The 62,102-nt window shown below is 37.6% G+C and overlaps 3 protein-coding genes across 7 annotated transcripts; all 3 read right to left on the bottom strand.

Annotated features, from left to right (window-relative positions):
* Nucleotides 1–5,468: 5,468 nt before the first annotated feature.
* On the bottom strand, nucleotides 5,469–24,486 carry LOC140170159 (uncharacterized). 3 transcript variants are annotated; one of them, XM_072193482.1, is made up of 13 exons: nucleotides 19,412–24,486; nucleotides 18,280–18,356; nucleotides 16,722–16,856; nucleotides 15,820–15,945; nucleotides 15,425–15,550; nucleotides 14,345–14,485; nucleotides 13,772–13,888; nucleotides 11,695–12,852; nucleotides 10,707–10,814; nucleotides 10,103–10,249; nucleotides 9,417–9,560; nucleotides 7,918–8,058; nucleotides 5,469–6,965 (listed from the first exon to the last, which is right to left on the bottom strand). In XM_072193482.1, the coding sequence occupies exons 1-13, from the start codon at nucleotides 24,354–24,356 to the stop codon at nucleotides 6,399–6,401; spliced, it is 7,932 nt and encodes a 2,643-aa protein (XP_072049583.1). In that variant the 5' UTR covers nucleotides 24,357–24,486; the 3' UTR covers nucleotides 5,469–6,398. The 3 variants fall into 3 exon arrangements, with proteins under 3 accessions (XP_072049583.1, XP_072049582.1, XP_072049584.1); XM_072193481.1 differs by having other exon boundaries at nucleotides 13,772–13,906; XM_072193483.1 differs by lacking the exon at nucleotides 10,103–10,249 and having other exon boundaries at nucleotides 13,772–13,906.
* A 2,054-nt stretch (nucleotides 24,487–26,540) lies between these two features.
* On the bottom strand, nucleotides 26,541–36,617 carry LOC140170161 (uncharacterized). Of its 2 annotated transcripts, XM_072193484.1 has the most exons (3): nucleotides 36,514–36,617; nucleotides 32,657–32,720; nucleotides 26,541–27,707 (listed from the first exon to the last, which is right to left on the bottom strand). In XM_072193484.1, exons 2-3 carry the CDS (start codon nucleotides 32,717–32,719, stop codon nucleotides 26,676–26,678), a joined length of 1,095 nt encoding a protein of 364 aa, XP_072049585.1. In that variant the 5' UTR covers nucleotide 32,720; nucleotides 36,514–36,617; the 3' UTR covers nucleotides 26,541–26,675. The 2 variants fall into 2 exon arrangements, with proteins under 2 accessions (XP_072049585.1, XP_072049586.1); XM_072193485.1 differs by lacking the exon at nucleotides 32,657–32,720 and having other exon boundaries at nucleotides 36,514–36,611.
* A 14,690-nt stretch (nucleotides 36,618–51,307) lies between these two features.
* On the bottom strand, nucleotides 51,308–57,071 carry LOC140170162 (uncharacterized). 2 transcript variants are annotated; one of them, XM_072193487.1, is made up of 2 exons: nucleotides 56,895–57,071; nucleotides 51,308–52,644 (listed from the first exon to the last, which is right to left on the bottom strand). In XM_072193487.1, exon 2 carries the CDS (start codon nucleotides 52,621–52,623, stop codon nucleotides 52,057–52,059), a length of 567 nt encoding a protein of 188 aa, XP_072049588.1. In that variant the 5' UTR covers nucleotides 52,624–52,644; nucleotides 56,895–57,071; the 3' UTR covers nucleotides 51,308–52,056. The 2 variants fall into 2 exon arrangements, with proteins under 2 accessions (XP_072049588.1, XP_072049587.1); XM_072193486.1 differs by lacking the exon at nucleotides 56,895–57,071 and adding an exon at nucleotides 56,301–56,800.
* Between the last annotated feature and the right edge of the window lie 5,031 nt (nucleotides 57,072–62,102).

Here is a 62,102-nt window from a genome sequence, read left to right on the forward strand (position 1 = left end):
TCAACAATCTCTTTTACAAATTTGCACGATCAAGGAGTTTGTACAGTGTTTGTAATATGAAAAGCACCACAAACAGTCTACATAGGAGACTATTCCATGAAATTAGGTAAAACTTTTCGTAAGAAAATGCTCCAAAAATGATACTTTCCGTCCGAATTTTTTTAGCTAAATAAGTAACAATCATGAACCATCATGCAAAGATCGCCGCCTCAAATTACCAGATCCATTGCTCAAACGATGTAGCAAGAGAAAGAAAAAAACATACAGAAATATGGACTATGCCTATAGTGCATTGCGTTTACGCAATGAGCTAAAAATGAATTTTTGTAATGTATATTTTTGAAACTATGATCAAAACCATCACATATTTCCTTATATGATCTTTATATTTGACAAGTTGTATCTGCCTTTATCTCAAAGCGGGGAGGGGGGTGGTAGTTGCCCCTCTGGCTACGCTACTGCTGGCAGCCCCTTGAGCGAACACTTACAAGCTGCACCCAATGAAATGCGCAATGATATCACTGACTCACCAAGATGAATTGAGATTTAGGCCTAAAGAAAATTGTTTGATTGGTGTAACATAAAAAAATTTTGGGTAGGTCGGACAGGATTTTTTGATATTTTTACTTTACTTTTTCAGCTGTAAATTTCGTTTGACAAAGGCTTTGGAACTTTTTTTTTCTTTTTAAAAAAAATTTATTTATTTTTATTTATTTTTTTTAAATTGTATTATTTTTTTGCAAAAAAAAGGAGAAAAAGTCGGAGTCGGGCCTTATTTTAGGGTCAGTCGGATTACGCCAATCAAACAATTTTTTAGGCCTTAGTTGAGACATGAAATTATACAATTCACTCTACCATTCTTTTATTTCTTTTTATTCAGTTATCCAACTGATAAATATTTTTGTACAATTATCAAATCTCAATTTTAATGTTTACATTATATCCAAATGTTAATAATTAAACAACCGTTTGGCAAATATTGCAATAAAGAGATTCCTACTTGCTATCACAAATAATTAGTTGTTGCAAAGAACCTACAATAAACCTAGACAGTATAGCAGGCCATAGGGGTATTCCATTTAAAATCCTCAACTGCAGTTGTACCTTAACCCCATGAGAACTACCTACCGATTAGTTCAGAATGAATATTGTGTCCAATTTTGAACCAATCAAGTAGGGTGTTAATAAGATCATCTGCAAATGCAAGTTTGACCATAATTGGCAATTGAAATTGAAATGGGCATTTCAAGTTATTGACCAATCAGAAATGCTGTTAGATGACCAGAAGTGTCCAGGGGGTGAAGTTCAATATAGTTGGTTTATGAAAATTCTGTTGACAATTGTAAAATCCAGTTAAATTTTGTTCCAATTTGGCCTAAAATCAAACAATTCTGTTTACCAATTGGGCTATTCCAGTTGAAATACACACTACCCCTGTGGAAGATTTTGGAAATGTCTGCCACAGGGGGAGTATGAATTTCAAATGGAATGAGCATATTAGGCAACTCCATTTGAAATTCATACATAGTGTATGTTCATGGAACATAAGCAAAGTCAAATCACACATGTTGCAAACCACAAACTTCAGTCAAGCAATAAATTTGATTGTCTGTAATTTTTTCCTCAAAAATTACATGTTATGTGCTGGTCTCTGAAGACTCTGGGCATGATGAGATGGGAAAAATTATCTGCCAGTGGTTTACGCAAAGGGGGCATCCACCCCCCCCCCTCCACTTTTGTCAATTGGGGGAAATTCATCCAGTCCTGAGAAAATTTATGGGGCTACCATATGCGCATGTCACTGTTAGTCTGCTATGGATGTGCCTGGGGCAGGTAGGTCAAGGAAACGACATAATTTAGGACTTTGCCAGACCAAGCTAAAATCTAGTACACATGTGACTTAACATCTACATGTAGTATCAAATAGAATACAAATATGAAAACTGACGATAAAACAGATACTATTTATGTAGTCACCAGAAACACATAAAATCGCTGGGCAGGAAAAACCTCTTATGTGCTTTTGGCCCCTGAACATGATTAACTGCCAACAGGTTACATAGTAGCCTTGGAGGTTTAGCTTTAAACATGTTCAGGGGCCAATGACACACAGGAGGTTTTACTTGTCCAACAACGATAATTAAGCATTATGTTATTGTGCTATTCCAGTTGAAAATCCCTTATGAAAGACATGATCTTAGTCTTCCACAGGGGGTTATGTATTACAACTAGAATGGCCATGGAAGACATGACCATAGTCTTCCATAGGGGGTTATGGATTACAACTGGAATGGCCAATTGTAACGAAGAATGTAATTCAAAGGATATATATTCATTTAATTTCGACACCCAAAAGCAAAACTTAAAAGGAGTATTAATCCTAGCATCCTCTTTTTATGATATCCACAAAAAAGCTTATTCAAAAAATTTCAGTTCATTCTGATTTTGCATTTGTGAGTTATACACAGTGGCGTAGTGTGGGTCATCACATTGGGGGGCACCGACCATGATTGGGGGCACCGGGTCTGATGGGAGGGGTCAAGCTGTTTTTCAGCAATTTTCCTATGGGATTTTCTAATTTTTGCAATTGATTGGGGGCACATGCCCCCCCCCCCATGCCGCTACGCCTCTGGTTATGCATGATTATGTGTATTCATTGTACTGCTCATTAGACTAGCTATGCAGCGATCGAATTCGACGGTATCGCATCGCAAAATGCGATGCAATTTCCATCAACTGCTATGCACTTTTCCAAAATGCATAGCTAAAAGTGCTATACTGCTATGCAAACATGTGTTTTGCATAGCACAAACTGCGATGCAAAAAAATTGACTGAATTCGAACCCTGTAGCTATGTATTGTAATTTCGTTCTGTTTCATACCAGAACATCATTCTCACTTTGTGTATATAATACTGTTTTCTTGGCAGAATATGTTGACTGATGTCATTTTTAAATTGCGTCAATTTATGTTGAATAATCCATTGCAATATTACTATCAGCACCTCCATTTTGTCCATTCATATGACAAAACATAATTTCCTCATTTGAATTGTAAATTATGGTATATGTGACACGATCTGGTCCATGGGGGCCAAAGGCGGCAAATTTGAAACTGAGATAAAGGTAAAAATATGGAATAAAAAACAATAAAATACATAAGAAATAGACATCAAAAAACGTCATAACTTTAGAACCAAATATGCTAGACCTTTGGTGTTTTCAGTAAATGAGAGCCTATTGTATGTGTATTTTAATAATTACAGGAACTCAATTGTCAAAAATGCCTCCTTTGGCCCCCATGGACCAGATTGTGTCACATATGATACTAACATTATTTAGCACTCTGACCTAGGTCTGTTGCAATATATTCAGCTTAAGGGCTCCGTCACCCACCTTTGCACATTATTATGTTTTGATGGATCCAAGTGTGTGAAAATATTGGATCCAACACATAATAATGATAAAATTGGATGCTTTACACCCAATATTTATTGGTCTCGCTGTGAGTTATAAAATATTGCACTCGACTCACGCCTCGCCCAATATTTTTAAACTCGTAGCTCGAAATACTGGGCTCAACCAATCCAATTTTATATCAGTATTTTCATTTGATGGTCGTCTTTTCATCCCAGTTACATACACTTTCAGTTTGTGGCATTACATTTATAAACTCTATCTAGGTCTGTAAATTGTCAAAAATGTGAATTTTTAATAATTGCCATAAAATTTGTACTATATTGCAAATTTCTAAAAATCAAAAATTATTTGATATCAGAAGTACATTTCTCGTATTTAGAATGAAATTTGGTGTGTCTGATGTGCTCTCAGACCCCACAAAAAATACTGTGCAAAGGTGGTGACTGAGCCCTGAGCCAATATATAATTTAATGTTTCCTGTGTGTTTTACCACTGCAATAAACAGAACCGGCAGAATTTTTCAGGAGAAAATTACGGCTGATAACAAAGTATTGCAAAGTATTCTAACACCATGTACATTGTTTGTTATTCAATAGGACAAAAAAATTAATAGCTTGTCTCATGTCCCCCGTGGGTTTGGTTGTGGAATATTGCAAAAGTTTACTTTTATTTCGTTTAAATATTTTTAACGACATTTTAACCAAAATTTGGCAGAAAATCTGCTGTAAAATTACTATTCAGTTTAAATGTGTTTTCGATGAAATTGGCAACTTTGAAAATGTAGACAATACTATAATAGATTGCTGTCAATTGCATATAGAATTCTACAGGGAGACTATATGCAAAGTAACTAATTCTTGATCATGAGAAGATGTACCTTCTACGTCAGCATACTTTTCATAGAATATCACGATCGCGCAAACTACATGACCACACCTTGACCTTGCCTAGCAACGACCGTGTGATCGTTTAATTCTCAAAAGCTGTGTTTTTTTTTTTTTTTTCTCCCCCTATGAAAGGTATTTCCAAAATCTTCCACAGGGGTAGTGTGGATTTTAGATGGAATAGCACAATGAGACATACACTCAACATGAATAAAAAACGTCCCAATTCAAGAGTTATATTTACTGTTTTATTTGTTTGTTTGGATTTATTTCCGTTGGTCTTGCTATTAGAACTCCACATAATTATTGTTCAATTATATTTCCAGATTCCATAAGACTTTTCTTACAAATTGAGGAAAAAAAACATAAACCAACTTGAATAAATAATTGCATTCTTGAAATCCTGACATATTCTGTTAGGGCTCATATTGAAATTCCCTTACACAGGAAGGTGTGTGCCATCCTGCAGCATTCCTGTGCTAGCTTTCTTTTGTTAAAATCCTGGGCAGGGTGTATCTCTGATGCATATAATCCGTTTTATGACCGAGCTTTCCTGAGGCGCGCGCTTAGCGAGGGGAATCCTGCCTTCTTTCTGTGTGAAAACGTGGTAGGGTATTTCAATATGAGCCCTTATGCGACAAAACAACCCAGTGTTCTTCGAGCCTGACTAACTCGGCTTTGGTGTTGAGGCTTTTTTTTTCAGCTGTTTGAAATTAAAAATAGTCTTTTTTTGGCCAAAGCGGATTGATTTCTGAAAACTTTTTTAAAATGTTTTCAAGAAAGAATTCAGATTTTTTTCAAAAAGATTTTTCAAGCTTCTATTATTTTTAGGGTCATTTTGCCTCTTTATTGACTGTTTAACTACCGGTGGAAATTCAATTTTTGCATTACAAACATAACAATATAATGGTTCACAAATACCAATACATCATCTTTAAGATGAAATCTTTTAAATATATTTATAACATGTGCATTCTGCACTAATATAAATTGCCAACAATATTCTACCTGTTATCTATATACCTAGCTGTGTTGGATCCAGACCACAGCTGTGTCTGTCAATTGAGGCCCAGTGTTTGAAATAAGGAACAGTTGTCCAAAAATGTGTGATATTTTTAGGTGCAAAAAATCAAATTTGTTTGATATCCCCCCCTGATGGCTAAGAATTAGGAAACCTGCGCTAGCTTACAAATTCGCCATTCTGATTCTGATCATACGAATCTCCATCACTGGCACCATCGGTTAACTCTGAAATGGTTTAAAATTATTTGAAACTTAACATGCTGAATAAGCGGACATCATAATAGCGTACGGTGTACTAGTCGACATTTAAATACGATGAGTCAAAATTTTATACCTAGTTTTATCTATTTGTCATGATTTTGGTGGTAAAATATAGTGGTTGTCTGTGGTACAAGTGCATGGCTCATCATGATTGTCTCCAGAAATTTGCGGACAAGAAGATCGGTGCCGATTTTTAAAGCCGAGATTGGTTGATTAAAAACAATTAAACAGTCACATTGTTAACATTTGTTTTTGCTGCTATCTGTCCCCTTTTCATGGCATAAATATGTCAGCAAAGATTTGTGATCGTGATTTGGGCGGAAAATAATTTAATTTCCCACATTGGACAGGTCAGAATATAAATACATAAAGCACATTGAATCCCTAAATCTATAGCTCCAGATCCAGACATACACAAAGATCCTAGCAATTACCATAAGTATAACAAAGTACAAAAAATTTTCACAAATAGGTGTTCACACTGAAAACTGATTGGACGACTATTTTAGTGTAAAACATCATCTCCGCCCTGATTTGGCTATTCTGGTTGCAATCCATACACCCCCTATGGAAGACACGACACAGGGGGTATACATGTTAAATGGATTCACCAATTCATGTAACCTCATTTAAATTCACACTCCCTGTGTGGAAGATTAAGGGCATGTCTTCCATAGGGGATGTATAGATTTCAACTGGAATATTCCATTTGGCAAAAGGGGTATTGCCTCTTGCCTCGTGGATGAAATTTTGAGAGTTAATTGATCAAGAAAACCAAAGCCCAATCATAAATTCAGTGTGAACTTTCTTGTTATCTATTTGTATTGCCCCTCCTCGGTTCCTCAATGATCTCTCGAACCTCTCTCTCGGTCAGACCCAGCTGGCTCAGCATGCTCTTTCTCCTTGTATTCCGTCCGGCAGCGCCTTTTCCAGTTGACGTGGAAGAGTCCGATTTACCTTTGGCGCCTTTTCTAGTAGCTCTGTCATCCTCACTATCTGATGAATTTTCAGAGCTGTGAGGGCGCTTTCTGCTTTTCGCATTACTTGAGGAATCTTTACTAGCCGGCGATTTTTGTTTTTTGCTCTGTTTTGCTTTGGATGATCCACTAGTTCTATTCATCACTTCTTGATCATCAGAGTCACTTTCTTCTTCCGTTCGTTGTCGTTTCTTCAGAGGTCCATTTTTGACAGGGCCATTGGCTGCACTGCTTTTACCCTGATTAGATTTGTCTAATTTGGGTTTTGTACTGGCTGATTTTTTGTTAGACTTAGCACCAGCCTTTTTAGCAGGGGTGGAATTGTCATCACTATCACTTGATGAAGATGATGTGCTTTCTTTCCTCTTTGTCCCTTTTTGTCCAGATTTAGGATTTGGTGTCTGTGAAAAAAAAAGGAATTAAATTAATATTAAATATATAAATAAATATGGGGATGTGATAACATCTCACCTATTGGGCTATTTCAGTTAAAATCCATACACCCCCATGGAAGACATTACCTTAATCTCCCACACAGGGGGTGTAGATTTCAAATGGAGTCACCCATTCAGGTAACCCCATTTGAAATTTACACACCCTGTGTAGAAGAGTAAGTTATGTCTTCCATGAGGGCGTATGGATTTTAACTAGAATAGACCAAAGCATAAACCTTATTAATTTGGTCATGCTCCCACTGATGGGGAAAGGGGAAGGCTGGGGTAGTAGGAAAGGGTTCAGACTTCATGCCAAAAAAACCTCAATTTTAGAATATCCACTATTATAGAAATACGGCTTTAAAACAGTCCAAATCTGATGCCCATAAGGCAACTAAAAAACCTTGTTCTACGGGCGGACACAGAGGAGGCTTAGAGGCATTCCTACAATGCACTATGATTGGGAAATTTGATCAATATAACCTCATTTTAAAGGCAAAGTCCCCATTGCCACACACACAAAATGGTTATTTTAAAACTGCAGCCAACGAGCTAATAGTTGAGACTTATAACTTCTATTTGACTTTCTTACAGGAAACATTCATATTGTCCCACTGCATTAATTTTATTCATAAGTCTCAATGTTTTGAATGTTAAATAATAGGATGAAAACACCAGATATTTGCACACAATCCCAATGCAAGGTATGTTCAACTGGGTTATGGGAATGTCTTTAAACATCCTCTGGGGCGGACAGACCTTTCAAGTAGGGTAGGTCGGTCTGGTTTTATTAAAAACACTTTGATCTCAATACATGAAGAACTATTTTGTTTGTACTTTTCAGCTGTTGCCTCCTCTGAATTCCTGGGACTAATTTTGTTCTTTATATCAAATCGCAAGTACAATTTTTTTATCTTACCGATTTCTTGCCCTTTACAGGTGATTTCTTGGCTCCTTTCTTGGTTTGTTTCTCATCTTCTGATGACGAGCTACTACTATCAGCTGATGGCTGGGCTGTTTTCTTGCTTTTTGATGCAAACTTGGTTACCTTGGCCACAGGCTGTACAAATAAAAAAAAAATAATATTAATACATTATACTCTACATTATTTGGAGTATCCTGTGTTATTATCAATTGAGGGCTCATTGGGCTATTCCATTTAAAATCCACACCACCCCTGTGGAAGATTTTGGAAATATCTTCCACAGAGGGAGTATGGATTTTAAATGGAATGAACACATCATTTGAAACTCATCATCCACCTGTAGAAGTTTCGGTTGAATCTTTCTCAAAGGGGGTATGAAATTCAAATGGTGCTGCTTAATGTGATCATTCCATTTGAAATTAATACTCCCCCTGTGGAAGATATTTCCAAAATCTTCCACAGGGGTAGTGTGGATTTTAAATGAAATAGCCTGTTGACTCCAACCTCTTTTATCCAGCCATGATGGGACAAAGCATTAGCTGGATAAGTATACAATCAGGCTAACTGAATCATGTGTGATTCTACACTGAAATATGGCACAAGATAAAAATATTACATAACACATTTTCTATGAAGATCACACAAACTGATAAGCCCAATAAAACATTCATTTATGTTTAACTTTTCTTATTTCTCACAAACTTGAAATTGCTTACCGAGAGGAAGCTTTCATCCAGTATTCTCTTGGACGTCTTCAGCCCCAATATTTGGCACGTGGGGGCGCTGTTGGCTATTCTGAGCCACCGACACCAGAGGGTGTCAGTCGGCTCAGAACATTCATTTGTTTCATGTCCACCTTCCTCCTCACTTTCTGGGATCAGTTCATATATCTTTTTTATATTAAATTTTCAGTTTTTATACTTCAGTAAAATGTTACATTTACATTACAATTTACATTTACGGGCATTTATGGCGCCATTCACTAGAAGATACCATGGCGCTTACAAAAATATACACAAAAAGTCAAATAACAAGAGAACAGTTCAAGTAATCAAATGAGTCTTTAGCATAGACTTGAACAAGAGGTGTGGTCGTGGCAGATTTAATGTCAACACAGAGTGAATTCCACGCCATAGCAACTGCAATGGGAAATCTGTTTTCGCCAGTGATTCTGTGGCTGCGTCTTGGAATAGCAATTTATGTTAATGCTGATAAACAAGAAATCAGTAATACTAATAGTTAAGTTAATTATGTTCACTATTTCGAGCACTGGTTGAGGTTCAATGTTCTTTATTCTTTTCCCAAACATCAGAAATCACAAGTACAAGACCTTCAACATTGATTGCTGGGAGTGGATGGGGGAGTGTGACATAAAAGGTGGATTATCTGCTTCAAATACATGGCAGACTTGCGTAACTACACTGCCGGGTTGTGATACAGTACTCATTACTGCTTCTCTACATTTTCAAAAAGACAACAAGTTGTCATCTCACCTGTTTCTTGCCCTTTACAGGTGATTTCTTGACTCCTTTCTTGGTTTGTTTCTCATCATCTTCTGATGACGAGCTACTTCTATCAGCCGTTGGCTGGGGTGCTTTCTTGCTTTTCGATGCAAACTTGGTATACTTAGCAACAGGCTGTACAAAAAAACAAGTGATTATTAGTACCACACCTCAATCCTGGCACATGTTACATATATACAGTCCAACCTCTTTTATGGGGCTATGGTGGGACCATGCATGGGCAGGATTAGTGAAAAATCCAGAAAAGTGAATTTTTATTCAAATTCTACAAAGAATGACTAGAGTACTGAACAGTATTGGAACAACAGATGAATTACTCAATATGGGGTAATAACGCTGAAAGATAGTATTTGAATTATATAGTGTAATAATATTAATACTGTGAGCATATATTTTCAATAACAAAATATGCTGAAAATTCTTTACAATCACCATAACCAACTTGAACAGCAGTGTTGGGCTATTCTAGTTGAAATCCATATACCCCCTACGGAAGACATGACTTTAATCTCCCACACAGGGGGTATAGAATTCAATTTCAAATGGAGTCATGCATACACATAACCTCATTTGAAATTCACACTCCCAGTGTGTAAGATTAAGGTCATGTCTTCCATCGGGGTGTATGGGTTAAAACTGGAATAATCCAATTGTACCTTTTTTGCACTGTCAGCCTTCTTCTTGGTATTTATTTGCACCTCAGAATCACTTGATTGGGCCACTTTATCTTCACTTGCTTTTTCCTTGGACTTCTTAGTTTTGACAGATTTTGATGACTTGTCTGCAGTTTTGGTTTTGGTGGGCTGAAAATCAATCAATCAATCGATCAATTAATTATCACTGTCTTATAGATTCATCATCAAAATAAATGTAACTGATAGAGTGACAGTAGGGACCTTATTCTTAAACAAGAAACACTCACTTCACAGACTGTGCAAGTTGTTCTTTCGCATACAGAATTTTCACAATTTCCTTTATGCATTTGTGCGTATAAGTATTTTTCCAAAATTTCATGCTTTAAACCATGTTAACATATATATTTAACATAATTGCATATTCGTGTGTGATTAAATTTCCGACCTCACCTTCAATTTGTGAATATTACGATTTGTAGAGTATTTGTAATATTTTGCTTTGTTCCCACCTACTATTTCTAAATACCTTCTCATTTCATTTTGCTAGAACAGTTTTAACTGTCTTTCAGCATAAATATCGAAAATTCAATTAACCTTAAATTTTCCTTATATTTCTACGACTCACCTGCTTTGCCTTCTGTGCTTTGGGTGTTCCTTTCTTGGCTTTCTTCTCTTCTTCATCTGATTTCTCATCTTCTGAGGTTTCTTGCTTTTTGGATTTAGATTTGACATTCTGAAAATATAAGTTGGTGGTTAATGATCAGGGCTAGAATTTTCGAATGTGCACTTTTTACCAAATGTGCGATTTATAGCTTTCATTAAAAGTCAGCTACAAAACAGTCTGAAAATAAATACAAATGCGGGAATTACCACAACCATCAAGTTCCCGTCAACCAGCAGGCACACCAGCTGTGGAAGTCAACTCAGATGAATCATGAAGTTTTCAATAATTAATTATTGCTTGAGTGAATAAGTTTTAAATTCTACGAACTAAATTATTGACAGCTTTTCATTTTTAAGCACAACTATATGTGGTCTGCTCCCATGCATGAAATAAGTGTTAAGTCGCAAGTTGGGAGTTTTGAGACGTTCCACTTGTTAATATGCTATACTCTGTGTTACGATATGGGATTTCAGTATTGGAACTGAAAGGGATTCTAGTAAAGACCCGTATGTGATATCAAGCTGGCAATCCACGCTTGAGACCTGACAACATGAAGGTTAACAAAACTATTAAGTGGCTAAGGCCCCGTATCCATAGGCTGTTCCCTTGTGGCGTGTGCCCTTGTTCCGTGTTCACTTGTTCCCATGTGACCTGCCACACAGACAACAAACCTTTGTTTTGCTTAGTGGCCGTATCCATAGGTTGTCTGTGTGGCAGGTCACATGGGAACAAGTGAACACGGCACAAGGGAACAGCCTATGGATATGGGGCCTAAGGTACACAAGACTTTAACACTGTGTATTCAATTCTGTAACCATTCACAAAGGACAAACCATTGACTATATATGTGTCTTTATTTAAAAAAACCAGCAACTGGAACGTCTCAAAACTCCCAACTTGCGACTTTCGCTCATTTCATGGGAGCAGGCCACATATCACCATTACTTACCTGCTTTCCAACCTTGCTCTGCACTGCTTTCTTCCCTCCACCTTTCTTCTTTGTATCTTCTTCACTTGAAATATGCGATTCTTCTTTTTTGGAACTTTCTTCTTTTTTAGATTTTGCCTTCTTGATTGGAGGCGACTTCATCTTTTTTCCTTTTGTGCCTTTTGCCTTTTTCTCATCTTCACTTGAAGAGTCAGAATCTTCCTCATCAGAACTTGGTTGTTTTTTAGTTTTTGCCTTCTTGATTGGCGGTGATGTTATCTTTTTTCCTTTTGAACCCTTTGCCTTCTTTTTATCATCTTCACTTGAAGAATCAGAGTCTTCCTCATCAGAACTTGGTTGTTTCTTTGATTTACTTTTCTTGTTTGGAGGTGAGGCTTTCTTTTTCCCTTTTGTATTCTTTTTATCGTCTTTACTCAATATTTCTGATTCTGCAGTGGATGAACTTGCTTGTTTCTTAGATTTCGCCTTCTTGCTTGAAGGTGTTGCCTTCTTGGCCCCTTTTGTCTTCTTTTTATCGTCTTCACTTGATGAATCGGATTCTGCCTCGTCAGAACTTGCTTGTTTTTTAGATTTTGCCTTCTTGCCGGGTGGTGACGCTTTCTTTCTTCCTTTTGTTTTCTTTTTGTCTTCTTCACTTGAGTCTGAGTCTTCTTCAGAGGAACTTGTTTCTTTTTTGGATTTTGATTTTGCCTTCTTGGTAGGAGGTGAAGCTTTCTTTCTTCCTTTTGTTTTCTTTTTGTCTTCCTCACTCGAGTCCGAGTCTTCCTCAGAGGAACTTGCTTGTTTTTTAGATTTTGATTTCGCCTTCTTGCTGGAAGGTGGATCTTTCTTTCTTCCTTTTGTCTTCTTTTTCTCATCTTCACTCGATGAATCTGATTCTTCCTCATCAGAACTTGCTTGTTTTTTAGTTTTTGCATTTTTGCTCGATGGCTTTGTTTTCTTTATTCCACTTTTCTTCTTCTTTTTATCGTCTTTACTTGCAGAATCAGAGTCTTCCTGATCAGAACTTGTCTCTTTTTTAGATTTTGTCTTAGATTTTGCTTTCTGGTTTGGTGTTGCTTTCTTTTTCCCCTTTTTCTTCTTTCTGTCTTCTTCACTTGAAGCATCAGATTCTTCCTCATCAGAACTTGCTTCTTTTTTAGATTTAGATTTTGTTGCCTGTGGACGGACAAAAATAAAGTTTGTATCAATAAATTTCCACTTGTTTGTGTGTTTTGATATATCAGTTGTAAACTGAATAAACTCAATAGAAAGCTAAAATCCATATACTCCTTATGAAAGACATGAACTTAATCTTCCATACACGGAGTGTGAATTTCAAATGGGTGGCTCCATTTGAAATCTGTGTGGGAGATTAAGGTCATGTCTTCCATAGGGGGTGCATGGAATTTAAATGGAATAGCCCAAAGCAAATAAAACCAAGGATTGAGGGGGTAGGCGGGACAACACTTCATCTAAAACAATTGGTCCAAAGTACTTCAGTCCAACTGAGTTTCAGTCATCCTTATTTTGTCCCTCTTTGTTTTGATCCAAACCTTACTTGTATATTTGTGGCCATTTGATATGTTCTGTGCAGTGCGCAGGAAAGAAAAATGTTAGGCCAATATAACATTGGACCAAACTTTGAATTAACCAAAGTCTGCATGGACAAAATATCTGAATGAAATGTTATACACCCTAATTTAGTGATGTTTCATGACCAGACGTGTAGATGATCTTAAACCTGAATCAATTTCAGGTATCAAAGTGGTCTAAATGTACCTTTTTCATATGTAAATTTGAAGAAACTCAACAAAATACTAAGATGTGGGCCTAATATTATCTCAATGAGAGGTGACCTTGGCAGGCTTTCTGGAACACAGATAATCTAGTATTTTCTGCTGGTGGTAAAGGTTTGCCAGTCTTAAGTCCTGCAACATCTTGGTGACACTACTGTGCTGTTCGTATTTATTTAGTACAAAATGGGCAGCTCGGCATTGGACAGCCTGTAGCTTATTTATAAGCTTTGATGTGTATGGGTCGCATACTGCATCCCATTGTACAGACGGTAATGATAGCATTGATAAAACCAACTTACTTGTTTAGACGCCTTTGTTTGAGTTGTTTTCTTCTTTCCTTTATTAGTTTTTGCATCCTCTTCACTTGACTCATCAGAGCTTTCATCATCAGAGCTTTCTTCTTTCTTGGATTTTGCCTTTGTTGCCTTGGTAACCTGTCACCAAATTAAAAAAGTTTACACAGTAATTAAAGTAAGACAAAATTTCCCTATCTTACGTAACCAGAAAAATATCAAAGAATAGGGAGAAGAACATGGAAATTTGTAAATGGCAAACACAGAAAAATTTAGTTTATTATCACCCAAAGCATTGGCTGGTTTTAATGTAGTTTCCTTAGTCCTTACCGTGCCCATGGTTTGTTTGCTATCGGAAGGGAAAGAAGAAAAGAAAAGGAGAGAAGGTGAACAAAGAAGTCAGTTGGTACCCCCGGGACTCGAATCTCAGGCCTCTCAAATGCCACTCAGTGTTTTAATAGTGAGCTTTAGTAAGCTCTGGTTGGGTTAGGGTTAAATTGCCATTTTTGCGTAATTTTTCTTTCAAATGTTAACTTCAGAGTCGTCTCTTTAAAGTTGATATATTTCATCAATACATACCTGTTTTGTTTTCTTGTCCTGAGTGGTTTTCTTTCTTCCTTTCTTAGGTTGCTTGTCGTCTTCTGATGACGATGATTCGGATGCATCTTCTGAGCTCTCCTGGTCTTTAGACGACTCTTTCTTGGCTTTTGCTTTGGTAGTCTGAAACATTGTAAAAACATTAACTAGGCTTGAAAAAAATTGCTGTTCTGCTCTTACCCAACCAACAATCAAAATATGTATTCAATTTTGTTCCACAAATTGCCTTTTCTATTCAATTTTTTTCTTTAATTTGCTTTTTGTGAATAATTTCTTCAGAAATATTTCAAAATAAACATAGAAGACAAGAACAAGCATTAATTACCAAAGAAATACTATATAACCAACATTAGGCAAACAAATGTTGTATTGCCCTGTCCTAACCAACAAACCAAACTTTTGTAAAATCTCAGGTCAGCTTCTTCACATTTTTTTGTCTATAGGAATTGAACTACAGAATGTGATAAAAGTTTTGGAATGTCTAACTCTAAACAGGGTGTTAGCTAGCCACCTGCCAATTTGGGACAGACAAGATTAATGCCTGTGACATGTGCTAAATTCTTAAAATGTTTGAATAAGTTCTGTGAACTCAGAACAAGACCATGCTCATAAATCAAGGCTATCATAGCAATTTGAACTGACTGAACCCCAGAAGGGGCAGAGGTCTGGTTTATGTTTTCAGGTTCAAATTTTGGACAAGCAGTTTTGATGAAAATGATGGGCACCTGTCAAAATCCTAGCTAAGACCTTGATCTCTATATAAACCAAAAATTGGTAATATACTGGCAATGCTATGTTCAGTTTGACATCCTTGAAACTTAACCCTATGGATACTACCTGCTGAATTATCGGCATCTAAGAACTACATTGATTGGTTACAAAGAGGACTACATCATGTATTTAGCCAATCAGAGATATGGTAAGAATAGTCAGTAGGGCTGACTGGGGATCTAAAAGCTCTATTTTGATTGGTTACTCATATTAGTATATGATGTAATTAACCAATCAGGGGCTCTGTAAGAAAGGCAGGAGTGCCCATGAGGTTAACATGTCTATACTTACTTGTTTTGTCTTCTTAACATCAGGTGTCTTCTTCCCTTTTCCTTTAGATTTTGTGACTTCCTCTTCTGCACTGGATGAGCTGGAATTATCTTTAGATACATCCTTCTTTGATGTTGCTTTTGAAATCTGAGAAATGAAAATGAAAATAGTATTCTTAGTCAAACATTGAGTCTCTTAGGCCCTTGATTCACTTTCAAATACATGTACACAGAAACCAATAAACACCCCTTGAAATGACTTAATCACAGAGAATTAAGTAACAACAATAACAAACTTGAAAATTAATTAAATAAGATTTCTACAATACTTTTAAATTCACTTTGCCGGGAGTGATTTCACAAAACTTTTGTCACCACTACCTATGACTCTACAACATTTTATAACATCAAACTAACCTGCTGAGTTTTCTTGCTTGGCTTCTTTACTTCTTTCTTGAATGTGATCACATCATCACTCGATAACGCACCTCCTGAATCTTCTGATGCAGAACCCGGTTTGCTGCTAGGTTTCGTTTTGTCGGCCTGAAACAAGATTTTAAACATTGTTTGAGAATACAGCAAAATGAACCTAAACACAAAGTTTTAATAAAATAAAAAAGATTTTATTATCTTATTATTGTTACAGAGCAATAGTATTCTAATTCATCCAGTCAATGAGCTATTCAAGTTGAAATCCATACACCCCCTGTGGAAGACATGACCTTAATCTTCCACACAGGGTGTAGATTTCAAATGGAGTAACCCATTCAGATAACCCCATTTGAAATTCACACTCCCTGTGTGGATGATTAAGGTCATGTCTTCCATAGGGGGTGTATGGATTTAGACTGGAATAGCCCAAAAGTCATAATTGTTCATACTCTTTCTGTAAGGCTCAAGTTTGTTTATTCTCTCGGTCCAACATCTGGGCTATTTCTGGCCCAAACTTCACGTTGCTCACTGTTTGTTATGAATGACAGAAACCAGCTGTGAAGAAGGCTACATAGCGATGTTGTTCACTCCAAATTCAATTCCAAAAAAACCATGGAATTTAATTTAAGTTTGTCACTATATTTAGCGATAAATCAAGTAAGTAACGCCCACTCACCAGACTTAAAAACATGTTTGATTCCACTGACTATTTGCGATATAGAAATGTACACAAAAGCAATGACTACAATCATCAAAAACAAATCGAATCGAGGATTTATTTTCACTCGACCGTGAGTCACATCATCAACCAGAAGTAACATGGTCCCGACCCACAGATATGTATTATTTTACGGAAAAGAATCTTTACAGGAAACAATTTTACTTACCAATTTTGTGCGTTTGGATGCCGGTTCTTGTTTCTTTTCTGTGTCTTCCTCCTCCTCTGATTCCGATTCTGAATCCTCATCTGCTGACCTCCTTTGACGTTTGGTTGCTGGACCTCTCCTCCTGGTTGTGGTGTTCTGGATAAAAGAAACAACATCATAAAACTTTGAACAAAAATCTTAAGAGATGTATTCGTCAAAATTGCTTGATCAGTAAGGTGCTCAACTCTGGTGCTTATGCATATATGTGGCAATACATCACAATCAGATCAGCAAGTGGTAATTTCACAAAAATAGTTTTTCACAATGCAAAATTTCAAATATTTTTGTCTCTTTTTAATTTTGCTAATTTCAAGATTTTACTTGAAGACTTACAGTTTAATTTCGCACACAAGTTCAGAGTGAAAAGCACCCAAATTAATGGACATTATTAATATTCCTGTCGTTTTATTCTTGTGCACAATATTGGGCCAACTTGAAATTTTCCAAGACAAAAAGATCTGCGGATCTTCCCAGTGCATCCTTACGAAAACTCATACAGCTGATCCTGGCTGTGCAATTATTCTACATGTAGGCTGATTAGGGTACTGCACCCTGATGTTAACTTGGTAGGGTAATTTGCTGGGTCAAAAATTCGCGAAAATCCGAGAATCCATTCTCGCAAAGATTCTCGTTAACAAAATTACATGAATCTAAATGGATTCTTGTAAATATTTCGGTTTATCATACAAAGATACAATGGCAAGAATTCATGGATTCTTATGGATTCTTGCAAAATTCCACTAGGAGAATCCAAAAGGATTCTCACACTTGGTTGCAAATTTCTGACTCTGAATTTGGGCCATGGCGGTACAACTTCATGTAGCTCTCATTTGTTTCTTGTTCTCGTTTTATAGTATAATCAGTCCAGACAAGGCAATTTACATGACATTATACTACTTACTATACTGCGCCAAAAAAGTATCATTACACTTGGAAAAATAATCACAATTCCAAAACTGAACCATGTTGGAATAAATTTGTTTTTTAACAGATGTACTATCTAATCCTGCACATTATGACACCACATTGAATCCAATGTAACCTCAAGAAGTAAAGTTACAAGCAATTGAATAGACGAAGGTCCAGTTTTAAAAGTGACAAACTGGCGCAAAAAGATTCCAACAAAGCGCAACAAAGAGACAACACAGTTTTCTTAAATGAAGCTTTATTTAAAGCAGTTTTTATTTCAGTTTTTACTTCTCTGTACTTTTCATAACTTTCATTTTATTTGTCAGTTCTTTTGTTTCAGTTTTCTTTTGTTCCTTTTGTTTTAAATTAAAGGCATGCATAAATTTTGAATAGTTTTGAATAGGCCAGTTTGTCACTTTTAAAACTGGACATTCGTTTAAAATCAAATGCTTGTAACTTTACTTCTTGAAGTCACATTGGATTCAATGGGGTGTCACAATGTGCAGGATGAGATGATAAATTAGGATTTTTCTTCCAAGTGTAAGGATACTTTTTTGGCGCAGTATACATATAGATCATTTGTAGATCAACTTTACTTCTTTTTACTCACCTTTGAATCATCTTCATCATCTGATGAATCATCTGTAGCTGGTTCTGACCTTCGACCTCTGCCTCGTTTGGATTTACCTGTACATGTTTTGCGAACACATAAAATATTGAGTGACCCGATTGGCAGCCTCATTCCCCACTTTACCCCATCAACATTTGTTATCATGGCCCTTGAACATGTTTAAAAACAAAATTTCCAAGAGATTAGGAGGTTTTCCTTTAAACAAGTTCAGGATTAAGGTATTTAAGACATTTTATGTGCAAGTTACTTATAAATATCCACCTCTCAAAAAGTATAGACCTTTTCATATCAAGATCAGAAAAGTTCGGAAAACCGCGATATTTATTTAGTAAGCTAGGGGGTCAAATTGTACCCAAACTGGCAGACAAGAAATGTCATGAATTACGACACCCTTTTGCGCGAAAATACAGCTTATTAAGACAATTTGAACATGGGGTCATCGCAAGAAATATTTTCCTAGCATATTGAGCTAACACCTCAGCTACTTGGTTTTTCACAATAAGATACTAATGGAAAGAAATGGATAATGTCCGTAATTTTTCGTCAGTTAAAATTTTTTCCAGAACGTGTTTGTTTACGTTCATCACCTCTTCCATAGTCAGTCTCTTACACAACGCTACAACCACACGCTTAATTGCATGTTGAGTATCATTGGCAAAAGTACCTCTCTCGTCCCTAAATTGACAATCGAAAGTTCATCGTAGTTATGATGCCTGTTACACATTGGAACTTCACACTGTACATGATGCTGAAGAGGTACTTTTATGCGTGCGCGACCGGCGCGCGACTGGGGAAATTATTTCATGCTTCGGGTTTTATCGGAATTACTCAGTATGAAAAGGTCTATTATTATTATACATATGATATCCAAAGTCACCCCTCTCATATACGAAGACTGTGCCAAAGTACCCCCTCTCGTACTTGTTTTTTTACTAAAACAGCCATATTTGAACTAATTACTATGAAAAACAACCAAAACCCAAGTATTTTTCACACTCCTACAACTCGGTTTCAAAAAAGATGCTAAAAATTTTCCATCAAAAATTGGAGACCATAAACATGTAACAATGAGATCTGAACATCCAAGGATGCTTTTTATCTATTCACTCACCTTGTTTCTCATCTTTCTCAGAATAATTTGGAATCTTCCTTCCACTCCTAGTCATTTGTCTTCCTCCTCTAGTTCTAGATCCTGCTTCCTCATCTGAATCATCACCTAAAACCATCTCGTCAACATCCTGTGCTTCCGACGATATATTCAGCGCTACCAACCGCGGTGACGCTCTATAACCCTTCTTTAGCCTTTCCGCAACTATTGCACGCTGTTTCAGCTGCGCTTCTTTCTTGCGTTGAAGTTCTTCGAGTCTGCGAAGCTCCTCTTCTTTCTTCTTCTTCGCTATCGTCCGCCTCCGCTTTATCTCGAGCTGTCTCCTCTCTCTCTCATCCAATTTATACTTCGGAGTGTCTTCATCCTCATCTGATTCCGACTCACTTTCATCCTTTTTATCTTTATTATCATCCCCGGTGTTATTTTGCTCGGCAGCTTTTTCATTATTAGGTGTGGCTTTTTCATTATTAGGCGTGCTTACATTAGTACTACTTGCGATGCTTCCACCACTGATAACAGCGTAAGGCATTTTCTTTTTAGCACCTGCCTGTCGTATCAAACCCTGATCAAACCAAGATTTAATCGACAGATCCTCCCTAACCTTCTGTTCGTCTGTCTCCCGTTTCTTGGCCTGCACCAGCTGGTCCACCTCCCGTTTCTTAGCTTGCGCCTGTTCCCTCAAAAGTTTCTGAACTTGCTGGGCAGCCTTGATCTTCTGCTGTTTATGAATACAATCCAATACCATATTCTGAAAACTGGTGTCCGAACTCAACGAGGAGTCACTCTCGCTGCTGGATATTTCGTCGTCCGTCGGTAGGACCCACGCTGGTGGAGGTTTGGGAACAACCGGTTTCTTTGGAGCTTTCACAACACCGGGTTGAGCCTTTTCGGAAAGACTTGGCCCTTGGGAGTCTTTCTGTGCCTCTGTTCCTGATGGCTCATCTCTTTGTTGTAGCCTCTGCTGTAATATGCTCCCTTTTGTTTCATCGTCATCAGTTGTTCCTGTCTTGGGTTCCGTTTCTTTAGGACTACCCGGTTTGTCTTCATCATCGCCACTTTTCGATACCTCTTCACTCAAGACTTCTACAGGTGCTTCCTTACTAGATTCAGCTCTTTCTTGTGGTTGTTCCTTTGAGGTATCCCCTTCCACTGCTTTCTGTTCTCCACTTGCTTCACCAGTTACTTCATCCGCTTTATCAGATGTGTCCATTTCACCGCTCAATTTATCATCAGTTTTTTCCGACTCCTCAAGTCCGTCTTCCAATGCTGATTTGTCAGTTTGTCCAGTGCTTGCAGCATCTTTGTCTTCCGACAAAGTGCCTTCTTTCTCCACATCACTACTATCCTCTTTTACATCCACTTTCCCATCATCTTTAAGAACCGGTGGTTGTAAATCTTCATCTTCTTTCTTATCTTCAACATCATTGTCATCTGCAATACTTTTCTCATCTTTCTCCTCTTTTGTTTCCTCATCCTCATCATTTCCTGGCAGTGATGTTTCTTTGCTAACATCTGCTGAGCTTCCTCCATCTTTAATTCTTGCAGAATCTTTATTGCTTCCAACTTCACTAGTGATAGCTTTCCCCTCAATTTCATCTTCTTTAGATTTATTCTTTTCTTTACCAATTTCATCAGAACTAGATTCATCCTTTAGTTGTGGTGTCTTATCACTTTCATCCTCCAAATCCAATTCATTTGTAGTTTTGGGAGATGATGTAACATCTTCAATGGAGGTGTTTTTATCTTCTTTAGTTACCATCTTTTCTGTTTGTTTTACTTCTTCAACCTCCTCAGACTCAGAGTCCTCCTCGCCAGACTCAGAGTCCTCCTCAGACTCATCGTCATCCTCTGGTATTTTCTTTTTTTCTTCCAAATCCAAGTCATTTTTGGTTTTGGTTGATGATGTTACATCTTCCCTGGTGATGTTTTCCTCTTCAGTTCTACCAATTTGACCTTCCTCAGTTACACACTTCTCTGTATGTTTTTCGTTACCGACTTCCTCAGACTCAGAATCTTTCTTTGGTTGTTGTGTAGTCTCCATGTCTTCTTCCAAATCTTCTGCTTTGGTCTTGGTAGATGATACATCGTCACTGGAGATGTTAGTCTCCTTAGTTTCATATTCTTTAGTTGCACTTTCTTGACCAACTTCTTCAGACTTGGAATCATCTTTTGGTAGTGGACTTTCTTTATCCACATCCTCAGCTTTGGAGTCGTTTTCTGGCTGCGACATTTCCTCTTTTTCTTCTTCCAAATCCGAGTCAGTTTTGGTTTTGGTAGATGATTTAACATCTTCCTTGCAGATATTTTTCTCCTCAATTTGACCTATTTCATCTTTTTTAGTCGCACTCTTCTTTGCTTCATCATCTTTACCAACTTCATCAGCACTGGAATAATCGTTTGGTTGTAACATTTCCTCTTTTTCTATTTCCAAATCGAAGTCATTTTTGGGTTTGGTAGATAATTTTACATCTTCACTGGAAATGTTCTTCTCTTCAATTCTACCAATTTCATCATCTAATTCATCTCCTTTAGTAACTCCCTTTCCTGTTAGCTTTCCTTCATCAACTTCCTCAGTCTTTGATTCATCCCTTGGCTCTGGTGTTTCCTTCTTTTCCTCTAACAAATCCAATTCATTTTTAGTAACATCTTCACTGGATACATTTTTCTCATCAATGTTACCAATTTTATCTTCTTTATCTGCAATCTTTTCTGTTTGGTTTTTGTCTTGGACCTCCTCAGATTTGGAGTCATCCTTTGACAGTTTCTCCTCTTCTTCTAACAGATCCGATTCATTTTTATTTTTGGTAGATGATGTAGCATTGTCTTTCTCCGATTCACTTGCACCAACAGGCCCATCCTTTGTAATCTCATCGGCTTCTTGACTAGAATCATTCACCTCGTCAACTTCCATTTTGTCATTTTCATCCAACCCATCTACCGTTGATGATAATGTGATGTCTGCCTTGGTATCATCCTGTTCCACATCTGTTGCACCTTCACCATCTTTCCTTATTTTTTCTCCTCCTTCCTCTTCTCCTTGGATGTCCTCAGACTTTTCTTCTTCATTCATCTTCGATACCTTGCTTGTCTCACTATCCACACCATCGTCCTCCATTTCAATGTCATTCATCACTTCAGTTGATTCATCTTCCCTCTCCTCTTTCTCATCTTTCCCTCCTTCCAATTCATTTTCATCTTCTTTATCCTCATTGTCTCTTTTATAAGTTTTACCATCCTTGCCAACTTCCTCTTTTTCATCTGAATTGTCTTCTTCATCTTTTTGATCCAATGTTTCATTTGTCTCATCTTTGGCTGCCTGTTGGGTTGTTTCATCTTTCTTCCCCTCATCTTCCTGCTCCTCCTCATCCTTGGTTACTTTATCACTACCAGCAATCTCTGTATCCTTGTCACCATTACATGTCTTGGAATCTTCTTTGGATTCCAACTCGTCAGTTGCATCACGGTCAAGTTTTCCATCTGCTGCTTTATCCTTGGTCTCATCTATGGTTTCTTCTTCACCATCACCTTCTGCATCCTCATTATTTACCTGTTTCTCTTTATTTGAATCTACCTCCTCCTTTGATTCATCATCAAGTTTGGAGCCTGCTGCTTTATCCTTTGTCTCATCTACATCTTTCTTCTCATCAGTTTTTGCATCTCTTCCATCCTCCTCTGTATCTTCTTCCTTCTTTTCCGTTTCACTTTGTTTATCAGCTGCTTCAACGCCGTCTGTCTCTTTCACATCCTTATTGTCTTCCTTGTTTTCTGTTTCACTTTCTTTCTCATCTGCATCACCGTCATCTTTCTTAACCCCATCTTTCGTCTTCACCTCACCAGTTTTCTCGTCAACCTCTATAATATCTTCACAGTCCAACGTCGAATCACCATTTTTAACCTTGTCTTCATCACTTTTCGTTTCTTCGTTATCTTTTGTTTTCTTCGCTGACTTCTCATCCTCATTTTCATCGACTTCCATAATTTCACACGAATCCCCTTTCTCCAGTTTCTTTTTATCCTCACTATCCTCCTTTTCTTCACCAACTTCCTTTACATCATCATCCTCTTCCTCCTCCTCCTCATCATCCGATATTTCTTCGCATGAATCGTCGCTTTCTTTCTTACCGGTTACTTTATCCATCCTCGGCAAATTGGCAGCGACTCTGTAGGTGTTCCACTGTTCCGTGCAATCTTGAGCAAACAGTACCTCCATGGTACGCACGTTACGCACCTTCTGACTCAACGGCACGGTAGGATCGCATATTTCGTTACACAGTGGCCCTATCATTTCTTTCACCTTTGTCGGCAGAACTGCACTGGCCATAAACTTCTGAATATGTTGAATTCTACCGATGGTGTCGGACAACGACAGATGGTTCATTTCAAATCGCCGCACACGGATGGAAGACATCGTCGCGAATCTAGAGATAGGGGAATCGGAGGACTCATTCGGCACCGATTTGGTTGCTGCTGGTGATGTAGTGCTTTTAATCGGTGATTGCAGTGTGGTTGACGGCGTTTTTATTGGGTTTGGTTGAGCATATAGCTTTACTGGTGACTTACCAGGCTGTAAGTGCTGTGTCGTAGAAGCTACACTCTGTGGTGGTGCCCCCGGTGCACTCTTTGGTGCTATAATTAAAGATGCTCCGCTCCCCTGAATAGTGATGGGCGACCCTCCTCCAGAAGCCCAGTTTTTATATGCTTTCCCATCCTGGGGATGAGTCGCATAATACCTTGACACTATGTACTTCACCAGACGTGACGTCAGGTCTTTCCGATCTTCTGCTTTCTTTCTTCTTACATTCAACGATATTCCCCTGATAACCTTGTCTGTATGAGTAAGCATCGCATCATCTAAGCACTGCGCAAATATATTTGAGAAATATTTTGGCACGGTTCTCTTGTAGCGCTTTTCCAGTTCTTGTTCGATAATAATTTCATCGGATCGCATTACTTGTATTTATGACTTCGATACCACAACTCTCGACTGGATGGAAACAGTGCCTGTTCTTCAAATTCCGGGTGGCTGTGACCTAACGGTACTTTGTAGATAAACTTGTCCTCTCGATTGTACTTCATGGCTTCGTCCTTGGGTTCTTCTCCCGGTTCTTTCGGATCAATAAGTTGAGCAGCCACCTGGTACAATTCTGACACATCTACCATATGAAAGGTACGGAGAAGATTGGACAACTGCAGCACGTTACCCGGCATTCCCGGGATGGTTTCTTCCTGAGATTCTGCTGCTGCTGCAGCATCTTTAGTTGCCCCCGGCGCAGATGATACAGCCGGTTTTGGATCCGGTGGTTTTGGAACTTGTGTTGGGGTTTCACCATCGCTCTCCTCGTCTGGAACTCGTATCTCTCCTGGCTCCAAGATATTCTTATCATCGTCATCATCATCATCCCCGCTTGATTGGTCCAGCCAGCTACACTCGCTAACATCCGTGTCATCGCCACTACTACTTGCATCATCGTCATCCAAAATAGGCTCGCCGGAAGCACTCTTTCGGGCCGGATTCTTATAGTAGCCTTTGCCACTTGGAATTTTGGCAACATCCTTGAGTGACCCAGATACTGTTGCCCCACCTGTACTTGTACCAGGGATATCACTACCGACAGGCGGACTTCCTTTATCCATAATTATATATCCTTTATCGATTCTGTACGGTCCGTTGACTTTTTTCTGTTCGGAGCTAGTCCCCGACGCTGCATCTACTTTGGTAACTGGTGGTGCATCTGGCTTTGCATTATCTTGCGCCTCCTTACCGTCTTTCTTCTCAGCTTCAGATTTGGACACAGTACCATCTTGATTACTTACAGACAGCCCAGTTCCACTGTTAGGCACTGCTGGTGCCTGAGATGTTTGGTCTGCTGGTTGTGGAGGTGTGCTTGGTTGACTAGCAACTGCAGTCCCATCCGTTCCGCTCCCATCTTGAAGTTTCACTGCCTGATTACCAAGCCGGCCAATCACAACATCAAGTTTGCTTGGTTTTGCCATTTCTAATTTTTTCTTCTCTTCTTTTCCCATATCTTTCTCTTTTTCTTTGTCTTTCTTCTTTTTCTTCTTCCTCGTTTTGTCTTGGGCTTGGCGCCACTGTGGACCATACTTGACGTCTAATTGCTCAAGTTTGTACACCACGGGATGGAATTCCTTTTTATGATTCATAAGGGCGATATCCGTACTGCAAATCGCATCGCACATTTTACAGACATACAAACCACGTTTACCGAATCTTGAAAAGTTACCAATGCCCATTCTAATATGCGGCTTCTTGCCTTTACGTTTGACCAACTTTGTGGACGTACCGCTCACAAAACCTTTTTGACTTGGTGCTGCGCTCGATTTACTAGGAATCTCTTCGATATCAACATCGCTGTTGTCATCATCACCACCACTCCCTCCACCATCATCGCTTACATCCTCCTCGTCACTGCTGCCATAGAGTTGCGAGCTGTGGCTATTGCCTACCTGCCCATCAATAAGCCGTTGGTTCATATCATTCACACTTCCAATTAATGCCCTTCCAGAGTCGGCACCAACCTGTTGTACCAAACTGTCCAACTTCATATTTGACGATCTCACAGCATCAGTTCCGTCATGCTGTGGATGCACTTCGCGCATATGTTTATCAAAGTCCTCTTTGGAAGGCAGCATTTTGTCGCACACCGTACAACAAATCATTTTGTGAGCAAGAAACCGATGCTGTTGCATGCGACACAGCGAAGGTGCTACGTGCTTGCACCAGCGACATTCCAAGCAATCTCCGGTGCCGTATATGTCCTTCAGTTTCTTCTGATCACCGTTTAGATGAATCATGAAATCGTCCAGCGAAGGGAAGAACATGTTGCACTTGAAACAACGCTGAACTCTGTTGATCTTCTTCTTGGACCAGTTCTTCGCGCATCGGCTCGCGGATAAATGCGGAACTAACCGACAAAAGTCTGAATACTGACGCATAGTGGGAGTCAGCTCTCGGTAGCTACCTTTACCGTCATTGGTTTCATCTCTTTTGCCACCGTTATTAGTATCGCTATTACTATTACTGCCACCACTCCCTCCTTTTTCCTTACTCGTAGTCTTCCTTTCATTCTGAGCAACTGAGTCATCTTGACCGCTGACTCCTTTGCAATCCAATATCTTGTAATGACATTGGAAGTCGATGGCGTGGGCGTACCCGGTCCTGCACGCATCACAAAACATCACGTTTGGAAATTTATCGTTTACCGAGGAAACCTTCTGATGCGTTTTTGTTTTCATTTTCTTAATACTGTTAGACTGTTTGGAAGAATTGCTTGAGGAATTCTGCATGACGTGGAAAGTTGGAACCTTGCGATGTATTTTGATTCTCCAGGAGTTTGCCATGTTGATTTTGCTTCGACGTTTGACCATCTGATGCCAGGCATACGACGTCAGAGTCTTGAGAGTCAATTTCTTCGCAGTCCATCTCTTCATCACTGTCATCCGACTCTCCCTCATCAATAGCCGCGCAAACTTCGCATTTCGTCCATCCTTCTTTAAAAACAGTTGAGCACTCCTCACAAACTTTCTTCTGCGTCTGTCTTCTGGAACTTCTGCGCACAAAGTGCGGTTCAGCATCCTTTGCTTTGGCTTTCTTCCCGGCTTTACCGGCCTTTGAACTCTTACCGGTAACCGGCTGTTCTTTCTCTGCTTCCTTATCATTGTCCACCGGTTCTTTCCCTGGTTCAATATTATTGACTGATGGTTCTGTTTCTACAGGTTCTTCAGTTGCATTCGCCTTTTCATCCTTGTTACCACTGTCCGAGTCTGATAGTTCTTTTACTGGTTCATTATTATTAACTAACGGTTCTTTTTCTACAGGTTCTTCTGTTACGCTATCCTTGTCATCCTCCTTTTCGGGAATTTCTTCAATAATATCTGCGTCAACATCTTCCTTCGATTCATTATCCATAATTTCTTCATCCTCCTGGGTAGCATCGACAGCCTCTGAATTAGCACCATTTTGTGATGACGACTCGTCATTTTGTGACGACTCCTCGTCACTCTGACTCTCATCAACATCTTCATCTACTAAGTCTTCGTCAGAGTTTGTCTTATCGTCAGGCAGTTCCTCTTTGCCTTCGCTCCCCTCCTCACTGCTACTTGCTACATTTACCATCTCAACGCTGTTTGCGTCACTCTCAGGGCTCAACTCGGTCACTTCTGCTTCTGATGCCACCTCTGATTCCGATGCAGGCCCGCTGCTGGCGGACCCCTCTGATGCATTGTCTGCCATTCTCAAGTTACATTGTGAAGTATCGGTGAAAGATTTTGTAGACTGAATCTGTCATTAAAAAAGAGAATAAAAAAAGAAAATATTTAATTATAGATCAAAGAGAAAACTCAAAGTACCGGTACCGTATTCATTCCAAGAAGTGCCCATTATACCCCAATAAGCACCCACCCAGGGTATTTTAAATTTGCTAAAGGGTACCATTAAAGCCATATTATAACATTATCATACAAAATAGATTAGCATTTCTTTGCCATAAAATGTTAGTTTTTACTGTCAGATATATCCCCTTTTATTTTTGAGCCGAACTACTACGGCAAAGCAAAGAAAATTGGAATTTACTAACAGCACGTATGTTGCCAATACGTACCACTCCTTCAGTCATGTTATGGTACGACCCTTTGTTGTGTAGATCACCGGCCCGCACGCCGTGTACGTACTGTGTGTTATGAACATCGTGTATGCGTTCGACTAATAATTCCATAGTAATAATAAGGCGCCGGATCCGGCGCTTTATTCAAAATCTCGGATTTTGACAAAACTACAGCACCTAGAGTCTTGATATTTGCAGGGTATATTGGTTTAATAAAGTACAATATAATCGTGTAAAAAAATGAATTAAACAGCAAATGTTATAATATGGCTTTAATGTTGAAGTGACTGATAGACGTTGATACAGTGATACAGCTTGAGGATTTGAAGTCCTGTGTAAACTTGCATTTTTCTTGCAATACATTTACTGTATCAGAAAAGCTACTAGAACGTCTCAGGACCCTATAACATACATGTCGGTAAATTTGTCTCTAATAAACGGCCCTTACAAAAAAATTAGGTAAACAAGGTAAAAAATAAGCGCCCACTCAAAATGACTTTGTAAAGCGCCCTGGGAGCTTATTGGAATGAATACGGTACTGCTTTTCCAGTACCCTATGTAACTCATTTATTAGGCTATTCCAGTTGAAATCCATACAACCCCTATGGAAGACATGACCTTGATCTTCCACACAGGGAGTATGAATGTCAAATGGGGTTACCCGAATAGATGACTCTGTTTAAAATCTACACCACCTGTGTGGGATATTAAGATCATCTCTTCTACAGGGGGTGTCATTAGGTAACTCAATCAATATTCTAAAATACTTTTTCTTTGAATTGATACAGTGTGCAAAAGAATTAAGGTACCAGTTATGTTCACCCCTGACTGTATATATCCTAAACAAAGACAAATATATCAAAATTAAAACAAGCAGCCAGTATCTGTACATACTCTTTAGCTCTGATTTAAGAACTCATTTGTTAAAATTGGTTGAGAACAGTGATCTAAAACCTAAGGAAGGAACAAAATCAAAAGTTGCACTTAAGTTGCTTATCAATGGATAATACGGCGCTAATTCCCTTGATCAAAAACGCTTTGTATCAATAGGGTATGGAATGGTGCAAACTGCAACTTTTGAATTTGCATTTTCCTTGGGTTTTTTTTAGGTCATTGTGTCTTTATTTCTTGAACGATTTCAACGAATGAGGTCTTAAATCTGACCTGAGATGCAGTTGTTGGCTGCTGGTTCAAATTACATCTGTATTTGTCTAGGATGTACAGGGGTGAACATAACTGGTACCTGAATTCTTTTGCGTACTGTAGTCACGACTAGAGTGCCACCTGCATATTGGAAAGAAAGTTGCTGTTTGCCTGGATACAAAATACTTTTTTAATTTTGGGGCTACTTTTGAAAGTTACATAGTTTATAATTAAGGTGGCCCCATACAAAGGTGTGTAAATAATAACAACTTGGGTTGGTAAATACAAATATTAGCTTAGTTGGAAGGAATGCACCCTCGGAAATATACTTCTAATCAACGTTTCTAGATGAGAAAACAGAAAGCGTGTCACTAGGGGCCAACAGGGTCGAATTTCATACAACAGGGTTGAAATCTCCCCCCCCTCTCGGCCTGCCAAAATTGCCCCCCCCTCGGTCGGCCTAATGAAAAACCCTTCTTGGATCCTTTGTTAACTAAAAAACATAAAAAATAGGTGATCATGGTCTATAGGCCATGCTGCAATGGGGGTTGACCTTTATCGCTGGATTTTGACAATAAAAATGCATTCTACATAGTGCAAACTATTCCTTATTTGAGTTCATTTTACATGACAAACAATTTGAGATCATTTTCATTGAAACTGGAGCACTTTTATTTTTTTACCCTTGTGTGGCCAAAGAAACTGACCAGCCCCCAATTTTGACCTTTTTGCTTATAACTCAAGAACAGCAAGTCGCAGATAGGTCAAACTATACTTTTCTAAATCGTTAATGACCAGAGGAATACTTTGGCATGGTTTTTGACAAAATCTGATTTTTTTTGGTATTCTTTTGGGGGTAAGGGAAGTGAATTTCAGGGGGGAATGAACAAGTTTTAGGCAAAAGTGTCTCAATAAGTGGAAATTCTTTGAAATTTTGGATTTTTACAGGGGGGTGCTCCTTTGTTCCATAACCATTAAGGTATAGGACATTTTTTGTTTTTACTATAGCCCCCGAATGAAATGTATTTAATTATGTTTGTACTCACTCAGGTAGCATTGTGTGTGAATTTTAAAACTAAGTGCTAATCTTTTTTTATGGGCATTTTAGTGTCTAAAATGGCCCAAAATGAGGGTTTTTCAATATTGCTGTCCATTTCTAATCGTCACCCCCATAGACTTTACATGTAAAATAAAAACGGCTCATAAAAATTGAATAGCACTTAGTTCGGATGTAAAATTCACACAAAATTCTTTTTGAGTGATTACAAAGATAATTAAATACTTTTCATTTGGGGGCTATGTGGAATTTTTTTAAATGTATTCCTTGTACAATGACATTTCACAATAAAATGTCCATTGGAAACAAAGATTGGGGGGGGGGGGACAATTGGGGGTAAAGAGTGCAAAGAATGCCTCTGACGCCGCCACTGGTAATGGTTAAAATATAATCACTGCGTCAAAGATGCATCAAATGTTCCAATAACCCAAGAAGCTGGGAATAATGGCTTTAAGGTGGTAGTGGTACTACAGGCTGAGTCAAAAAGAAGTAAACTCATGTTTGAGGGGCTGTAACTCGAGATCTGTAAGGAATCTGCTAGAAATGATAATACCACTGGAAAGAACAAATGCTACACGTCTAAATACAAAAAGAATTGTTGCAATTGCTCACAGCAAACTCAAGTTATACTCATTTGAATACAACCACCCATTTTTGTAGTTGCACACGGTTTCACTTCACAAGTAGGGGCCTACCTATTTATATGTATTGGTAAGGGGCGATATTCAAATGCAAATAAAGTTCTGTGGCATGTGTGGTTTCGATCAATAATTCTTACATGTTAAAGGGCTCTTTTTAATATGAATTTTACCTCATTGCACTACCTTATAATAAAACTGGCCAAATGGCAACATGGCACCACAATTTACCGCATGCGGGAGCGCATGCGTTTCTGTCGATTTAAGTATCATGAAACTAAGAGTCCCACTGAAGTTCAGCGTCTTTTTCGTGTCCAATTTCATATAGCTAACCGGGTTTCATGTAAGGGAGCTTTATATAAGAATGTGAACAAGCTCAATGTGTATGGGACACTAAGGAACAGACTGCGGAAGCTTCAGCCAAACCACGAACTGCTAGATCACAAGTGAACATTACTAGAGTTAGACATGCGTTACAGCAAGACCAAAGATCAGCTCAATCCTTTACCCAACATTCCCCAATCAAGCTTCTGCCGTTTAGATTCAGTAAAGACTTGAATTGGTATCCCTACAAACTATAGTACCGTCATGGACTTTCTTGTATATTAATTAAAAGCAAGAGTTGTCTTTTCAACAATAAATCCCGTTAGCACTTTGCTGATTCGTCGAAATTGAAATGGATGAAAATCAATCAGCCGTGTGCAGCTACAAAAATGGGTGGTTGTATTCAAATGAGTATAACTTTAGTTTGCTGTGAGCAATTGCAACAATTCTTTTATTTATTTAGACGTGTAAAATTCGCTCTTTCCAGTGGTATTTTCATTTTTAGCAGATTCTTTGTAGATCTCGAGTTACGGCCCCTCAAACATGAGTTTACTTCTTTTTGACTCAGCCTGTACACCCCCTGATAAATTTTGTGACTAATTTTGCATAATTTTTCTCAAAAAATAACTGCACACTGGTAACAAAAGTTATGTATATTATAGAGCCGAGGAATCCAATTACTTCACTGAAATTTCAGTGATTCAAGACATGTGGTTCATTATATATGTTTTAGAAATGAGGTACATTCTAGCGGTACCTCGTTTCTTATCATAAATAACATACCGCCAGGCCTAATATTTAAGAAATAAAGGGTAATGCATGATCCTTTACACGAAAAAATAATGTGTCGAGGCAGTAAAAGCGTAAATAATGGGTGAGGCGCAGCCGAACCCATTATTTAAACGCTTTTACTGCCGAGGACAGTAATTGATTCCTTGCCCTATAATATACATAACTTTTGTTACCAGTGTGTGGACTTTATTTTTTTTTTTTTTTTCAAAATTAGTCACAAAATTTATCAGGGGGTGTAGTACCTCCTTTGGGGTTGGGGGGTACTACACCCCTGGCCAATTTTGTGCCTATTTTTGCATTTTTCTCAAAAACGATAGCGCTGGTGGTGACAAGTAAGATATGTATATAGGGGCAAGGACTACAACTACTGCATTGAAAATTCAGCAACTCAAGTCAAGTAGTTATTGATCAAATATTGGTTTTCCCTCATTTTTGACTGTAACTCCATAACTGTTGTCTGTGTCGAAATAAAATTTCCAGTGCAGTACAATGTAGTTGTAGTCCTTGCCCCTATAATATACATATCTTACTTGTCACCAATGTGCTATAATTTTTGAAAAAAATGCAAAAATATTGGCCAAGGGTGTAGTACCCCCTTAAAGTTAATAGGAAAGGGAACATTTGGCTCAAATGAAACAAAAAATTAATGGTAAAAATTAAAGGTGAAGTTTACCTGCTTCCTGTCAGCATACCTCCTCTGCCTTTCAACTTTTCTTTTCCGGTCTTTTGATGGCATTCTGAAAATGAATGAAGAAAAGTTGTCCTACCATCAAATATATCAAATTCATTGCAATCCAGTAGATATGGGGTTACCAACCTTTCTTAGAAGCGACCCCAATTCTTTGGAATTCACACCATATATCATGAACCGTTGACAAAATTGTACATATCCCATGATTCATTACACGCATTGACAATAGAGGAGGTAGGGTTGTCACATGGTTGTCAACTCTCAAAAAGACCCGGATGATGTTGATGTATATTCCGAGATTTCTGAAATTGCGAAAGAGAGTATTCAAACCTGCTTTGGTTTTCATCTGCTTCAGCCAAATTCTGATCGATGTTTTTTAAGATTTGAACTTTATAACTTCACATTTCTAGATGGGTCTTTTAATTAAATCAAGATTTTACATCATCAACTTTTTGCATTAACCCCCTGAACAGTGAGCACTACCTGCCAATCTAACATTGCCTCTAATTACATGAATATTTTCACTTTAATCACCAATCACAATGGAGCTTTTCAAATATTTCACCCCATTTTTTTTGCATGATGAAATTATTCTAACAATGTTGCTGATTGGGCCAATTGATAATGAAAACTTCTTTTTGGCCAATCGGCAGGTAGTTCTCATGGGGTTAACAATGAGCGTGTTTATAGTGAATATACCGCATATTGAGTATACCGTATACGATAATCCTTGTATATATACCGATACCCTTGCTGTTTATAGTGAGACACAGTTACCGCACAAATTATATATACCAACTAACATTATCGTACATTTGCAATGACCCCGAGGTCACACGGGGAATGTGTAAATATTGTGGCGCGAGCTATAAAGAGCCCATTCAACAATATGATCATGGCGGTGAACATGTAGCTTCTGTTTTGATAACTCTTGGGGGTGAGAATCGTTCCGAATATCCTGCGCGCATCATGAAGAAGCTCCCACTTCTGGTAATACCGCACACAATTTATACTGGTGTGTTTATAGTGGGAATATCTCGCAACAATATCCTTCGGTTTAGAAGGATATCGATGTACCGTACATACATATACTGCTAGTGTTTATAGTGGGCAAGTATCCGGATAATCTCTAACCGGGTAGAAATTGTACCGCAATGTACCGTACATCTGCTCCCACTATAAACACGCTCAATGAAAATTCAGTTTCCATTGCTAAATTCTGGAATTTTTTTTGCAAAATTGCGAAAACAGCCAGGCAATTCTGCTTTGGCCTGCTAGGGCACCAAGGCAATCACATGCTAAAGAATACATCCAAAGTTACACATTTTGAGGAGCACCAAGGCAAAGGCATGGACACCCAAGGCAAGTCCCTTTGGTGCATCTGGTTATTTTTCCCTGAATTGGAATTGCCAACTCAATGAACCACCTTAAATAGTGTTAATTTGATAGATTAAAAATCTCTTACCCTATACATTAGACATTCACATTGTTTATCATGTAGTAGTTTCAAATGCATGTACCTTTACAGAACTGATTCTTTTACTTTTAACAATTTTTTGAAAGTTCTGACAAAGTGGATCATGCAAATTATGTGGAACTCAAAAAGAAAATCATATTCCACACTAAGAGGTGGTGCAATAATTATGTGTACCCCGGGGTGAATTATAGGGGGGCAAAGATTTTTTGGCAGGCGGGAGGAGGGCAAGCATTTTTGGCAGGTCAAATGGGGGTCAAGCGATTTTGGCAGGTCGAAGGGGGGGCAAGCAATTTTTGGCACAGATATTTTGGGTACCATTTCTATATTACGCCCTAAAAATGCGTAGGAAAACGTTAGGAACACATTCAAATATGCAAAATTTCCTGCTCGCTGTGCTCGCATTAAATGATAAGACAAGTTAAGGTTTTAAATTCGGGTTCCCCAAAATCTTGCATGTGTAAGGGGGGGGGCAAAGATTTTTTGGCACGTCAAAAGGGGGGGCAAAGGTTTTTGGCACGTCAAAGGGGGGCAAAGATTTTTGGCATGGCCAAAGGGGGCAAGCATTTTTGGCAGATCATTTTGAGAATTCACCCCCCCAGGGGTACACATAATTATTGCACCACCCCTAAGTGCATGAATGTTTAGACCAGCTAACAAAGTTCAAAGAATCAAATTTACACAAACTTTTTAAAGAGATTTTACCAATACCTCCAAGTCAAGCCTTGAAATAGCGGGTAGCAATCTGCCGTCATAAAGCCACCAATTGGTCCTTGCAAAATTCACATGAACCAGGAGCAATGGTCTAAAACAAATTGCTGCTGGTTCCAGTTTTGCACTTGATGCAGTAGTGCTGGTATGTTGTATTGTATATATGCAGTAAAGAATTAACTATTTGAAAATTCCTCCTCTTTCTTGAGACATTGCTCCTGGTTCTTATAAAATACCAAGGCTTGCTCCAAGTGGTGTGCACTAGCATAGCATTGAGATTGACATTTAGTGGTAGGCCTCAGAAGTGAGTGTTAGGCAGGCTTCACTGCCTACCATAGCTACCACTGCCCATCATAGCTATGAAAACCCTAGTTTTAGGCTAGATTACAAGTTTCAAGGTAAATTTTGGGGAAAATTCACCATCTGGTTCAAGTGGAACTCAAAACAAGTCATACCCAGTATGCCATGTCATGTTTGAAAACAAACACTTTTTCATTATTTTTAAATTCTTTATTTTCCCAAGTTTCTTTTTGGAATTAAATGCCATCAAAAGTCATCTCAGTTTGGACAAGTACAGTGAAAGGTCTTATTTGTATTTTGTGTTTTTTTGATGTGGAAAAATTCACTATCTGGTTCAAGGTTATCACAATCTTGTCTCCACAAACATTCATTTTACAATTCCATTCTGCAGCATCTGAAAAGTGAAATTTCTTCATGGTGAAAATTGTAAAACATTGAAGGTCCATGAAATTAAGGGACAAATCACAAAAATTGCTGCCTTTTAATGCTTTTGAGTGAGGGGCAGTGATTTTCTACACCCCTATCCACAGAATGGAACATCCCAAATTATTTTCCATTAAAATTTCCATTTTCAGGTTTTAAAACACAAAATATGGCAACACCTATATGCCATACCACCCCACTTTTCAATGGTTTGGGTGAAAATTGCCCCCAAATCATTTAAAAAAATGACAGATAGTGAAAAATATACTACCAAAATTTTCACTGGTCGCCATTTTATCATCCTGCAAAATGGACCTTTTCATTTTAAATAGGGGTGTTTTTGTTATTTTCCTATGATGCTCACCCCTCATGAAAATGGTATAAACCACAAAACATCATGAACTTGGAAATCACAACCCCAAAATAAGTTTCATCATTGTGTACTAATATAAATACACAAAATAAGCTTGTATTAAATGGTTGAAATTAGTTAATTCACGTTATCATCCTCAAGTGGTTCCGCGCCACTCAATTATAAACACCCCTATTTTGCACCAAAATGGATCGGTCCAGTGGTGCATAGAGAGCCCGTAGTCTATCAATACAAAATTTTCACCGGCGGATTGTCGCTTTATTTTATGTTATTTCAACAAACCTCGCAATTATATTGAAACTTCATGGATGGAGGACTAATTACTGATTCATATATTGTGAGATTGATAAATAGAAACATAATCAAAGTGGTTTTCTTCAAACTAGCGTATCCCAAACATCACATTGCATACAATGAACTTCTCCATTATACTGCGGCCCACAAAAAAGCTCTACCGGCGAAATTTCTACTTTGGATTAAAAACACGATGTATCATTTACAGTAAACGATTCTTAACAAGCTATTATAATTATTCAAATCAGGAAATTCTGAACTTACCACAAATATTTCAAATCTGCGCGCCGACCTTCAAAAATTCTCGATCGTAGGGAACAAAACACGGTGTGTTTTGCGATAGCGATTTTCCATAACAGCTCCTGAGGTTGACTGCAAGGTCACATGAATATTTAGTAGGGTGACCTTTTGCAAGCGTAGTCTTTCTAAATGAACAGTTTTTGCACATTAAAAAAAGCGATACCAATACGAAGACTGCAAAGACGTCTATCAGATGTAGTAAACAAGGAAAGTAACAAAAATGTTTTCAAAGTCAACAAAATGACAAAGAAACATTTTAATGAAACTTAAAACCCCTTTCGTAAAAAAAATAAAATAAATAAACGTAATTGTTGAAATATATATTAGGCCTATACCAAACAGTAAAAAAAAAAAAAAAAAAAAAAGATCAAGGCCAAGACAATTCATTTCCAAGAATAGGCTTTTAGGGCCTAGGGGACCGTTCACAAACACTTGTAAGGGGGGGCTGATGCAAAAAAGAAAGGGGGCCTGACAAATTTTGACCCTCCTAAGGGGGGGCTGAAAAAATGACCACAAATTTTCCTGGAGAATGTGAGTTTATATGCTTTTCTATGGGGTTGGCACATAATTTTCATATCAAAAAGGGGGAGGGGCCCTGAAATTTTTGAGGTCTGTAAAGGGGGGGGAGCAGAATGTATTTTTAGACGGGAAGGAAGGGGGCATCGCTTTTTTGAATGCGCAAAAACTGTTCATTTAGAAAGACTATGCTTGCAAAAGGTCAACCTTCAAGGGAGAGGAGGGTAATTTGACAATTTCAAAATGTTTCGGTGCAAAATCCATTTTTTCCTTCAAAAACCGTTATTTTCCCATGTTCTGAAGATACAGCTGAATTATTCATTTCATCATTTCCTTTTCCCAAAGACCCCTTATTTTTCCATTCGATCTACCACCCAAAGGCATTTATTTTTCTATGAATGTCAACTTTAATTGATCACTGATTTTGTTAAGCCTGCTTATTTTGATATAACAAAGGCTTACAAAGCCAATTTAGAACTCAAAATTCAACGTTCGAGGCATCTTTGGTTCTCACCCAAAGACCCCATATTAAAAAATGTATACTCATATTGTCATATTAAAAATGTATGTCATATTGTAACCCAATTTTCTCCTAATTTAGGTCCAAACGGTCCGTTTCTCACCCAATGACCCCACCTACCTTTGCACATTTAATTGCTTTCACCTTTCAACTATGCTACTGAGTCGATTTTTGATAAACAAAAATATGTTATTAATTATGATGAACGCATTCAGTTGAACTCGAAATTATACTAATGATAATAGCCATACATAGTCGATTATGTTTATTACACCTAAATACTAGTAAAGTATAAATTATTAGTGACAGTAAACGTAAAGTATATGTATGCTTATATTATTTAAAGTTAACATATCTTAATGGCATATAGGCCTAATTATAATGGCATGGCTCACTTCAATACTGAACAATTATGATTTTAGAATCTATACCAAAGTTACCCCCGGCCCCACTGACCAAAGTCACCCCATTTTACGGTACCAGTTTCGGGAAAGCCCGAGTAAAAATCAGTTGCATACAGCTAGGCTGCTATCTACCGTAGATAGCTAATGTTGCGTAATTTTGGTGGTTATAATATTTGATTTAAATTAAGGGAAATAACAAAGACAGCTAGATGGTTTGGTTTGTTATATCAGTTGCTCGCCGACTGTGTCAATCTGCATAATCGTTTTTTTTTATTTAAAAAATATTAGTCTGACAATGTTCTGGCAGCAGTCATACCGCCCTCAAGAAAGCCATCAGTGTGCAGATTTTCATGAACCTTCTGAACCTTCTGAAGTTGTAGTCAGCAGGGCGAAAACCGCAAATCGCTAACTATTTGGTGACCTGCAAGCTAGAGGTTTTTCTTGAATATGTCTAAAGATGGGGCTGATATAGTGGTTTGAGTGAGGGAATTCCATGCCCTTCCAGTTCTTGGGAAAAATGAGTTTTTATAGACGTCCTTCTTGATGAATGGAATTTCAACATGTAGGTGGTGGTTTCTTCTCAAACCCGCAGCAGAAGAAGTTTGAATATAGGCTTCTTTGTTGATTCCTACCAACTCATTTTGGATTTTGTAAAACATAGCTAAACGATTTCTCTCCTTCTGACAGCTAGAGTGTCCCATCCGAGATCTTCCAGCATTTGAGTGACACTACTTTCTCTTTGGTAATCCCCTGTGCAAAATCTTGCAGCTTTTCTCTGCACACTTTCAATCTTCTTTATGAGTCCCGCCCTGTATGGGTCCCATGCACCCGCAGCATACTCTAAGACTGGACGCACTAACGTTAGATATGCAGTAGACTTCACTTCCCTGGACAAAACCACAAGTTTCTCCTCAGGAAACCCAGAGTCCGGTTTGCTTTGTTAACTGTGTTTGTAACATGTTCTCCCCAGTTCAGCTTGTTATCCAGCTGCACCCCTAAGTAAGGATTTGAGTTTGGCTGCTGTAAAACTTGCCGCAGAAAATATAGTCTCTGTGTGGAGGGTTTCTCTTCAAGGAAATTTCCATGACCGTGCATTTGGAAGGGTTAAAGCTCATCTTCCAGGTCTCCTGCCATGTTTCAAGAGATTTTAGATCAGCTTGTAGAGAGTCCATGTCCCTTTCATTTGACACTGTAGAGTACACCAGGCAGTCGTCTGCGAAGAGTCTTACTTGGTTGCTCAACATGTCCGGGAGGTCGTTTATATAGGTTAAAAACAACAACGGCCCCAACACCGTCCCCTGTGGTACTCCAGAAAGGACCTCTTTGGGTGATGAAAAATTGCCCTCACATGCAACTCTCTGGGTCCTATTTGATAGGAAACTTCTGATCCATTGATGAAGGTTGTTTCTAATCCCGTAATGATGAAGCTTATTCAGAAGGCGTTCATGAGGAACCTTATCAAAGGCTTTGGAGAAGTCTAGAACTGCCATGTGCACTGAATCCCCTTGTTCCAAAGCTCTTGCAATATCATCAACAGTTAAAATGAGTTGAGTTTCAGTGGAGCGCTTAGATCTGAAGCCATGTTGTGAATCAACCAAAATATTATGCTGCTCCAAGTGATCCATAACATGTGAATGTATAATGTGCTCCAGAATCTTGCAGCTGACGCTTGTTAACGAAACGGGTCTATAATTTTCAGGCACGGCTTTGTCCCCCTTTTTAAAGATGCCACAAATGTTTGCCTCCCTCCATTGATGGGGGAGAGTCCCTTGATCAACAGAAGCTTGGAACAAGTCTGTAAATATCGGCGCAAGTTTCTCAGCAAACATTTTGAGAAACCATGGCGGTATCTCATCAGGTCCTGCTGCTTTATTCGGAGACAGTTCTTGGAGTTGCTTTAAAACCCCTTTTCATGAATAATTAAATCTGGAATGTCTTGAATACTGCTACTGCCAAGTGTAGGAATCGCTTCCTTGTCTTCCCTTGTAAAGACACTAGCAAATTGTGCGTTCAATGCCTCTGCTTTTTCCTTCCCATCGCTAATGATATTATTGTTAACTTTGAGATCTGCGACACCGCTCTCACTTTTCCCCAGTCTTTTCATGTATGACCAAAACTGCTTGGTGTTCTCTTTCATTGCAGTGGTAAGATTATTTGCAACAAACTCACGCTCGGATTCATTGAGAGATTTCTTAAGTTCTTTCTGGCAAGACAAAAATTTTTCCAGTCATCACTACTTTGCGACTTTTTCGCCTTGTTAAAAGCCCTCTGCTTCCTGCGTCTGAGTCTGTGGTGTGATCTCTTAAACCATGGCAAACTGTTTGGTTTAGCAGCTGTCTTTTGAGGAATATGCTTATTCATGACTGTCTTTATCTCACTTTCAAGATTGTCCCACTTTTCTTGCACAGAGACATTTCCCATGCTAAAATACTTGTCCTTGAAGGTACTCAACTCCTCATTAATCAAATCTTCATTTGCCTTCCGCCTGACGAAGTACTTCCGTCTTGGTTGTCTCTTCCATTTTGCTCTCAAATCTATGTCGGTGATTACCATGTAATGATCACTGAGTCCTGGATCAACTTTGACATCTCTCACAAGACTTGAATTATTAGTGAATACAAGATCCAAGATACTGTCTTTTCTTGTAGGTTCCAACACATGCTGGTTTAAACCAAAACCTGTTGTAGTCTCAAGAAGCAGCTCTGCTGTGGATTTAGATGCGGGGTGATCGCGGATGACTGTGCTATTTTTCCAGTCAATATTTGCTTGATTGAAGTCGCCTGCCAGGATAATGTTATAGCCCTTGCCTTTCTTTTCAATTTTGTCAAGAGAAACCTCAAGATCGATGACAAATTTTACATTGTCATGTTTATGTTTATAACCGGTGCCAATCAGTAGCGAGTGGCGCCCCTGGAGTTCAAGTTGGTTCCACATGAGTTCATTTTCTGTTTCAAATTCTTCCCGCCTTGTCATGATGAGATCCTTCTTGCACGCAAGTAGAACTCCACCATGGATCCCCTCTTGCCTATCCTTCCTAAACACATCATACGAGTCCGGGAGGATTTCAGAACTTTTAATGTTCGGCGAAAGCCAAGTTTCGGTGCCTTGAATGATATCAGGTTTATATTGTTCAATAAGCACTTTGATATCGGCCGATTTGTTACCAATACTCTGGAAGTTCAGTAACATAATACGTATTGATTCCCTGCTACTCTTCTTTGTTTTTGCTTTATTAGAAGAAACTTTTTTAGCTGCTTTTTTACCGGGGGTACTGCGATCAGGAATCTGACAGTGGTCGTCAGATACGTCAGAGAAGGTTGAATTTCCATCGTCATTGTCACTCAAACTGGAAAATTGGTTGCTGGTACTGCAATCCAAAAATGAATTGAATAGGGAGTCTGAAAAATTCATTATGTCACACATTGGGCATATCCAGGTGCAATTTTTCCTTCGAATTGTAAATAAGTTTCATTATCAACTCCACCACATTGCGCATGGATCCACTTTTCACAGTTGTCACACTCCAGTCCCTGTTGGTATTTTGTCACCAGATTATCACACATACCACAAGGCTCAGGTTTACAAAGTGGGCAAAACCATTCCTGGTTCTGTTTGATAATGTTTTTGTATTCTTTCGAGGAAATATTGGCACAATTTGCATGGTATAAATCGTCACACTCAACACATTGCACTTTTCTGCGATTTTTCATTATTGGAACTTTACAGCTCTCGCACTTGACTGGACCAGGGTTTAGATTGATATCACCTGATAACAATAAGATCATGCAGATGCCAATATGTCTGTTTGGACGAAGCTGGATATTGATATATCTTGGTCTAGACAACAATTTATATGTAGTAATATACAAAGTTGAACCTGCTGTACAATCCACTCTAGCTATTGTCTGAGAAAAACCTCCATCCCACGAATTTAACTTGTCTAATGAATGATTTACTTCTGTTTCAGATGTACGCCCGTTCACACATGTCATACAATGTTTCACAAATAAGTAGACTAATACTATGTTCACAACACCACTGATATTCATGATGAGAGTTTTGCTGGAAAATACACACACTTAAACTGGAAAATTATGATTTATCTCCTGCTACTTCTGCTAACGTTTTATGCTGCTGCTGCTGCCAAAAAATTCACAATTGCACAATGTAAACGAAAGATGTATAGTTGACACAAAATGAAATGTTTTGCTGCAAAGATTTGTTCTCCTCTTCAAGTTCAACATACAATGATATGAAAAAATATGAAATGTCTACTTCCCTTTATCTCGAGGTCTGTGAAGTTCATTTGCTTGATTTCTGCTCCAAGTTCTGCTCCTGCGCCACACCCTATTTGGTCGGATTCAAAATGGCCGCCGCTTTCCCGCCAAAACCAAAGATGACACAAATCACAAATATTGCACCAATATCACAATGACCCATACACCAGATGATGAAGAAACTATGCTATATTTCAGATGATACACGATTACAAGATGGATGATGATAAATAACATGTATTGCACAAAAATGATCCACCGATGCGATGTCCTCTGCTCTGCTTCTGTACTGTATATGTACTGCCACGCCTACCAATTGCACTCCAAATCCTATTCTGCTGGGCTAAAATTTTTCCTGAAGAAACCACTGCTGCTTGTAGCCATAAAATACATCCAAAAAGTTCACAAATTTCACATATAACACTGCCACTAGTTGATAAAAATAACTTAAAGATGGTTGAAGACACGATGAAAAGATTGCACGTTCCGTTGCTGTGTTGCACTTGCTTGTTGGTTGATAATGTAAACTCCGCCGAATTCCTCTCTCTGCTTCCCGGTGACTCGTTGGTCTTCACACTCGAAGTTAAAAATACATCAAAGTTCTCAACATAAATTCACAGTTACTCCACAAAGTTCACTATATAAAACATCCAATGATAAAAGCCAGTTAGGCAATGAAGACATCCAAAAATTTTGAAAAATATATGCAAAAAGTTGATTAAAAAAGAGAGAGCTCCGGAGCTCCAGAAAAACACGTCTAGCTTGCACGAAGTCACCGATATAAGTCAGGGTGAAGTAGGCCTATAATGTTTCATGCTGCGGGTCAACCCCCCCCGGACACCCTACTTTGGAAGTGACGCGTAGGGTTGGTAAGACTCCTTTAAGAATCGCTGTCACCCAAAGACCCCTTAGTTTTCTTATTCAATCTACCATCCAAAGGCATTTATTTTTCAATTTGAATGTCAAATTATAAATTGATCACTGATTTTGTTAAGCCTATTTATTTTGAAATAACAAAGCCATTTAGAACTAGAAATTCAATGTTCGAGGCTTCTGTTGATTCTTACCCAAAGACCCCATATCAAAAATGTCATAATTTTTTATTGTCACCAATTCAGCCGTAATTTAGGTCCAAATGGTCCGTCTCTCACCCAATGACCCCATATTTTGCTCTCACCTAATGCCAAAAACATGCTCTCACCCGGACCCCATATGTGACATGATCAAGAGGAATGAGTCAGATGTCGCTAATATTGTTTTTGAGATGAGATATTGGCAAAAACAGTGTTCATACTCTTTTGTTTTACATTGTTTTCAGCCATTGATAAAGTGCTCATAAATTGGTAACCAGATGTCCGATTTTGGGTTTGCATCAAAATATAGCATTCATAAACTGCCAGAAAATGATGTAAAAAATTTCTAATTGAAAATTGCCGACATGTGACTCATTCCCCTTGATCATGTCACATATTTGTTTATATTTTGCTCTCACCGAATGCCCCTCACTGTGAAAGTGTCAGCCACCTAGACATATATCCATTTCATATTGAACTGTAGGGCCTACCCCCGGGATCACCCCTGGTTTTGAGTATGGACGGTGCCTCCAAAAGTCTGAAGGGGGTGGACCCATATTTATACAAATTTTTTGCCAATATGGGACCCATTTCTATATAGGCCAAAATGGGTCTTGCACAAATTGGATCATGAGAAAATGGCCAAAAACCTGAAATTTTTCATTTCTGGAAGGTTAATCTAATTTAGTAGATATGATCCCTCTAATGACCATGGATGCGCCACCTATCCTGTTCTGATTCAACAACTAAGGGATGAAATCGAAACTCGACCGGCGGTCAACCCGTCGGTTTCGTCTGGTTGCTATTGTTCTAAACAATGGGAACCGGACGGAACCGGCGGTCAACCGCCGGTCGAGTTTTGATTTCATCCCTAAAATCTTCAACTGCCTGTTCAACTGCACCCGAGAACCACGCCACCTTTTTCTCTGGCCAGAACGGTTACTGGGGATGTGTTTGTTTTATGTATGAAGTGTTTATCAAAAAGGGAATGTAAAGCAGTCTAGACCGTATGGAAAGGGAGCAATCATTATTGCTCATTATTAAGCCATGTCGTTGTTAAAATTATTAAAATTCAACTTTCAAATGGCCACAGAGATCTTCAATGAACCCTCTATATCATCCAGAATGCCTGGACAGAATGACGGTGTTTCAAAAGTGCAAACATATCACGGACTTTGATATTTCAGATTACAGTCATCATTCCTTTGGACATACTAAAACAAAATCATACAGACCATCAAGAAACAAGACAAATGTGTTTCTTACATTTTAAAGTTTTATTTCAGAGCACAAAAACCATGATTGAATTATCATAACATGATTGACAATTTTCCAATTGTTACCCCACAAACATGACAAAATTAGAAATGCAATTTTTGCTTACTTTGTCTTAAATGGCTAACCAACACAACAAATACTATTCTGATGTGACACCAATACCATAATGCAATGCCCAAAATCCAACTCCTGCTTATTGGGACACTCAGTGTTATAGCCAGCACTTTTTCAGAGGATGGGCAAACTTTGACGAAAATGGTAAAAAATGGGCTAAATTGTACAAAAAAGGCCTAAAATCTTAAATATCAGGGCGACCAGCACAGTGAGAGGGGGGTGGGGGTGGGGTGGAGGGCAAGTGGGGCCCACTTGTTATGTGAAACTATTGTACAAGTTTTTACAGCAGTCCACTACACTTCTAAAGGCCAAAAAGAAGTTGTTGTATTTTAAAATACATTCAACTTACCCTGAAATTGGGCTCGACCATAGACTAAAAAAACCACCCAAAATCCCAAAACATGCTATGCGGTGCTCCTCTTCAAAAAGGAATATAACATGGAAAATTTGCGATTGCAGAACACAGCGGTACAAAATAAAGCACTTTTCAGAGTTAACAAGAACTGTTTTGTCATTTCGTAATTTATTTGGCTGCGAGATCAAGTAGGCCTATATTCAATAGAACAGGAAGTGGAAAATGAAAACAAAAAATCTGCCCACCTACCCTATTTTGCAATGGCCTATTAAATGACTCTGATAATTGTTCCTATTTCTAAAGCTGAAAAAAGGTTTGTTTCCCATTAGCTATGCACATTTATTGGACAATTTTACCACATTTTTACTTTTTATTTGAGAAATTCAAGAAAAATTATTATGTTCAAGCCAAAAATTAATTTTAGTGCACATTTTGTTGTACAAGCAATAATGAAATTAATGAATCCTATGAAAATCATTCTATAATTTTCCTACTGTACTGATTTGACATTAAATAATTGTTTGAGGCATATTTTACCATAAATTCTGACTCCAAAAATAAAAATACAAAACCACATTTCGGTTTTCAGGCCATATACGGGTTCCTTATGCCATGATAGGTTGCGTGAACTCAAATCTGTTTCTAGTCAGAATTTACTCATGCATGATTCCATTCACAATCACAATAAAATTAATAACAGAAATAGGTCATCCATTGCATAGTCACATTGTCTGTTAGTGAGAAAAAAAGCTAGTCTATAGTTCATGTATGCGTGTCAGCTCACCATATCTGTCACTGTGTATTTTCCGAAGGGCAATCATTTTCATTTAAGTTAAATGTGTAATTTTGATAGACAATACAGCATAGGCAATTGGCCAATTTTACCTAATGTTTGGTTATATAACGGTAATAAAAACGTTTTTAAAACATTTTAAATATACCCCCCCCCCAAAAAAAAAGTGTTGCCTCCATTTTGCTTGATCAGTTCACAGGCTAGAATGGGATATTCCATTGAAAATCCACACTACCCCTGTGGAAGATTTTGGAAGTATCTTCCAAAGGGGGAGTATGTTTTTCAAATGTAATTGGGCAGGGTTAATCATTTTGAAACCCATACTCCCTTTGTATTATGGCTTTACCTATTTCTTCCACAGCTGGAGTGAGTATTTTTAAATAAGTTGCCCAATTGTCTATTCTATTCAAAACTGATACTCCCTCTGTGGAAGATTTGAGCTAAATGGAATAGCCCAATACTTTGATTCAACTATTAAATTGGGGCACAAAAAATCACTTTTGTATTTGTACTTCCTAGTACATTCAAATAATTTACTCTTGAATAATATTTATTTGGCAAGCAAAACAATACTCACCCAATGAGTCAATCATTCATTTGAACAATTTATACAGGGTCATACACTATGGACCACAATGACCTCATCCCAATGGCATAGTTCAATAACCTCAATTACACAATCAGAGTGCAAAATTTGACCTCAAGTTGTAGAGTATAAGTTTTTGTACTCAATTTTTCAAAGGTCATTCAATGAATGTACAAATGTATTGGGGTTAAAGAAATGTGCCTTGGTAGATGAGCATGTTGTGGATCCTGGTGATATACATGTAGCAAGCTTGAAAACTGTGGGATGGCATTGAATGGTGTTGAACTGATCATGCTTTGGTATTAGTGGTATTTAGCTAAAATATTTCCCTCAGCCAATATCATAAGGCTACAAAACTGAGTCAAATTTGAGTTTGCCCTAGGCTGCCCACACTTGAATTCATTATTGTGATTTTCCAAAAATAAAAACTGGTCATTCTTGCAACAAAAAAACCCCCCAAAACCTGATGAATGTGTTAGAATGTTTTCAAAAATGTTTTTGAACATTTTAATATATCATCGTTATGATCGTTGGGCAGGAAAAACCCCCCGGAAAAACCTCCTATGTGTCATTGGCCCCTGAACATGTTTAAAGCAAAACCTCCTATGTAATCGGATGACAGTTTTGTTTTAAACAAGTTCAGGGATACAAACACATATAGGAGGTTTTTCCAGCCCAACAATGAAATGTATTACACCCTTTCATAGGCCAACCCTTTTCCCAAACATATTTAACAACGTTTAAAAAAATGTTTTCTATAAAACATTATGTTTGGTGGGCAGTTACCTAATTTTGTATGCCCTGATTGAGGAATTTGTGACAGAAAAGCCTGAGAACAGACTTGATTATTATGATAGAGCCAGTTACATCATGTTTGTGAAATCCACTACTAATTAAATATTACAATGCCTTACAGCACACTACAAAACTAATACTATATACTAATTACTAATACTATATTGCTATTACAATTGGGATGGAAAAAATATAAATATTTATCATTAGGCAAAAAAAAATTGTTTAATTGGCGTAACATAAAAATATAGGGTAGGTAGGTGGGGATTTTTTTATTTTTTTTTACTTTTAAAGTTGTAAAAATTGTGTTTGATAGGCCTTAGACCTTTTTTCTCCTTTTAAATTTTTTTCTAATTTTTGCAAAAAAAAAAGTCTAGGGTCGGGCCTATTTTTAGGGTCGGTCATGTTACGCCAATCAAACAATTTTTTTACGCATTATATTTTTAATATATTATTATTGCTATTTTGAGATAGATACCAATAAGTATTTCAGAATGAAGGATGGGCGGGCAGCTATAATATGATAAAACAGTGTATCCTCTATTTACATCACTAGCAATTTACATCTGTTTGTCATGACACAAGGCTCTCACCTAATGTGTAATTATGTACTCGGGTACCCGATTGAATTTTCGGGTGGGAATCCAGGTACCTAAAAAAACACAATTTTATTTTTTACAAAAATTAAAAAGTTATAGACCCTAATATTACTTGTTATTCAAGGTTGGAAACCGGAGAAATGCTGCTACTAAAAAAAATTAGCTGCATAAAGTTGTATATTTTAATTACTTTTTCTTTTATTGAACAGCCAGGGACATATTGAATTACATTGCTAGCTGTTCCAGGCGGCGGATGACATGATCGAGCCGGCAACTTGTGAAACCGCCCTGCCGTATGGCATTTTCCAATATAGTCGGTTAGTTTTGTGGGGTTCATTATCGAACCCCAACGGTTTTAGCTTGTATTTATATTATTTATCAACATAGGCCTATTTGTTTGTGATATTTCAAGCGTTTAAAAATTTCAAAATAATCCCATTCAATTACACGGTTGATGATGAAAATTTACTGAATTTAGAGAATGCACTGCGGCCACCACCTGAGCTGTTCAATAGAAGTAAAAGTAATTTAAAACATTTATCCACCTTTGACATAAAAGCTAGCATTTTTTTAGTAGCAGTATTTCTCTGGTTTCCAATCTTGAATAGCATACAGTTTGTCCACTCTGAAGCACAAAGTGACAACGCGCGCATATATATGTGTCTCTGCTGCAGGTATGTGTGCCTTCAAAGTCGGCACATTGTATGCGTCCGCATCCATACTTTGTACTTCAGAGTAGACTGACTGTAAATAACAAGTAATTTAGGGCCTATAACTTCCTCTTTTCTTAAAAAAATATCTTCCTCTTACTTCCCTTTACCATAATTATGAGTCATTGAAAAAAGGTAAACCAAAACAATAGCGAAATGAAGTAACATAATTATTAATAAGTAAATAAGATGTTCCCCTTTTACCATATTAAAGGAGTATTTCGTGATCCTAGCATCCTCTTGTTATGGCATTTTTCAGTAGACATCCACGAAAAAAGCTTAATCGCTAAAATTTCAGTTGATTCCAATTTTGCTTTTGCGAGTTTATTACATTTGGCAAAAAGCACAGGCAATACCCAAAAGCACAAAAGGGAAGCCCTACATACAAAGCGAACAAAAAATAAACCAAGAAGCAAAAGCAAGATTATGCATGATTATGTGTATTAGATTGCTCCATAGACCACTCTGTTGAATTCTGTGTACCAGAACGTAATTCAAATTTGACAATATCTTTGCTAAACAAATTAATCTGCAAGAAATGTTTTGAACATAAACATTATGTAGCCAGAGGTTTCCAGTGGTATAAAAATCTCAACTTTTTTTTGAAAAAAGTGGGGGGATGAGGCTGTGGATCACGAAATGCCCTTTTAACAAGATGTATGTTACAGTACCCCGTTTTACCATATTAAGGCTACAGAATGAGAATGTGTTAAAGTACATATAGTGAGTACCAACTACACCAACTACCAACACTAGGATAGTCCACAACATGCTCATCTATCAAGGCACAGTTCTTTAACTCCAATACATTTGTACATTCATTGAATGACCTTTGAAAATTTGGGTACAAAAACTCATACTCTGAAACTTGAGGTCAAATTTTGCACTATGATTGTTTAATTGATGTTATTGAACTATGCCATTGGGATGAGGCCATTGTGGGCTATGGCAAGTACTGTAAAACCACTCAATTTCGTAACAGATTAAATTTCCCTAATTTTGCTAGAAGCCCCATTTGCTAATTTAATACCCACAAATGTGACAGTTTTACATTTAATCCCAAACATGAATTGCTGGATTAGTGAAAATTGTGGTCATTGGCAATTGGTGAAATTAGATAATAGTGAAATTAAATAGCTTTACAGTATTTTTTTAGCATTGGGTGTGTTTTAAACAAGAAATATGACATTTCAAATTCATAATTTGTTATGACAAAAGAGAGGACAAAAATTCTTGGAAGGAAATATATATAATGGAAATTTATGGATGGAAAATACAATATTTATTATATTTACAAAATTATTGCTTTCGAGAATTAAATCACTTAAGGCACCTTATTGGTAAGTACATTTCAGTTTTCTTGAAAGAATTTAACCTTCTTGCTGTAGGGTTGGTGGGGGAGGGCCGGGGGGGGGGGGGCACTCAGAGCAAATGGTTGACTGGGATGTGCGTACCACATTGGCTGCCATTTTGCAACTCCTCTGCCCCAATGACCCCCCCTTTTTGGTTTTATTGTCACCAAAAGGCCCCTTTTTCAAAAATGTTACATAAATTTCTCTAAAATTCACAAAATGTAGTTAGTTTTTCAAAGTCTTACTGAATTTTTTTTTGGTGAAAAAATCTCTCGCCAAAAGACTCCTTGATTTGAACTGGTGTCCGCACATCCCTATCACTTCCAAAGTCGACTTCCCCCACCTCAACTGGGGTAAATACAAAGTTGGGAAATACCAGATTGAAATAAGTGTATCTATAATATACCAGTAATTTAAATCACAACAAGGGTAATAATTTGTTAGTAATGGGGACTAGAAAAGGTATATAAACTTGCATTTTCAAAACTTACATTGAAATTCCCTGGGAAAATACCTATACTGCGCCAATAAAGTATCCTTACACTTGGAAAAATAATCACAATTTCAAAACTGAACAATATTGGGGAAATTTATTTTTTATTAGATGCACTATCTAATCCTGCACATTATGACACCACATTGAATCCAATGTGACCTCAAGCAGTAAAGTTACAGGCAATTGAATAGGCGAAGGTCCCGTTTTAAAAGTGACAACCTGGCCTATACAAAGCGCAAAAAGATTCCAACAAGCGCAACAAAGAGACAACACAGTTTCTTCAATGTAGCGTTATTTTAAAGCATTTTTTATTCCAGTTTTTTCTTCTCTGTACTTTTCATAACTTTCATTTTATTTGTCAGTTCTTTTGTTTCAGTTTTCTTTTGTTCCTTTTGTTTTAAATTAAAGCCAAATGCATAAATTTGCCATTCACCACTCTCAAACCAGATGCCTAGTCTGTGGAGTTTTGAATAGGCCAGTTTGTCACTTTTAAAACTGGACCTTCGTCTAATCAAATGCTTGTAACTTTGCTTCTTGAAATCACATTGGATTCAATTTGGTGTCATAATGTGCAGAATTAGATAGTGCATCTGTTAAGAAAACAAATTTACCCCAATATTGTTCAGTTTGGAAATTGTGAATATTTTTCCAAGTGTAAGGATACTTTATTGGCGCAGTATAGAAAGCAACTATGCAAGTATGCACCCATGCACATTAGTACAGGAAAAATATGGCAATTGTGTTTGGAATGATAAGCCTTTAGTTTTATCAATTAAACCAAAAACAAGTGAAATGCAAGATATGTAAAGTCCCGACACCTTATAAACAAATCAGTGGTGTAGCGTGAGTCATCTACTGTGGTGGGGGAGAGCACCAACTATGATGGGGGGGGCTCCGGGCCTAATTGGGTGGCACAAGCTATTTATCAGTAATTTTCCTAAATTTTCAAATCGATTGGGGCACGTGCCACCTATGATATATGCTACTGCAACTGATATTAAGACTGAAACTTTGCGTTAACATTATAAATTACTGTATAGTGGGGTATTTTTGTTGGGTTATTTTTCTGGATTTTATCAATTCTGGACAGTTTAGTGGGTGTTCAATTCGCTTAACTTCCAAATATATTCACATTAAGTACTGTGTAATATTATTGCCGAGTGAAAATTTGCGGCTGCCTGTTCGACAGCCAAAAGCGCAAAAATTAAATCCCGCAAAAAATTTCCACTATACAGTAAGTGTTTACTACACAAATAATGTTATGTCCCATAGACTTGCCCATCCTATTACAATTCATGGTATTTCCCATTCGGCCTTAAAAAGAAAATTGTTTGATTGGCGTAACATAAAAAAAATAGGGTAGGTAGGTCAGATTTTTTTTTTTACTTTTAAAGCTGTCAATTGTGTTTGATAATGGCCTTGGAACTTTTTTTTGCCTTTAAAAAAATTCAATTAACCAACTAATTAATAAATTAATTAATTTTTTAACAGAAACTCTAGGATCGGTCGGGTTACACCAATTTTAATATAGCACTCTATAAGTGTTGTTTAATAATAAAATAATAATAATAATAACCAATCAAACAATTTTTTGTGGCCTAATTTTCCACTTGACCAATATTTCCCCTGTCAGTTCCTTTTAGGAGCCTTCTTCTTTCTCTAAAAGGTCTCCTAACTTGGGTTGTTGTGCTTTGACGGCTATTGTAAAGTGCTGATAAGCGCGATCACCCTTCTCTGGGATCATGTCCAACAAAACTCGTGCCTGATCTTCTTTAGTCACACTTGCTTTAATTCTTTTGCAATCAGCATCAGTTAAAATATTTTCACTTTGCAAATAACTCATAACTTCATCAGCTTTCAAGTTCAGAACAAGTGAATCCCAACGCTTGAAGATTCTTCTACGGCCCTCTGCAGAACTCACGATGGGCGTTTCACGCATGGCAGTGTCGTCGAGCTTCTTGACGAGAAGAGGATAACGTTCCTTGAGCGAATAGCGGAAGTGCTGGAATGCAAGAGATCCTTTTGTCTGTAAGATGCTGAGAAGTCGGGTGACTTTTTCCACTCTGGTTCTGCCACCGTGGATTTTATCGCACTCAAACGGTGTCAGTACGGTGCCGCTCAGATAAAGTAATACATGATCAACTTCAAGTTCGGCTTTTATGGCATCGGAATTTTGCATAAGTTTGGCACGATCACGAGTCTCCATCTTGCGGACCTCAGTCTCCGGCTGTGATGAGGTGAAATAGAAAAAAATCAAATGAATATTTTTAAATACCAAAATACCAAATTCTGTGAAGTATAGTATTGCCCCCCCAACTCAACACAAAAGTTGGCAACCATGAGAGTTACCAAATAGCGCGGAAAAGGGGTAATTTTTTTACCAGTAGCGAGGACCGCGAAATAGGCAAAATAGGGGGTATTTAATTGGGACTGCCCACAAAATTTGACCGTGAAATTGGCAAAATAGAGGGTATTTAATTTGCACTGTCCGTGAAATTTGGGTAAAAGGGGTACTTGGGAAAATCTGGTAATTTTATGTTAATATTTAGTGTCATTGTAAAGGGGTGTTTGAAATTCTGGTCATTGAAAACCACAAAAAGGGGTTGTTTTTGGCCAAATTTTGTCCTTGATTTTACATGAAAAAGGGGGGTAAATTTGATGAAAAATCATTGCAAATCTTAAAAGGTTTCCAAATTGGAACCCAAAAATTTGGCATGTGCCAAGTGAGGGGGGGCAAAGATATTTTGGCAGGCCGAGAAGGGGGGGCAATTTTGGCATGCCAAGCGGTGGGGGAGGAAGCAATTTTTGGCACAACATTGGAAAATTTTATAATATTTTATTATTGCACAGCCCCAAAGCAATACTTGTAAGCAAACAACAGAGTTGGAATGTCTGGTGAATGCAAAAACAGGAACACATTGTCAGAAAATATGATTTCAAACGAAAGAGAATCAAATATGTGGGAAAATTATTTCCACATACAGGGTGTCCCAGAATGATTTGTACCGTGTTTGAACAAATTATCAAAAATATATAGTCAACAGTGTATCTAATTTTAATAAGTGCAATACAATGCCACACATGTCTCCTACATATTTTGTGACTTTCATGGAAATAGCTTGATTCGTTTTGACGTGACATTGATATTACTGAAAATAGACGAAAACTGCATTAGTGTAATTTACAGGGCAAAGGCATCATAACACATGGATCCTTTATCACCATCGACCAGCCGCACTGTGCAATATATCGGAGAAATCCTACATTCTTTGATAGGAAATACCACAAATTTGGCACAGATGTAGAGCTTACAATGCTAAATAATTCTTGATATGGGATTAAGTGAAACATTTCAATATGACATCAGATATTTAGTTTGAAAAACATACTTTTTATGTGATTTTTACCACAATTTTTACCCAAAAATGTCATTATTACAGAGGATATACCTTCCTCAAGGATCCTCCGAAGTAAATTTTAATCTTATTCGTTGCATAGCAGTGGGTTTGCCCATATACTGTGGACATAGATGCATGCTGTGACACTAGGGACGAACCTTCTCTACACTTTTATGAAAAATCCATCCCTGCCGGCATTTCAAATGATGAAAAACTCACACACCTCAATAATTGTCTTCAAAACTGCAACCAAAGAAAGATTAGTTTAAGGTCATTCAAGCATAGCAAATCCTTTATTTCATACAATGATTGCTTTGTAACATCATAAATAAACGATTAAAAATCTACTATTTAGTAGAAGTAAGAACAGGACACAGCAATATACTGCATAACATTACTTTGTGCTGAACAGTTAGTAATTTTACAGATTTTCAAAATAGGTTGCTTTGTCAAAACTTGGAATTCACCATTTCTACGCAATCCTCTCTAACTTCTACTAGAAACGTCCAATTTTTAAAATCTAAAAAATTTGAGAAAGCTAAATATATGTAGAACTTAAAATGCAAAGCAATATGACCAATAGAAATGCCGTTCATACCAAAAAAATTCTTTCTTTCTCGGTATAAATCATTCTGGGACACCCTGTACGTCATGCATTATGAACATAATTATCAGAGTATTTATTCTACATGTCTGAACCATAACTTGTGAGGTTAAAATTAATGGGGGAGAAATTTTGGCTAGCCGAAAAAGGGGGGACCCTGGGGGCACTCAACTTTGGAGGTGACGCGTATGTAGGGCTGTTAAGACCCCCTTTTTCAGCATCGCTGTCACCCAAAGACCCCATATTTTTTACTAACACATGCTCGCTCCGCGCTCTGTCACCGAAGACCCCTATTTTTCAATTTGATCTGTCACCCAAAGACCCTTACAAGTTCAATTTGAACAGCAACTTTCATTTATCACTGATTTTGTTACTTATTTTGACAAAATAAAGAAATTTGAAGCCATTTAGAACTAGAAATTCGATTTTCGAGGCTTTTGTGGCGCTGTTTTGGTTCTCACCCAAAGATTACATTTTAAAAAAGGTCATGTTCTCACCCAATGACCCCATATTTTTTACATTTTGCTCTCACCGAATGCCAAAAATCATGCTCTCACCCAATGACCCCATATTTTTTACATGTTGCTCTCACCGAATGCCCCTTAGTGCGTAAAGCGCCAGCCCTACACCTATATCCATTTCAAATTGAAGTGCCCCCCCCGGGGGGGGGGACAAACAATCTTTTGGTAAGCCAAGGGGGGACAAGCGATTTTTGGTGGGCCGCTCGGAAATTTGACACCTCTGGGCTCAAAATTATTGCACAGCCCCTCAGAATGTCACACTTGAAAAAAGAAAGAAAGAGAACTTCCTTGTTAATGTTTTCCTCAAGCACTGTTGGGAAAAGCCCGAAAAAGTAAAATGTACTATTACCGTATTCGTTCGAGTATAGTCCCACCCGTTTTGTAGGTGAAAATTTTTCAAAATTGGGTGGGTGGGGTGGGATTATACTTGAATTTCAAAAAAAAAAAATCAAATTCAAATTCAATGCCTAGCTCCCTCATTTTTATCCCTCACGAGCTGTGCAATAATTATGAGCCCTGGTACGGTGGGAGGGTAAAATGGAGGGGGGGGGGATTTTTGGCGAGCCGAAAGGGTGGGGACAAACAATTTTTGGTAAGCCAAGGTGGGGGAACACTTGGAAATTTTACACCCCCAGGCTCAAAATTATTGCACAGCCCCTCACAATGTCACACTTGAAAAAAGAAAGAAAGAGAACTTCCTTGTTAATGTTTTCCTCAAGCACTGTTGGGAAAAGCCCGAAAAAGTACAATGTACTATTACCGTATTCGTTCGAGTATAGTCCCACCCGTTTTGTAGGTGAAAATTTTTCAAAATTGGGGTGGGTGGGGTGGGATGAATAGGCCGTCACAGCTTACAAACTACTTGAATTTCAAAAAAAAAAAGAAATCAAATTCAAATTCAATGCATTTTGAAATCATATACAAATGATCAATTTTCATATTAAAAACACAAAAGATCATGCAATTTTTTTTAGGTCAACCATGAATGATCCTAGCATTTAGGTCTAGGTCCAGGGACACTCCAAAACTGAAAAAATAAATAATTGCTGGAATTTTTTGTTGGGGGGTGGGACTATAATACTCGAACGTGGGACTATACTCGGACGAATAAGGTACTAACAATGCTAATTTTACAATGAGAATAAAAAAAAATCCCTTCCTCATTAATTCCTGAAAATCCTCTGGAACGGACAAGAACCAAAATGTTTATTTTATGTGGCCTTTTGTGATTTGCCATCACCCAGGTACATTCGCAGCTAGCACAACATGAAAATAACATTTTAAACTATGAATCTAAAAACTGAAACCGCAAAAAACATTAAAAATATAGTCTTTTATAAAAACAATAATTATAACTTACAGTTCCATTTGGTATAGTCCTCATTTTGTCAATGTACTACACTGAAATCTTTCAAATACTATTCAACTGTGTACTATATATTACTATAGCTTTGAGCCCAAAGAAATTAAAGAATCATGCAAAACTAGCAAAGACAATTCAGTGATCATGCATGTATATTAACCAATCCAGTTGATTCCATTGTACGTGAAGAACTAGCCATAATCCACTCGCCAAATGCAAAGCCTTCACTGACAACCATTGGCAATGAACTGCTCTCTGTGTTGTTGTTGCTTGCTTAGTCAATTATCAGGCATGTCAGTTCACCACACACGCCTAACAACATGCCCAAAAATGGCTAAATTGGACAAACCACAACAAGACTGGTTCAGCCCTTTATTCAATTTCATCTAATTTCCATTTTACATGAGTCATCTTGTTGAAAACACTATAGCTATGCAACAGGTTGTACTACAGCGTTCTAATTAACGTTGACATCAGCAGGTGTTGGAAAATGAAGGTCGTTTGACTCACTCTAATATTGACTGGAAAACCTATACTGTCACGTAAAACCTGTAGCGTCCTTAGTTACTGCTGTACTCAAATATTACTTACCTTGTTTCAGCTTTGTTTATTTTTATAGCAGAGGCAGACAATGTAAATGTAACTTCTGCTCCCGTTCGACTTGACCTGTTGATTCATCAACACGACTATCGACTTCACTGCTTGCTTTGCAATGAAACTGTGAATGAATGGTGATCTGGATGGATGATTGATCGTGGGAATGACCCGCTTGTTCTGGTAGAGCTGGCCTCAATACAGTCTCTTCTACAGATATCTGATTTGTGACTTATGTGTTTTGCTACTCTAAAAATCGAAGTCCATGTCTGTAGTAGCGGCTAAATTTCGCGTCCTCATTTTGCGACGAGGTCGCGGGTCATTGCATTGTAAATAATTTATTTATTGCTATCTACTGAAGATGACAAATACCGGGTAACGCATACTGAATTGAAATAATATTTATTTTTCGTATCATGCAGTAAACATTAATAGTTCGTATTTTGTTGCAATGTTTGTATTGTGTTGTTTTGCAATTCCATAATGAAGTCATCTTGGTTCATTTGATATTTGGCATTTGATATCAATTTCAATAAGCAATGATATAGCCAACTTCCTCCGCCACAATATCAGATTATAGACACTTTTAAGTGTAAATTGCTTAAAATATCATGTAGGCCTAAATTCCCACTTATTGTATGAATCATATTAAATATCTTTATTTCATAACATTATATTTGTTTTACATTTAATATACTATATGCATAGGGCCTGCACTTTGGCTCGACATTTGAAAGGGGCGTGAATTCATTTTTGGATACGCCCCTATTATAATTAGGTATACTCGACTCACACACATTCCCTATATTAATATGTATATACATGTACCACATGTAGTCAATCTGTCTGCTTTATCTGTATTGTGCCGTTCTTAAGCAAATACGGTAGTTAAACACGATTTCATCAAACATTATAACAATAGCTCTTTTACAGTGTGCAATCATCCCGGGCAATAATAGAGGATGTGCGTGAAATTATTGATTGGCTCCATACAAAGGAATTGAACCGGTGTCCTTCACTGTAATCATGGCACAATGCAGTGCATTCAATCAAACGTTGTCGTCAACCTATTTGATCGTATTTGTGCATTTGTTATGTGTGTGAGACGAGCTGTCGCGGTAGATTGCAATAGCTTGTAATCATGCTTTTGTTGAATGAATTTGAGTACTCCGCCATATTTACGGTATGATACGTCATAATCTAGGTGATTATTTGCATTGGATGTCTTGAATACGCTGGCGAGGTTGTGTAATAATCGGATTAATGCTATAACAGTAGGTGAATACAAGTTTTGAATATATCGCGTTGCAAAGCCCCATTCAGTGATCACAGCGAAAGTGAAAAAAAATCAAATTGTTACTTTTATAAAAAATTTAATGAAAAAATTGGCACAAAACCCAAGAAAACGGCAGTATTGACGAAGTTGAAGCCCCATTCAAATACATGTAGCTAATTTATATATACTGTCAGTAGGCCTATATAAATTACAGATTCACGTAAATGCATTATTTTTGTCTTAAATAGGCCTACACGGCTTAGGGCTGAACCACTAGCAGAAGACACCAAGTTGATGTTTTATGACCTTTGACATTCTTTTGTGGCGAGTGACATGGTCAGTTCAATTCACGCCGAGTGTCCTTGACAGGTTTAACTCTGCTTCGGTGGTCATGAAAGAATTCAAAAGATAACCTCTGCCCCAACAATCCCAAGCAATTGTCTGAAACTGCTCTTCGGATGATGTATCATAAGAACTCAGTCGTCAGATGATGATAGTCATATAATGACCAAAAGATTATTACTGACTATATCATTGAAGACTGAGTTCCGCAGTCTTGTACAAAATCTGAATTTTGATGATTTTTACGATCGTCCGGATGAAAAAAAATCACTGAATGGGCCGTTAGTTCCTCCTCTCCTTACACTGGCAATATGGATCAAAGAAAATAAAAGAAAACAAGAAAAAAAAAAAAGACAAAGAAAAGAAACAATAAAAGAAAAACAAATATGAAAAGTTCGAACAATATTTGGTTTATAAAATTAATGTGACCGTGATGAGGCTCGAACTCACCACCTTCCGATTTAAAGTTCGAAGCGCTAGTGTACCAAATTCTGATGCCTTACCAAGTGAGCTGTGCTCCTGAGATACGAAATAAAAATAAAATAATACACTGTATACCTGCTTGTGTCGGTAATTGATTTGCTCAAATTCCATAATGGTACAGTGCAACAGAGCAAAAATGCCCAAAATTTAAAAGCTATATAATTTATGACCACTATACACTACACATAAAAATACTAATACAAGGGAATTTCAACGTAAGAATCCAAACAATTAAGTACCAACATGCACAGCTTTGTCCTTATATCACATTTGGTTTTTAACAAAATGTTATCAAACCTCTACTGTGATTGGCAGCTGCACAAGGCATCTCTTTGATAGCTGATCATGGCCATCCATTCAGCAAGTGGCTACTAACTGACCTTGACAGGCTTGAATGATCACTGTCATCTGCTACAAAACCATAACGCTCTAGGACCACACCACTCTTCGCCATACATACATTCTCCCAGCCACATTTCCCTAAAATAATATGAAATTTAAAAAAATAAATGAAATTTAATTTAAAAATATAATCGCAACTTCATTACTTCAACATACCAAGTGACAAGCAAAGACAGAAAACGTACCATATTTTGGAATTTTATTTGTTTAAAAACATTAATGTGTATTAATAGCGCTCAATTGTTGATAACTACGTGTTATAAATGAGGCTATACACGCACAATAGTCGGGACAATAGTATCGATTTTGATTCACACGTGCGCTACGAACTCGCCGTATACTAAAAGCATAGATTATCAATGTGGCGTGGCGTGGCCTACCATTTTTCTTGTAGCTTCTTTTATACACGTCGATGTTTTCATCAATTATACAATTAACCCACATTAGACCCATAATTTTATTTCAGGAAATAAAAGATTAGATTACCATAAAAACGAAACAGTAATCATTTGTTGGGTCTAATGTCATTTATACATGGAATTTTCAACGTTTTTTCTATCGCCATTCTCGCTCAATTAGAAAAATATTTTGGCGTATATAAAATTGAAATAAAATTCTCTGCCTCTTAAACGACATCAAATGTGCCACAATTGGGTATCACGAATCGTTATATATGATGTGCAGTTAATATTCATATTTTCTTTTATACAGAGGATGCTTCAGTTTTGACAGGAAAAATATTTTCTTGAAAACCCTCTCACTCGGTTATTTTAAAAAGGTAACCACGCTTCCCTAGAATTAGACTATGCCATAGTCGATTTTTGATAAATAAAAATGTTATTAATCATGATGAACGCATTCAGTTGAACTCGAAATTATACTGATATTTAGTAGGCCTACATCAAAATACTAGTATAAAATGGTTATGAAAAAGTTTAGGCTATATAATTTTATTTGTGACAGTAAAAGTAAAGTATAGGCCCTACGTAGGCTTATATTATGCAACATATCATAATGGCATAATTATAATGACACTTCAATACTGAACAATTCTAATTTTAGAATCTGCCAGTTTATTATCCGAAAAACCGACTATGGACTTTCACTTTTAAGCAGAACTTTACCCAGGACTCACACACTGTCAATCATACTTGTTTATCAATAAAATCTAACCACAAGACTAAGCATGGTGGTACAATACGCGCTAGATGCATACGTTCATCCACCAGCACAAAAGCGCCGCATTCCCTAGATAGTTGTGTACCATGTATATTTATAATGGTACCAGTACGCGTCGGGAGGATTTAAACAATAACGAGATCTAGGCGACCAATCACAAGCCAGATTCATTTTTAAAGATGCATTACATCATCACCAATTTTAGTTAGGCCAGAAATTGGCCTAACTCTCAAGGCAAAGTCAGTAGTCCACTTGGGAAGCTAACAAACAGAGGGCGTACGGTGACTGAAAAGATCAGTTGTGAAAATCTATCAATTGTGCACTCATTAATTAAATCAGAGTTTTAAGCTTAAATGTAATAGCCAGAGTAGTGCACAATTGGCAAGTGGACTACGGAGAAGTCTACCCTAGAATATGCAATAAATTAGCATTAAAATTTTTCTTATTCTAACAGCAAGCGTTTCTAGAATGCATTATGGCGAAATGTGGTGTACTCTGGGACCTGGTCACTCCATAATGCTACAGCTACAGGGAGCACAGTACTTTGACAATGGAGTGAAAGACTATTATTATTGATTAGGCGCGGATTTTAAAAGTACAGCTTCTATGCGTGTATAGCAAAAAATTGGAATAGAATGTTTGGAATCATGTAACTAAAGTACTAAATGCATTCTGCAAAATGCGCTCTGACCAATTTATAAAGCATTTCATTAGCTTTAATTTGACATATTGTTTGACATATTTGGAATTATGGTAAACCATTAAATAAAATATTTATTAATTAATCAGTTATGTCAATTAATTAAAAATTTAATGCAAATATGCATATTTTCTCTGACAGAATTGTAGGATTTGACAAGAGCCATCTTTCTTGTAAGTTTGATTCTTATAACATACCGGTATCGTATTGCGTCCCGTTATAGTTGCAGAAAAAAAATACGCGTGCAGGACACACATACGCACACACCCCCACACACACCCAGAGGATCGTACCGTTTTACAATCGTATAACATTCATTGGCGCTAGTAGTAGTAAATTTCAATTTTCTTTGCTTTACCTCACTTGTTCTGCTCAAAATTAAAAGGGGACATATCTAGCTGACAGTAAAAGCTTACATTTTATGGAAATTATGTTTAACTATTTGCTTAAACAGCACAAAACAGATAAAGCAGACAAATTTAATATAATATTTAAGAATATAACATTAGATTTATGATATTTACTTCGAGGACTGTTATTTATCAAAAATGTGAAAAATATCAAATTTTAATAATTTGTCATAAAATTTGTATTATATCGTGAATTTCAAACAATGAAATTTATTTGATATCAGAAAGACATTCTTCGTATTCAGAATGCAATTCGATATGTCTGATGTGCTCTCATGTCCCACACAAAATACTATCGAAACGCTCAAAACGCTCATTCCAGATCCCTTAATTTGGTTAATTTTCTTTTCTTGTTTTCTTTCTTTATTTTTCTTTGATTTATATTGCCAGGGTAAGGAGAGGGAACTAAAGGC

The sequence above is a fragment of the Amphiura filiformis genome, chromosome 14 (genome assembly GCF_039555335.1).
Source record: "Amphiura filiformis chromosome 14, Afil_fr2py, whole genome shotgun sequence".
Lineage (NCBI taxonomy): Eukaryota > Metazoa > Echinodermata > Ophiuroidea > Amphilepidida > Amphiuridae > Amphiura > Amphiura filiformis.

Excerpts from the sequence above, each read along its gene's own strand:
- LOC140170159 (XM_072193481.1), bottom strand. The coding sequence starts at position 24,356 with ATGCGATCCGATGAAATTATTATCGAACAAGAACTGGAAAAGCGCTAC. Across the intron at positions 18,357-19,411 it reads TGAGAAAGATGAGAAACAAG|GTAAATCCAAACGAGGCAGA; the intron begins GTGAGTGAATAG and ends AAACATGTACAG. Across the intron at positions 8,059-9,416 it reads CTGTAAAGGGCAAGAAACAG|CCTGTGGCCAAGGTAACCAA; the intron begins GTGAGATGACAA and ends TTATTTGTACAG.
- LOC140170161 (XM_072193484.1), bottom strand. The coding sequence starts at position 32,719 with ATGCCATCAAAAGACCGGAAAAGAAAAGTTGAAAGGCAGAGGAGGTAT. Across the intron at positions 27,708-32,656 it reads GGTATGCTGACAGGAAGCAG|ATTCAGTCTACAAAATCTTT; the intron begins GTAAACTTCACC and ends TTTTAATGACAG.
- LOC140170162 (XM_072193486.1), bottom strand. The coding sequence starts at position 56,324 with ATGAGGACTATACCAAATGGAACT. Across the intron at positions 52,645-56,300 it reads GGACTATACCAAATGGAACT|CCGGAGACTGAGGTCCGCAA; the intron begins GTAAGTTATAAT and ends ACCTCATCACAG.